Raw genomic sequence first — 72089 nt, forward strand, 5'->3', positions numbered from 1 at the left:
TTAATTAAAAATATTCCCAACACTGTTTCTCCTATTTTGTTTTTATGATTTTCATACTTAATCAATCACACCACAAAGATGAAGTTGCTAAACAATGTACATGTAGGATTTGGGTGGTGGAGGGGGGTTATGCCCTGAAAAGCATATGAGTTGAAACAGCAATATCAAGAGTGTTAAGCTTTAGATAAGTGAGATGAACTAAAAGAACAAACTTGATTATGATCTCTGTAGTTGTGGAATAAGCAATTATTTGTGCATAGGAAGACATTTGACCTAAAAGCATCCACAGCATTGTGAAACAATAGTATTTCGCTCTTTGCCCTTTTCTGTTGGCTGGACTGTGAATCTCTAAGGGTTTATGTTCCAGCCATGGTGCACTTCAAGGGGAGGACCCAAATTTTACCCAGTCTCGGACAGCTTCTTGTTCTGATCAAGCCTGCTGAAGAACACCCCCTTTTTAGAAAGTAGCTCTCATCACACCCATTTACAAGTTTGTTTTGTTTAACAAGCTCATTTATTGACTCCTTTGTTTTTCATTCTCTAGGATTAAAGCACGGCTCTGGTTCACATCCAGGAGGAAGGTTAGTCCAACGCCTGCATGAAACCGTCTCTGCAGCAGGGGCCAGCAGGAAACTGGTATGTTGCTCAGGCCTCACTGGAGAGTTAGTCTGAATCCATGGGAAGGTCTGATCATTTTGTTGCTCAGCACGGAGTAAGGTTCACCATCTGTGATTCCTTACACATATAATCAATATAAATGTATGCTACAAAACACCACGTGTACTGGAAAACAGCGGGCAAACTGGTCCAGCAGACAGTCTGCGTGATATGTGAAGCCAGCAGGACCCTTTCTGCTCTCGGTATCTGTTGCTGTGCAGACGTTACCTCAGATCATTTAAAGACTTGGTTGTGTGTGGTGCTGTTTTTTTGTTTGTTTGTTCGTTTAGTTTAGTTTAGTGTAGTTTCCTTTTTTTTTTTTTTTTTTTTTGACCCCAATTAGCATTCTTTTCGCTGTGCTTGGCTTAAGTCATGGCTACCTTTTTCATCTTCATAATGTCTCCGGTCTGTCTAATTCAGACAGGAAGAAAATTGCCATGACAGATACATGCTGTTATCTGTATGTTCAGCCTGAAGTTTCAATTGAGAAGTCATTTTCTAAAAAATCTTTGCTGTCTGAGTTTGGGATGCATTGTATATAAACATGTAGTATGTTCACAGCTGTTGGGTGTGGGGTTTTTGTTGTTTTATTTGTTTGTTTGTTCATTTTTGCTCCATGCAGCTTACTCCATTAAATTCTGTGGAGGTAGAAGTTAAATATAAAATGTTGGTATCAGTCCAACATGTACATCTGGCTTGCTTAGCAAATGTACTTCTGTGGCAGTACAACAAGCAGTGGGGGAAGGGAATGGAACCAAAAAGCAAGAGAGAAATAGTAGAGAGAAATGGTAGGTTGGTAGCAAAAGGACTCGAAGGAAAATTAAAGGGGTCAGTAGAAGAGAACTTCCCTGTTATAGTGTTGTCTAACCTTCAGAGTACAAAGAATGGCATGCTTACACTGAGAACTATGTCTTGCCTTGTGCATATTTTGTACTTTATCAGGCATTTTTCCCTTACTTTCTTCCTCTAATTATTTATCTTAACATTAAATGACAGCAATTGAGAAGACAACAGGGAAGTGAAGTTCTGTTTTCTTACACCTTTTTCTTTTCTTTTTTTCTTTTTTTTTCTTTTTTTTTTTTCTGGTGCGTTGTGAAGCTCACCATTTTTTCATTGTTCCTTTATATGAAGCTGTTCATGAATGTGTATATCTCAGTAATCTGAGTTTTTGGAGCTCTCTAGAGGATGAGTTTGTAAGTGACCTTTCAGCTTTCCCTTTCAGCACTTATAAACCGTATTGAAAAACATTTCTAAAAGTTAGGTGGCACTGAAAATGTTTGAGCCTCAGTATAATTCCTAGTCCTCCGAAGTACATATGATCACAGGAAATAAAAGGTGATCATAAAATGGCAGAGTTCTTCAGCTGCTGCTGCTGCCTATGCTGCTTTGCAGTTGCAAAATAAAACCAAGGTTTAAGTTAACTGGCTTCATTTTCTACATGACTCATAACAGGAACATGCAATTAATCTGATGAGCAGTTACTTCTTAAAAACTTACAGATCTGGTTGTGGTATTTACCACTTGTTGGGATGTCCTAAGTAAAATTTATGTGCATAGTTACAGATTCTAGAAAGCTGCTGTTCAGGAATGTAAGGTCTTGGCATTACAATGAATATTACTAAGCAGGTATCAGTGGTGACTAGAAGAAGAAAAATGACTTAAGAGTTCATTTGTGTAGAAGAGAAGAATAAAAAATTAGATTTTTATATCCAGGGTGCCCATATGCTGGAGCCTACTGCAATTCTGGTCCTATTACCTTAAAAATAAATGATGTATCAAATTGGAAAAAGAACGATAAAGCACGCTAAGGATGAGATATTAAACAGTTTCCATGTAAGGAACAAGGAAACATACTCTATGTATTTAGAGTAGAAAATAAATGAGTAGGGAAGAACATGTATGAGTGGCACGGAGAAGGAACGACTGTATTTTTCAGTGTAAGAACTATGGAGTATCAAATGAAACAAGTACGTGGAAGCTCCAAACCTGGCAAGAAGAGGTATTTCTCACAAGAAGCAGTTAGGCTGTAGAATAACTTGTCATGAGGCATTATGGATGCTAGGAACTTATGTGAATTCAGAAAGCAACAGGCTCTTTTAATGGCTGGAAAATGAAAGTGTATCAGAGGTGATCCAGAGCCTCCAGTCACTGGGAGATGGGTGACTAGATAACCAAGTGTTGGTGTATGTTTAGTTAACTATTTCTTATATTCTTATCATCTCTTGTCACCAGCTACTGTTGGTACCAGCTACTGTGCTAGACAAACCTCTGCTCACCAGACAGATAGTCCAAATTTATTTATTTATTTATTTGAATAAACCTCACTGAAGTCAGTAATGGTCATTACATTTCGCCACAATGTCTTGTTTTAGAGGCTGACTTCAAAGAAGTGGCATGTGTTTTACAATTACTGAGTATGTCAACCTGAATTCTCTGTTGTTTTAAATGAACTGTGTTTTGCAGCACTGCAAATGCACATCAGAGAATCAAGGGACTCATTTCTGATGGTCAAATACTTCTTGTTTTTACATTTGGCTGTCATTCATATGAGACACTTCAATTCCTGTTTTTGTAAAAAAACAAAAGGTCAGGATGATATCCTATGCAGGGAACCCAACAGATAACTTTTCCTGTAACAGTAATTAGCCTTTGTATTTGTTCTTTCCCAAAAGGAAAAAAGGTTCAGTCAGCCATTTGGTGACATACTGTGTTGACAGAAAACTGAAAATTTACTGGAAATAAACCCCTCCAGTTTTACGTAGGCATATGATTGCTTTGATACAATACAAGGTAAGTATTATTCTATGGTATTACTAAAAAGTGCATCAAATGTGTTTTCATGCAGTTTTAGAGAAGTCTTTTTTAATAAAAAGAGTATAATTTTGAGGACTATGGCCTGAATGCATATTGGAGTTTAGAGCCCAAAGCTGTGCACAAAGATTTGCAATAGTAAATTATATTGTACAAGAGATCTGTTTTGCACTGTGTGATGGAAGCTTTGTTTTAAACCTCTGTTTTATGCCATGGGAATGTACCTTCCCTTGGTGTCCTAAGGTTGCAATTTAATTGTTAGTTTTTCAAAGATACAAAAAGTATCTTACCTGCATATGTCTCTTCTTGGATGAAATGGATTACCTGCAAATACAGCTTTTACACTTGTGTTTGGGAATGCTTTAGAAGTGTTATAGCTTTTTTTTTCCCTTTTTTTCTGGAAGTATTTATGAATGCTTTTTAGTTATCTGATGTTCCTGAGCATTTCTACTTCTAGATATTTATACTGTGCCTTCAATCAGATATGTAATTCTTAAATATACATGCAAAACATTTATAATAGATTTCTCAACAGTGGAAGCCAGACTTTCCTTCTTTCTCCAAGATTAAGACAACACATTTGTGTGTGTGTGTGTGTATCTGCTGTATTGTATATATCTGCCAATGTGAGTGAGGATCAGAAATCTGGGTTTCGTGTTCTGCTCTTCCTTTTGTAAATTTCTCAGTACGTTAACTAAAATTGTTGTCTACTAAACACAAAATTAGACCCCCCAAAAACTCAGGACATATATTTATGGCACAGAAATATTATGCATGTTCTGCATTATTATTATTAATTATGCATGTAGAAATGCAATAAAGTGATAATGTTAAATGCATGAGATGAAACACAGTCATAGATATTCCAAATAGTCTCACTAAATTCTGGCAGGCAACTTGTAGGAGATAATGCATTTAATGATTTTTAGTCTGCTTTATGGATTATGAAATATAAGAGCTCATACCCCATAATTATCAAAAAAATATAACAGATATGTAAAGATCTGTAGACTGCAGCTTTTGGTTTAAGAGCACAGCACTCCAGACTGGACTCTCCTTGGATTGACTAGACTAGTAGTTTTTCTGGTTACATTTTGTTTCCATTTCTTGATCAAACAGGCAGACAGGACCAAATAGCCCTTAGGGTTACCAGTAGCTCATTTAACAATCAGTTTCCATTAAATGTAAGCCAAATTTACTACTGCAGTTGCCTAGTATTTTTGGCATTACATATCAACCCTAATCACATTGAAATAAATATTGAAGTGACTTGGAAGGTGGAGACCTTCAAAGAAAAGCCTTCCCATGGAAAATATTTAAATACAGAAGACAGTCAGATTAAATCTTTTAAGTCACATTGAACCAAAATGCAAACACAGCGGAAAAAAATCATTGTAATTACTTCTTGGTGTGAGACTACTCAGCGTATGGATAGCTTTGGTAAGAATTGTGACTTTTACTGAGATGATATTAAAAATTAATGCAATATGAGTTTGCATTTTGTATTTTCCAAACTGTAATTTACAGAATTATGGAAGACAAAATACAGCCATATCTCCCTCCCCTCCCCTCGCTTTCCCTCTATGTTTTTCTGCTATATATGTCTGGCTACTCAGCCTATTCTCATTTGGTCCTCATAGTTGTCTCCAACCTTTCTTTAAAATCCCAGTTCACAAATCCTCCTTTCAACCTTCATTGCAGCCTATGCTCCCATCATTAACAGGAGTTTTGAAATGATTCTGCTGGTTCACTGTCAGTGTCTGCTTACAGAGTATAACATTTAAAAGACAAAAGAAAAAAAATATCTCATTTTTTCTTGTTGGCTTTCAACACTTTCTGATCTCTATACAACCCAGAATCTTGAAATTCCAATGTGTTTCTCTGCTGTAAAATTGTTGGTAACATCTGAAGTGAAGAGGCAGAATGAAAGGTAGGGTTTTGATAGAACTCAACTCAGTGGATCGATTAGGGGAAGCTTTAGGGAGGTCTGTGAAATCCTTGAAGCACACAGAGCAGAGTCTGAAGCCTTGTTATGTTCGCCACATGACACAGGTTTTTGCTGTCTGTTTTTAATGCTATTAATTTCAGTAGTAATAAATGAAGTCTCTAGTAAGACTTTCTTCACACTTTCTCACAGACCTGCAAAAAGAGAGCTGAGTGCTAAGTGGCTTTGTTCTGACGTGAATTAACAAAATGGCACGGTCCTTCAGTGGGAAGGGAAGACTACAAGGTGGAAATGTCAGAGGGGAATTGTAATACACTATGACACAAGAAGACACACTGAAACTACTCCCTCCTAAAACCTGGTTACAGATCTAAGCATTCCTCTAGTGTGCAATTTAAACGCTTTCATCTTCTATTTTAAGCTGTCATTACATCTTGTTAACTGCTGCTAGCTTTGGTTGAAGCACAGCATTTCAATGGAGGAGCAGGAGTTTACCAACAGCAAACCTCTTCAGCCTAGGCAGCCTTTGTTTTATTTCAGGAATCTCACTTTTCTTTGCCACACAATATGTTAAACTCCCAGAGAGGTAATTAAAAATACATGTGTTTAGTATGATAATTTAAAACACAGCTACTATATGGAAAAGGTATTACCACAGAGTACCCGGGATGAGTGCCAGAAAGGCTTAACAAGGAAAGAAATATGTATGTTTGTTCTCTTACCTGCAGTACACCAACAAAAGCAAAATTTTCTGAATCACAAGGATCTGGATAGGAATTCAGAGTTAGGCCCTGATTTTGAATGGTAACTGGACACACTTACCACTGACCCCCCAGTCCACTAGAATTTATTTTTGCTTAGAAATACAAAAGGTGGCTTCCTTACTTATTTTGAAATCATCAGACCATGGTCACCACATCAATGGCCTCTTTCAAATCTGCCTTTTGGTATTTTTAAGGTTTGCGATATACTTTTGACACAAGGATTTGTCTGCTTAAACCCAAAGCAGTGTGAGGGAAGAAGTCATGCCAGATGTAGACGCAATGCTTCAGTGCACCATTTGGGTTTGATACCGAGATTTCAAACAGCCAGGTAATCTTGCAAATCCAATCTTTCACATACTTAGGGGTTTAGGTTACTGTTACATCCACATGTAACCATCACTTTTGGAAACTGTAGCTGTTAGGTGATAATTCCATTCTGTAATTGATCTACTGTTTTTACAGTTGACAGATATTTGTGATTTGAGTCAGGTTAACGAGAAGCATGTGTGTGTGTCATTTAAAATATATGTATATATAACACAATGCATTTAGCTTCGGATTACCTCATGTATGTAGAAGTGTTTCTACTTTTTGCCCCCACACAGTGAGTACCAACAAACATCTACCCATATATCACTGAAACGAGATCTTTGCACACCCCGGACTGGGAATGTTGATCAGCAGTCTGAAGAAGCGTATAAGAAGTAAATGGTTCTTTCTGGTCTTGGACCCATATCTTTCCAATGGATAAGCAGTGCTGTTCTGATAAAGGATAAGCAGTTTCCAATGGATAAGCAGTTCTGTTTCACTTGGCATTCTCAAGGAATAGTTCAGGAATATATGAAGAAAGATAACTGAAGGAGTGTTTTGATGTAAAAGTGGTTTTCAGGATGTCAGACACATGCTAAAAAAAAAAATAAAAGTCCATTCAGTAAAAAGAGTACACCAAGTATTAATTTGCTACTGTTTCACTGTGTATGAACACAATTGCCCATCCAAATAGACAACTGAATTAATAATTGAGCATGTGCGTTTCATGGGCAAGCACAGTAGTACATGTGTAGAATAGATGTCCAGTGCAGTGCAGATTTTGTTTTGTTTTATTTTAAAATGGACATTTGCTTTCCAGCTGAAATATTTGAACTTCACATTAAACAAAGATTAGCTGCCGTCAGTTTGGCTTGGTCTTCAAAACTAAAGTCACTGGCAAATGTGAATGCTCAGTTTGTGTGTGCATTTGTTGAAACGAGGCAAAGATTTACAGTCGCACGTGTTAAAAGGATTGCGCTCCCGGGCATTAAAAAAAAGTTAAGCTAAAGAAGACAAAGGCGTGATCAAAGGGAGATGAAAACGCCTTATTCATATACCCAAGGGCTTCCTTCGCCGTGGTTTACTGCAAGTTAGGAATTGCCCCAGCCTGTCCCGCTTCTCTGCAGACAAATCTGTGCAGCACCGCGCTGCTCCAGACCTCGGTCACGAAGGGGGCGGCCTGAAATCGGCCTCCTCGATGGATGGTGGCCACTGGACGGTGGCGGGTGGCCAGGAGCCCTCGCCCCTCGGCCCCGAAACGAGGGCGACCGCCGAGGTTTCGGGCCGGTTGGGTTTGCAGTTTGAGGTTCAGTCACTAGATGTCTCCTCGGGCTGCACGCGAACACGGGCCGGCTGCGCTCAGCGGTAAACAAAGAAGAAATGGCTAGAACTGAAGTTACGGGGCAGCGTTTATAGGAATATGCATGAGTTATCACTTGGTTCCCAGCTGTCTGGAATTCTCCCAAGGAAATAATTAAGTTGGAAAATGTTGGCTGTATTTCCGGAACCGTTTCATTCAAAGCATTTTGAATCTGATCAGGGCTTTTTTTTTTTTTTTTTTTTTTCCCTTCTTCCTTTTTTTTTTTTTTTTTTTTTCTTTCCGATTTGTAGAGAGTTTGGCCCAACCTCAGTGCACTGGAAACGGTGGGAGGTCCCAAACTTAAGAGCAGCCCGTTGTCAGATCTACATCAAAGCCAGCAACCTGGGCGGCTGCCCTGGAGCTCCGGGTCTCCAGCGAAGGTAAGTGCTGGAGCTCCTCAGTCCCTCCGAGTTTCTACATCAGACCGATGATGTGCTTTGCTGGGGAACAGCTGCGGGCACCGGTTCCTTAAAATCGAGAATATTTTGGGCTTTGGTTTGATAGTAGTCCAAATCAGACCATACATTTATACAGGCATGTGTATATATGCAGAAACCAGAATCAGATTTTCCAGCTAGCTCTTTTCCCAGGTCAGAGGCTGCCCGGGCACCGGCTCACGTAAGTACCTTTATTTTCTTTAAGCCCAAACGCGTGAGTAACTTTATTCTCTCTGTTTCCCTAAGCCTGAACGGAACGAAAACCAGCTGGTACCCGCCCGCTTCTCGCCGCCCTCCCTTGCTGCGGGTTTGTGCCTCCCCTCGCTGCCGCCGCTCACACCCGGCAGGGACCCCCACCACCGCTACAACCTCCCCCCCCAGCACCTGCGCCTTTGCACCGCATTTTGGGGGCTCGGGCACCCCGCGGCACCTCTCTCCCTCCCCACCGCCTAGCTACCGCTCCTGGGGGTCGCGGTGCCGACCACCCCCCCCCCCAAGGTACCCTCGCGGCGCCGGGCGGGGCGAGGGGCGGGCGGCTCGGCCCCGCTCCTCCCCGTGCCGGGGGCGGGCCGGGACGGAGGAGGAGGAGGAGGAGGCGGCGGTGGAGGGGCGCAGCCGCCTCCTTTTGGGGCCGGGAAGCGTCGCCCCCGGGGGGGTTGCGCCGTCGGCGGCCGCTGCCAGTTGCGTAAGGGCGGCAGCCGGGGCGGGGAGCCGCGGGGGGTGTCGAGCAGCCGTGCGGCCGCTCGCCCGCCGTGTCCGGGGTGGGGAGCGCCATGCCGCCGCCCTGAGCGCGCCGCCGCGACGCGACGGGCCCAGGTGAGAGCGGGGGGGAGGCACCGGCACCGGCACCGGGACCGGGACCGGGGGGGGGGAGAGAGGGAGCGGGGGGAGAGGGCCGCGCTGCCGGGCGGCCGCCCCGCACCGGCCTCTTTTGTTCCCGGCAGCGGGGAGGGAAGGGAAGGGAAGGGAAAGGAAGGGGAGGGGAAGGGAGCGGCCCGGCCCCGGTGACCCCGTGCCGGGTCCGTGCGGCCGGCGGCAGGTGTGGGCAGGGCGGCAGGTGGTGCGGGGAGCCGCGCTGCTGCCCCTCGGGCCGGCGGCAGGGCAGGGGTCGTGTGTCCCCCCAGCGTTTGGGTTGCGGGCTGCCCTCCCGGCTCGTGGCTCGCTGTACTTGCCCAAAGGCTGTGGGGGGGGGGAGAGGGGAAGAGAAAACAAAAAAGCCACCCCGCAACAGCAATGGGGGCTGTATTTCTCAGCCCTCCTAACGAAAGCGGGCGTGCGGTGACAATTGTGCTACATCACGGCTCAGTCCGGGCTGTGTGTCGGAGATGCCGCCCTCGGTTATGTTTTAAAGGTTGAACCAGTGGTGTGGAGTCTCTTTAAAACCGAAGGGGCTTTATATCCCTTAGTCGTTATGACAACGAAATAGCGTCCCGGGCTGCAAAGCTAATTAATTGAGGTGGGTAAAACAGCACTTGAAATTTTGGGGTAGCATCAGCCCGGTTTTGATGCAGCACGGCAAAAGATTTGTAGGAGTGTGGTGCCTGCATTACTGATGTGAAACGGCCCCTGGATAGCAGTAGGGAGGAGCAGGAGAGGATCATCTTTGTTCTTACAGAGCGTGTGGCTGCTTTGTCTGCAGGGATCCTGCGCGCTGCCTCTGGCAACGTGAGGTCTTCTGCCAGGTCGAGCTTGTTGGGAGCAATATTTAGCTTGTTTTTCTTGCCCTCTCCCTGCTAGTTCAGCATCCAGCAGAGAGCGTGTTGTGGGCAAAGTGCCCAGAAGAGTAAGTTTTGTGTAAAGCACAGGCAATACCCCCAGCTATGAATGGGATTCGTGAAGGAAAAAGGAGGAGGAGGAAAAAAAAAAGAAAGGGGAGAGTGAGAAAGAGGGAAGCAACTACAACAGAACAGAAAACGGGAGGTTGTTGTGAGGTCCTTGATAAAGCGAGGTTGCCAAAGTGCCTTCTGAAACTTAGCGTTTGATCTGAAGGTTAGTTGTGGTGAGTGCTGCTAGAGGTAGGTATTAGGTAGGTGGCAGACTATAAGGTTTATTTTAATTAGGAATGTCATTAACAGTGGCTAGGGTTGATGGGGAGCTCTTAACCTGTTCATCAGACTTACTGCTAATTGTTGGAGGGTGGACACACTAAACAGCAGATGTTGGTGACCCCAGTGTAGGAAAAATGTGTTTTTCTTTTTTTTTTAATCAGGTCCTGTTATATCCTCCAGAGGTTTCCAAGCTATAACTGGTCCCATGACTGGAACAGTTGCCATTTGGTGGCACAAATCACACTTCTTCCAAGTTGACAAACCAGGTCATGGGGCAGAGGAACATAAAGGTTATTTTTTCCTTTAAGGAATGATTATAAAAATAGATATGGCAGAATGAGATCTGCTAATCCTAGCAGCTTGAAGAACAAACCATGGGGCCAGTCTGATTCAGACTCTTGATCATGACATCCTTACCATGAAAGGTGCAGATAGATGCCCACATACCCAAGAAAATATGAACTAAAAGAAGTCAGTACGTCTCCTTGGTGTTGAAGCAGTGTCGTTTTTCTTCCATATGAAGCAAGAAGGACGGGCACTGGGAATGTCGGGGATGTTGTGCAGTGGCTCAGCGCTGCCAGCTGTACCTGTGGGAGATGGGGAAGCCCCAGGCCTCGCCTTGCCACCGCTCCGCGGGCAGGCGCCAGGCCTCTGCGTTGTTTGGCCTCTCATGGGAGGCGGTGGGCGTGAAGACCCATACCCTGGAGCTTGGCTGGGGGTCTCCTGCTCCTCAGCTCCTGCCTGCCCCGCTCTGTGACCCAAAAGCTGTTGGCAGCAGTCAGTGGGAGCTAATCACCTGGCCAGTCTCCCTGTCTGCATAGGCAGAAGTTGTGTGACACGAGCACAATGGCAAAGCTCATCCTTTGCGTTAGCAAGGCAGTTCTTTGGAATTGTCTAAAGTGTACGTCAAAACAAGATTAAAATCTGTAACGTTTAAATTACAGTTTTTTGTTTTGAATCAAGTCATGCTTAATCTTGATTCTAAGTCATTCTGATTCTAAGCCATTCTGAGCTTATTTTTACAAAAAAAAAAGGATTTCGGTGTTGATTTAGTGGAGATATTTTTGGCAAGACAAATGGGAATGAATTGTTTGTAGATGTGGATTCAGAAATCCACAGAAGTATTTTCCTGGAACAGCAATACTGGGAAAGGAAATGGGGAGGGAGTAGAAAACTATATACCTTGAAGAAAGATGTGAGGGAGAAAAAGTGCTGAATTTGCCAATATGGAGAGGAAATACTGAAGACGTTAGAGAATGCATGCTTTAAGACCTGTATCTGAAGAGAATGCATGCTTTAAGACCTGTATCTGATTTTCTTCCTTTGTTGTGAAATCCATTAACAAAAAGGGACAGACTAGTAGCTCTTCTATCTTTTTTGGCACGTGGGACTGAAAAAAAAAAGGTAGAGTAGTCATGTGAAATGACTAGCTCTACCTAGCAGCACACTGCAAAGCTTGGCCGCTGGGTGCAAAGTTCTTGGAGTTCTCTAGAAAGGAATTTACCACAGTAATCCCAAATATGAGCGCAGCTCAGCAGAGTGCATACTTAATGGTGGCTTAGAAGTCTTTGTTTTGCATTTTGGAGACTTGCTTCTGTTCTTACACATCCCATTTGACATCCCATTTCTGCTTGTGATTCTTACAGATGGGAAGTGATAGAGAATGTTTTTCTTTTCAAAAATTGTCCCTTGGAAAAATTTTATGTCAGGTAATTTAAATTACGGTATGTTATTCACCAGGCTCCCAGCTCGTGTATTTCTGTGACTCCTGTGATACCTTAAAAAGCTGGCATCCAGACGTATTCAGGTTACTATGCATTAGCTTAGCTCTGGAAACCCCTTCAGCTTGTACCAGTAGCAAGACTGTTAGCTGTAGAGCTTTGGGATGTCACAGATTTAGCTGGTATTTACCCCACCCTTCTGCTGGAGGCCACCGATCCTGTAGCAGTATTGAAGCTGTTCCCATGCTTCAGCTACCATTTACCAGTCTGACATGTTAATTTAGGACATCAGGTAGTTATATTTTATGCTTGTGATATCAACAGACAATTACAATGGCTGAGCTAAGGGCTTTTTTTGCCCTTAGAGCAAGAGGTGATTTTTGGAAAAGTAGGGGCACAAGGTGTTTAAATGAGATTTTAAAGCTTAGTAGAAGAATGGCCCTATAATGGCAGAAAAAGTGTCCAGACAATTACCTGTTGTCTGACAGTGATGAGTAATAGATGTCTGGTAAAGATATTACATAATGATACTACTGCTTCCAGCCTCCAACAATTTGAATCTCAAGGACTTTCTAAGCTATTCTTTGTGTAACAATCCTTGACTGGCTTCTCATCTGTAATTCTGTTGCTTTCTGAACCTATACAAATTCTTCATCCAGTACTGAATCAAGTTCAAAAACTTCTCATCTGCTTTTTTTTTTTTTTTTCCCCCATTAGAAGAGTCATTTGTATTCTCTGTGCTGCTGCTGACTGCATGGACCTCTGTCATATACCCTCTTAGTGATCTTTTTACAGGATGAAGAATCTTCTGGGGGATCTAACAGCTAAGAGGTGCTGATGTCACATTTGCTTGGTCAGTGGATGTGATTTGGAATTCTTAGCTTAATCATCTCTTAATGCAAACTCCTTGGCTCATAGAAATGCAAGGCAACTCTGAAAGAATGTGGGTGTGCAGCTACACCAATGCAGCCGATGGATGGCAACTTCTCAACCAGCATTGCAGCATTGTCTACTTTGTAGCTGATGCACAATTAAAAAAAATTGCAGAGAGAATCCTTTGAGTAATCAAAGCAAGGGATGACATAAGTTACTGAAATGTGAGTTAGTTTGGGGAAAAAAAAAAAAAGACTTTGGAGCTTTAGCAAAAAGGAAAACCAGCATAAGTACAAAGAACCAGGAGGAGGAAGGAAGAAATGTGTATAGTGTTGTGGAAAAGAACATTTTATGATACTGATCAGTGCGTTAGATATAATTTAAATATGATATGCCGCTGATCATTAAGTGATTCTAGCAATACAGTGAGGAGTTTCCTGGAGCATGTATGTTTGTGGCTACTGACCAAGCTAAATGTGGCATTTGACCTTCCTCACTGCCTTCTACATTCTGTGCTGTCATATTTGTTTATAATGTGTTTTATTTTTTTTTCTAATAAGGGCTTTTCAGCCATAATACTGGACTAGAAGGAATTAGATATTTAATCTTACTCTCCTCCGGAAGGCCAAAAATCTATTTCATCAGTCATTTGCAGTAGTGCCAGAGCTGGACCTTACTTCTCTGAAAGTGTATTACTATTATATAGATTTTTTTTGTAAAGCCCTAAGATGTAGTGGTTTGTGATTGGATTTGTGTTCTTCCAGATACTGCAAATATCTGCAAAGACAACTTATCATCAGTACGATAAGTAGTAGTTTTTTCCTTTTTTTTTTCCCCTACCATCTTCTTCAGGTGAATGCTGCGAATCAGTTACTTTCACATAGATGCTGTTGACTTAAACAGAGCTATTTATTTGCTTAAAATTAGGCTTGTACTGGGATGCATTGCTGAGCTGTGGGAGACCTAAGTGTTCTGTAAACTAAGCCTCACAATGTCCCTGTGACCATTTTTCCTCATGTTACAGGCTTGGGGCCTAAATGAACTGTGACTCACGCAGCAAGCTAATGACAGATGTGTGATTAAAATGCGAATCTCCACTTTTGATCTCTTGTGCAAATTATTAAAGCTTTCCTTTCTGAGAATGAGAAACACAGTAAAAATGATTCCCTTCGTGTCGTCTGTTTTCAGCAGGCGTGAAGTCTGTCCTGGTGTACCGAGTGGGATCCTCTGTAATAGAAACATTGGTAGATTCACTTGGATACAAATTTAAAAAAAGGTTTCTGAAAAATTTCCTCCACCCAAACATTCTATTGTCTAAACAATGAATGGAAAACAGAACTGAGTTCCCCAATCTGTAAATGATTTATAAAGATTAACCATGTCAAACAGAAACAAAGGGAACAAAATTGAAGTTGCTGGAAGTGTTATGGCATGATTTTAAATATATGGACCACCATTTCAATGCCATGGCTTCTGGCTATTGTTTCCTTGTCTCAGAGGGCAAGATCTAAAGATGTTACAAAGGTATTATAGCAAACCAAAAATAGCTGTCTCTTGACATCTGTCAGGAACAGGTGAGTGCTTACAGGAGAGTGTTTGGTGTCCAGGAATCAGAGAAGACAGACGTATCCCTGCAGTCTCAAAACCACGAGGATCCCTGAACTTTGTACATGAGCTTTCTGAAAAGTTAGGTATTTTATCTGCTGTGTCAAGTGCTCTCCTGGCAATTATGTGAGTAAAACCAAGTGACTATTGCAGAGCTCATTCACAAAAACTGCTGATACGAGACAAAAGCATGCCCAATTATCATTGGAGGGAGGAAACGCTTCTTGTAGAGGGAAAAAAAAAAAAAAGACACTTCACCTCTGATTTTTCAGCCCTCAACCTTAAGGGTGGTCTACCAAACACCTTCAGAAGAAGCCAGGAACTAAATTCATGGCTCTCCTCTATGTCGTAAGCCATAAACATGAGTGGTTTCAGCTGACATGCCATAATTTCATATTCATTCCCACAGTCAAACGCGTATTCCACAGACTACAAATTACCTGTCTCCTTCCCTTGGGAACCAAGCTTTTCTACCTTCCCCTTCCTCTGTCCCAACATCCTTTCTAATCCATGGATAGTAATTGAGTTGTTTTGCATATCACCAGAAACATATATAACTGTCTCCTACTTGTATACAGCTTTGGAATTCTGAATTTGGAACAGCATTGGAACATCTGAACCAGAGAAGGACTTGTATGCTTAAAAGATTTTACTAGAGCAAGTGGTAAAGATGGCTTTTATCTGTGGACCTTGTCTTACACTATAGATGTTATTCATGCTTGTACTTCTGTGTCTTGATCTATGGTACTTTGGAAAGACTTTATTTTTGAAAATGTGTTCCTCAGTTTGATTAGTGCTTGTGTATCAATCTGATCTTGTGCATTTTCTGTGTGTCAAAAAACAAAACAAAAACCCAAACCAGTACAATTAAGTCACTACACAACAAATTCAGAAAAGCTGGGTCAGTGTGATTCATTTTGGACAAAGTTTTGTAATTATTACCTTGTAATGTATTTGTAACCTTTTCTCACTGGCCATTGCTGTTATTCCTCTGAACTTCTTCTGAAACTGCTAGGCGAGAGAGAAGACTCAGTGGTGGTGTGCGGCAAGTAGTATGTGTGATAGAAGTCATCTACTGCTTTTGCAGTTTATTTAGTTGGGATTTTGTAAACATTGTGATTTCCCACAGCTACATAACTCTGTTAGTTTTACTGTGCAAATATTCCTTCCAGCTTTTGCACTTCATGATGGAAAAGTAGTTTCCTATAAACATGCTGCCTGTTATAACAATGAATAGGCATAATTTCAAAACAAGGCAGTGGAATAAAATGTGAAACAACAGGGCAGAGCATGTGGACACCCACATGTGCCTATTAGGGACTATCTTTTTTCATAAGGGAAAGCTTAAGATTTGTTGAACTGGGGACTTCTGAGGCATTTGAAATATTTTCCTGAAATTGGTATCCCTAGCAGTTAATGGCCAACCTGGAGGCTTGTAAAGGCCGTGCTCATTGTACTTCAGTAGTTTATACCACGTTGTGTTCAGAAATTATAGCTACTCAGGAACTTTGATACAGACTTCTTACCCTTCTTGAGCACCTCACACCAGACGAGTCCCTTTGCCAAGAAAGCAGCAGTGACCAACGTGGCACTGTGTTAGAAAGGGAAATAATATTCTTGATGTGTGTGGGTTTCTCTTACCCTTTCCTGGTCCTTTTCTTAATGACAGTTACATACTCTGAGATTAAGTGCTGTATTAATAGGTCAGCATGCAACTGCTAGTGTTTAATAGCCAACAGCAACAAAAGTTTGGGGTTTCTTCTAGCTTCTTTTCTGTTTAAGAATACTTAAGACCTGTTAACTATGCATCCTTAAAATATACTTAAAAGGAAGCATTAATTTATTTCCACTATGTAGAAGTAAGCTTACTTACTTACAAAGTTTTGAGAAGATGCAATGGTGAAGGAGTGTTAGAGCACATCTGACATGTTGCTGTGCTACGCATTTCACAACAGATGTGTGAAATGTCTTGGTGTATTTCACAGAATCATTTCTCACTTTTTGGGTAGTTTCAGATGATGTTTTGAACTGCCTCGTGAAAGGTGTAGAATAATCCAGTTCCTGTTCAGGAAACCAGCCCCCTCCTGAGTAACAGATAAGCATGCCACTCTCTTCTGGCTTCAGGAGAGTCAGTTGTTATCCTGTGCTTTGTACAGTGAATACATTTCTATTTTTTGCCAGTATGGGACAATGTCGGTTCATTTAGGTGTATGGTAGTGGCACAAGTTGAAAGGGGTGAAGGAACATGTGAGGAGAGCGGAGATGTTGCAGCCTGCTCGGCGGCACTTTGGGGTTTGCTGTCAGCACAGGTCAGGTGCTCTGTTGACAGAAACAAGCTTGCAGGTAATTGCTGCTTCTGTTGAGCAATAAACTGGTTTTGTTTTGTATTCTTTTAGAGTGGTTTAAGCTAGATTGTCTGGCCTGATGAATACGAGAAGTACTTACCTGCTTGCCGATGTGGTGTTAAGGGGTGCGTGAGCAGAAGCCTGGGTTGTGTGGAGTAGTGCTGGTCTTGCAGAAGGATGGCATGCAAATGTGTCTAGCTTCCCAGCACAGAGGTGGTAATGAGAACATGGTGGGCTGAAGCAGCTGTCATCTTCTAGCTGAATCAGCATATTTGAAGTTTCACTGGTATTAGTTAGCTGGAACCACGTACTTACATGTCCCCAAGTAAAAGCTGTGGTGAAAAATGGGTATCAGGTTTGTGCAGACGGAATTCTCTACAACTAGCTGTGTATTTTGTAAAAACTTAACTTTTAGTGAAATCACTGCAGCAAGCTGCAAAACAAAATTCCGTGTCATGGCAGTGACACAACTCACCATGTAGGGTTGTAAAAGTTGTGGTTTTCTTGTCCAGGGCTGTGCTACCGAGGGGAGATACCTAAATCGTGGAGCTCCTTGTGAGGACTTGTTTTTCTGTGGGGCTAGGAGGTCCTGGAGATAGGCCAGTCTGGTCTCGTGGCTTTGATTGTATGGGGGCTCCTTTCATTCAAACCCTTTTTTGCCTTCTTTTTTAAAGGAGCATAACATAGGCACAGGTCAAAGGGAAATGGGAAACCTTAGTTGTAGGTGGAGAAAGAAAAAGTTCTATGTAGAAAAACTCAGGTGGTTGGGAACTTGAAAGAAAATGTGTTTTTAAATAGTTAAAACTTTTTTTTTTCTTTCCCCCAGCCCCTGCGTTTTGGTTAAACTGTATCTGTACAACCAAATAGCCTCACTCTCTAGGGCACTACTGATTATATAGCTATCTACTTCACGTGCGTTTGTTTGATGCTATCTGAAAACTTCCACAGTGGAAATAAGTCAACAATATGAATCAGATTATCTTAATGTGTGTCTTAATTTAAAAGAAAAGTCAGTAGCTGCTCTGCAGGATAAAATTCATCTAGAGAACTTCAAATGACACAGGAAGAGGGAAGGAAGTGTTGAAATGGTTACTCCTCTTGTAATGGAAAATTATATGGTAAAATTTTTGATTGTGCTAAGTATCTCATTATGGCTGTTTTCGTTATTTTTATTTTGTAATGGGGAAAAATGTGCCTCTGCAGTCTATTTTCCACCCATCCTTGGGGGTGACCAGTGTTACCACTTGAATGGAGTAGTTAGAAAATTTTTACAGTTTGGAAAATGGGGGTTGCAAATAGGGCTGAATGCTTTATAACATATAAGACAAAATATGTTTGAAATATAACACAAATGTTTTCAGTGTGTTGCAATGAGTGACTTTTTTTTTTTTCTTTAGAGTGGTAGCAGTCTAAATAGGCCTTAGTAGACAGAATTGTGGTAAAATTATGTTGTAAAAGTAAAGCTTTGCATAAGCATTCTGGATTTAGTCAGCATAACTGATTAGTTAAAAGACCTGTTAACTCTATATGTTTGACATTATAATGAACACTACATAGCCAGTTTGTCAGTGAGGTAGATAAACACCATTTCTGAAAACTTTAGCCAAGTTTATGGAGTTTAGGATCCAAACCATGAAAAAATTTCATCTCTGGATCAGAATCTTCTTTATTTTTAACAGAAAGACGGTTAGGTATTTGTTTTGGTTAGACATAAATACTGCCTTTGAATTAGTTGAAAATCTTGTTCTGTAGTAAGCTTTTAACACTACTTGTAAGACAGAAATGATTGAGATTTTACTGTTGAAAGATGTCTAATTGAGTTTAAAAGCACGTGGTGAAGGAAGGCTGTTTTACAATGGTCATAAAGCAGTGGGCAATGAATTTAGGGAGCAGAGAATTAGGTATGGGAAACAGTTTTTCAAAGAAGAGAATGGTGAAAATCAATTGACTGCAGCAAACAGGTGCAAGAAACACTGCTGGAGGATTTGGCATAAGTTTTGCACTCTGGGATGGCTACTCCAGTTAATGTTTCAGTGCCTTTATTGTCATTTTGCATACATCTGGAGGTGCATTGTCTCCCATGAAAGGGTAATCCAGTCTGCTCAATAATACCAACTCTCTTGCCTTGAAACAGTGAAGTATCAGATTTTGCAGTATGTCAGACAAAAGACTCCTTTGCTATGTCTCAGAACAAGATTACAGTTGTCGTATTTCTTCTTCACCAGCGTGCCTGGCACTTCAGAGCATAGCTTAGACTTCCCTTTGTTAATGGAAGAGAAAGAGGATCTTTATGCATTTGGTAGTTTTTGTTTTCGTTATTGGTAGTTTTTATTTTCATAATTCATTTTGTGATTTAATACATGTGGTTTGTGCTTAATCCCCTTCAGGATTTGGTTTAGAAGGTTAGGTTTCAGTTAACTGAAACTTGAGCAGCCTTCTCAAAAAATCCCTCATCCCTTAGAAATGTTAATAATAAAAAATAATAATAATAATACCAGCTTTGTGTATACTCCTTACCATACAGCACAGTTAAACAGAAAGCTTAAGAAAGCAGTTGAATGCAGTTTGGGATCTCTTAAGGCACAGAAAAGTGCAGTGGTTTAGAACCATTGGCTAGAGTGGATCAGGGACAAATATTTTTAGTGGCTTTTCTCTCTGGCTGCTTCAGGAAAAGATAGAAATAACATGAGTAACTGAAATAAAAGTAGTGCTCAGTTCTTGGTGGTAGGTACAGAAATCTGGAGCAGTCGTGTTGTTTCCAGGATTTGTGTCCAAACCCAAATATCTCAGCAATGAGACAAACCCTGAGGTTTGTGGAACAAGACTTTCCTTACAGGATCGTTCCTGATGTACCTTTATTAGCAACTGAATCCTGCTGCGAGCGGGTTAAGAGTTTGCAGGATCCACATTCCTCAAATAAAAAAAAAGTGTTGACTAAGTTGCATCAGCGTGAATATAAATAAAATTGTTTTTATGTATTCAATTTAAATGCTTCTTGCTGCTTCCAGTGTGGAATGAAGGCATGTCTCCTTCAGCTTCTTTTCCACAAAGGAAAACAATGAGGAGCTTGTTGGGTTTCTGCATGCAGAAGAAATACATTTAGGCATTCTTCGCATAACTGTGGGGAAGAAGGGGTTGCTAGCTTTCTCATTGTTCAACTTGTTTCTTAATCACACAATACAAGTCAACTGTGAAAACCCTCCGTGAAAATACCTAACAGAAGTGGTTTGTGCTGTAGTGTTCCCATACCAGATTCTTTCCAGTTTGTATTGGAGGTATTTGCTATTGTTGCAAACTGTTACACTGTGGCAAATCACTAATGTCCACAGTGTGAATGATACTATAGAAATAGCTACATTAAGGAGGAGGCATGTGTCTTAGAATTGCTGCTTTGTTGTTTTTGTTTTATTTAATGTACTGTGCTCTGTATTCTGAAAGCCTGTGTCTTATTTTTATTTTTATTTCTCTGTGTCTGTGTGTGCCTTTTGCAGTGACTTTGTAACATGCAAGACACTGATGCCAGGGGGAGTTCCCCTGCTTTCCTTCGGCCTCAGAATGGGAGCAGTCACAGGTCTGCTGGGTATGTCCCGGGGAGAATTGCCCCTCTTCGACCCCCACCACCTTCACAGAGCCACGCTTCAGCCGAATTTACCTCTGCAAGACAAGAAGCCCGGGCGACGTTCACGTCCTTACCATCTGGACAGAACCGCCGTCAGGCAGAAGCCAACAGACATAAAAATACTCTCATTTGCTTTGCCATTTCTAGCTTGTCACTTTTTCTTGCACTGGGAATTTTTTTGGGAATAGCTTCAAAATACGCTCCAGATGGTAAGTTCTTGCATGAACAAAATTGTACTAGACGTTAAGGTCCCTGTGAACATAGTGCAATAATTCTGCATCGGAAGCAGTGTTAAAAGTTCAGTGCAAAAATAGGATGCTTACTGTAATTTTAATTTGGAAGGAAGCTGTGTTTGGAGGTTTGGTTCCTTTTGCTGTTATCAGTGTCACTTTGTGTTTTTACTGTGAACTATTTATTTACAGGAAGAAAAAAAGCATAGCAGTAAATAAAGACGACTGGTGAGGGGGAAAGAAGTGAGAATATTGTATCTGTATTACATGTGTAATTATCACGTGTACGTAGAAGTTGCCTATTCACAAAGTACAGGCAAAATGAAATACTGTCTGTGTAAGCAGTAACTAGGGAAGGTAGTAAGGAGCATTCAGGTAAAACATTTAAAAGTCTAGGAATTTATACCAGCAATTTTTTTGCTTTGTTTGTAAACAAATCGAGCAGGGAGTTCTTTGACCACTTAGCCCTGATTTTTTTCAATTTGTCGTAGAAAACTCGGCAACTTTAATGGAATTTGGAAAACCTCTAAAATGTGACTGTCTATAAAGCACAAAGACGTGGAGTGATTAACTGCTAGTCATTAAATAGAGAGCCCTCTGGCCAAACACTTACTATGAGACCCAGTTGGTAAGGGTTTGTAGTATCTTTTGGAGCATGGGTTCTGTTTTGTTTACCTAAGGAAGAAATCGGGTTTCTAAAAGTTTTCAAAATGATTTTTGGAATTGAAACTGGTGCCTATTGTAACACTACAAGCTTAGACTCCATGGTGGCTTTTGGAGCAGTAATTCAGAAGTTTCTGTTTCTAGAGTCAATGCAGCACGTGCTGAACAAATTAAATAATCAACTGAAGATTTTAGGTGATAGTATAAAATGGATGCATTCATCTTAACTGGGACACAGTTCATGGTGGGTTGCAGATATCTCTTGGGTGAAGTTACTGAGTTTTCCTAATAATTAGGAAGGAAAACAAGATAGAACAAACACTGAAGAAGTAGTAAATGGAAGATGACTGCTATATTGTGAAGTAAATCACTAGTAATATGGGCATATGGACATGCAGTAAGGACTCTAGTTACAAACAAGTTGAAGACAAAGCTGACGGGTGATCTAGCACATTGATTCTAAGAAGTACTTGAGGGGAAAAACAACAGCAACAACAACAATAATAGTAAAAACACACCCCAAAACAAACAAGGAAAGCCTTTCCACTTTGATACCAAGACTTTAAAACATTTAATTAAAAGCTGTAGGTTTTAATGGTTGTTTTAGTAGAGGTGAGGCTGTACTGCATGGACAATGTAAAATAATAGTCTTCTCATGCTTTAAAAGCTGGTAACGTGAAGGAGATGGGTTTGCCACTTTTAAAATGAAAATGTTTTTGGAGTATTAAGATTTTAATAAGTATTATTATTTTTTCCTCTGCAGTAGTTCATTCCCAAGGCATTGAGTTTTGTAGATTTTCTTACACTGCATATGTGGTCAACATGTAGTTTATGGATCACCAAAGATACTGAGGATGCTGCAGTAGACCTTTTTATCTTTGTCTGCTGTAGTGACTTACATGGAAGTTCAGCAATAATCAAAGGATGTAAACGCTTTCCTTCAATGTCCCGTTGCTCCTCTATGGAAGTCCAGCCAGCTTTCAATATTGGCTGTTGAACTGTGTCTTTCAGAAGTTTCCCTCCACTACCTTTTAAAAGAAAAACCACGCACATAAAATCTATTGGAAGCCCTCACACAAGAGAAATTCCATGAGGGCACAAACGAAAATCTGACTGACTGAAATTTTAATTTTGTGGCAGTGTTGCTGCAGCGGCTCCCCAAGGATTCTTGACAGGTTGAAATGTTAATACCCTCAGCTCCATCCTCACACATGCGGTACTAAAGCCAGCCACTGCAGTTCCAGCTAGGTGTGCTCTTGCTGAGGGCTAATTGGAAATCCATATTGTCAGTGCTTTTAATGGCTGTTTAAAAGGCAGCGAAGGGAATGTGAGACTTAGTAGTAATTGTGTGTAAATCCTAAACCTCCGGCATACCTTCCCCACAGGGAAAATGATACTCGTCTGCATTTCTGTTCCTGCTCGTCAGCTGGTTTCTTTTTTCCTCCTTGCTTTTATCTTCCTGTCATCATCTTTTTTTCTAAGGAGTCCTTAGCACTGAAGATCATGTAGAGTGCTGGAAATGCAATTTCCTTCCCCATTTCCAGGGGCTTTTGCTACAGGGTCAGGAAGACAAGCAGGGGAGGTTGTCAGGGAAAAGTTCTCTTTGGCCTTTGCAGTTCTCTGCTGGAGCTTGCCCAGGGTAAACAGGATCCTCAGAAAATTTAGCTGCCAAACTGTGATAAACTTCTGCTGAGCATAATATAACACTGATAATTTTTTCCCAGAGGCCTTAAAAACTCCAGACTTGGTGGCTAAGCAGGTAGAAAGCAACTATTTAACTACATTTTGAGAACTGTTTCCTGCCTTTTCTCCTGCCAAATTTCATATCCTTTCTCCAACACATGGAAGGTTCTAGAATTTTATTTTTTTGGCAGGGTGTTGTGTGTGTGTTTTTTTTTTTTTTTTTTTTCCCACCACATGCAAAAATATTATTTTCCCACCACCATCACCTTACTAGAAGCAACTAAACCTTATAGACAGCTGACCCATTTTTACAAAAATGCACTGAAGCAGAGGCTTGACTTGAAAAATTTTCAGCATGAGTGGTCAAATATGGCAGGGCTATAACTACCTAACATTTTCTGGTTTATGCTTCTGTTTCCATTTAACCTTAACTGTCGAGGCAATGACTGGTCTGTAAAATCCAATCAGTAATTTTGAAGGTAACATATGGTGAAGTACTAAATATTTGATGTTTCCCTGCACCCTTCTGCAATTACTAAGGAAGAATTTCAAAATACTTTTGCTGAGCACATCTGATTTGCCTGCCAAAAGTTGATCCACTGTGCTTCAGAAGCATGATCATGTTACAGGAGTGCCTATTTCTGATTCCAATGGCTTCCTTGCTCAAACATAATGTACAGTAGATTCAGTGGGGTTGTTGTTGTGTGTTGTTTGGTTTGGTTTTGTAGTTGTTGTGCTGTACCTATTCTTTAAAACTCAACAGGAAAGCTTGTGCAGTTATTAGATCTTTTTCCTCCATGAATCACGCTAAGTAGAAATTACCAGGTTGCTGACTCATGGTTTCCTCACACTGCCCTTTGCTACCAGCCAGGAAATGTGTGTTTCTTCACAGAGACTGTGTGTGTAGTGTCTGGGGAAAGGGGCTCAGTGACTGTGCATGAGTCAGGCAATAGAACTGCATTTTGTCAGTGACTGCTCAGCAGTCTTGCAGATAGCAGTGTTTCTTGCTTTTTGGCTTCCCCTCGTGTTGAATTTCATTTTTTTAAATGCTGTTTTCTTAGGATCCCCCCAAAAAATTTCTTTTGTTTTTATTTTTATATTGCTAGTTAGATGCCTTTTGGCTTCGTGCAGTTCTGCTAATTTTTTCCCACTGGCAGGCAAATCTTGGTTTCTGTGGGTTTCCTGGGTTGGAAAAGATTTGAAATGTGGAGAATAACAGTGAAGGAAAACAATTTTGTCAGCAGAACTAAGGATGGCTTATGTTAAATCTGTGGGTAGGCTTCTCTTTCTTTGTCTTATGGAAAAATGAGCTATTGCAAGTAGCTTTTTGCCCCCAGCATTTCAGATGCATAGGGCATTTTTTTCCAGAAGATGTGAAAAGGCAGTTATGACTGTTAATTTCAGTTGGGCTTCTAACGTGTTTATTTTGACATCTTTTAGGTTGTGTTTTTTCCTCAATAAAAATGTTTGTAGTCTGTGTTTTTAATAAGAAAATCAAAAATTCAAGACATACTTTCAGTTTCTGTTTTCATAGTACTTCTATGCTCCTGCGTTAATCAGCTGCTTAATATTCTAAAAATGGGTATGTTTTAAGTACCATATTGCTGTAAGTTCATCTGAAATCACACAACCCTGTCACTTCTGTCTGCTACTTCTCCTTCTCTGGCCTTATAATATGGCGTTGCTGCCTGGGTAGTGCCAAATCTTCAACGGAGTTTTGAGGAGGATCGTGTGTATCACTTCTATAGCGTGGTTCAGAGACTGGTGTTTAAAGTATCTTAGAAGCACAAACCATGGGTTTGGATCCAAATGCTTTGCTTCCCAGGACACTGCTCTAACCATAGAAGCTTAACACTAAATATATTAAGGTCGTCCTGTCCTCCTTTCTCCCATATCTGCAAACCTATACTGGAGGAAGTGATTGGGATGCTCAAAAGCAAGAGGGGATGGATTAGACTTTCTCACACAGGTTCCTGTGACCTTGAGGAAGGTGAGATATTTAGATACCTTACCACCGTGTTGGTATTTCGTGTAGGTGGCCTAGGATATCCTGGGCTCAGGGCAACTGCTGTGAACTGGAGTCCTTGCTGCTGAGCTCTTCTCATCTACTGTAGATGATGTAGAAAATCTCGAAAAACCAAACCAACCCTCAAACAAATAATAACAAAAACTAGATGCCTATTGGTTGGCTTGAAAGTACAGTATATGTTGACAGTTCAGTCTACTTGTGGTCTTCAGTGTTTTAATTTTGGTACATAATGACTTTCTATCCTTGGAAGCTTAGTCCTGATTCAGGTATCTTTTTGGCTGCATGAATTTAAACATTAGAACTAGTAGCTGCAGTACTGTGAACACAGAAGGAGGTGGGAATCCTTTGTGGGTGACTGACTCTGCCTTATTTAGTATGCATCTTCATGCTGCCCTGATTGCTGTGGTCCTGTTGGTGATGCTTATTTAAAAATAAATAAATAATATATTTCACTTTATATTGCAGAAAATTGTCCTGATCAGAATCCTCGTCTTACAAACTGGAGCCCTGGAAAAGATCCTGAAAAGAGAGTTATTATCAAAAAGGGGGATTTGTTTCGTCTGAACTCAGATGCTACAGTACACTCTATAGTCATACAAGATGGAGGTACGAAATGGAAGGATGAAAAACATGCTTCAATTCATAGAATTGTAAAATGCTTTGAGTTGGAAGGGACCTTAAAGATCATCTAATTCCAACCCTCTTTCAATGGGCAGGGACACCTTCTGCTATACTTCGTTGCCCAAAGCCCCATCCAACCTGGCCTTGAACACATCCATGGATGGGGCAACCACAGCTTCTCTGGGCAACATGTGCCAGTGCCTCACCACCCTCAGAATAAAGAATTTCTTCCTTCTATCTAACCTAAATCTCCCACTTTAGTTTAAAGCCATTCCCCCTTGTCCTCTTACTACACCCGCTGACATAGAAGCATGCTCCCCAGCTTTTCTGCAGGCCCCCTTTAGGTATTGGAAGGTCTCCCCAGAGTCTTTTCTTCCCCAGGTTGAACAATCCCAACTCTGTCAGCCTGTATTTATGCATGGCTTTTACTTTTGTGATTAGTGGAAAATTACATTGGAATTTTGGTATTGACCAGTTCCTTTGCTTTTACTTTTCTGCCTGCTGTCAGGCCACTGTCAGGCCAGACATACCAAATGTTAAAATGATAAATGAACACTATAAAGTCTGTCATTGGAGCAGTGACATGGTTTTCTGTAAAACAGTAAAAAAAAGACTTGTCTAGTAGCTTTCTAGGTTCGGGATCTGATTGTCTTCTGATGATGAACATAGTGTGTTAGCAATTTGACCAAGATGGTAGAAAAAAATAGGGATAAGCTGACCAGATGCTTAGAAAGGTAATTCACAACCAGTAGAAGTTACTTTCATAAATATTCTTAACCTTATTAAAAAACTTAATAGTTTGTTTTCTGGGTGTGGAAAACAAATCTTTCTTAATCTTTCTGTTGCTCTTATTGTGATCTTGATTCTTTGAGTCTATCTTAATATTGCTTTGACTTACAGATTTCTTTTTTCCCTTTAGGGTTACTGGTTTTTGGTGATGATAAGGAAGGTTCTAAAAATATTACTTTGAGAACTCGTTTTATCCTGATAAAGGATGGTGGAATGCTTCATGTTGGAGCAGAGAAATGCCGCTATAAATCCAAAGCAACTATTATTTTGTATGGGAAGTCAAACGAAGATGCTGATGTGCCAGAATTTGGCAAAAAATTTATTGGTGTGGGTCCTGAAGGAACATTGGAATTGCATGGGCACCAGAAGTTATCATGGACTCTTCTGTCAAAGTCTGTGAATTTCTCAGGGCTGGCCTGTGGTCATTATTCATTTAAAAAGAATTTTTCCCGAGGACTAAATGTGAGAGTGATTGATCAGGATACAGCGAGTGTTTTGGAAGTGTTGAAATTTGATACTCATGATTTTTCAGAAGAAAGCTTGAAGCTCCAGAACTTACTGAAAAATAGAAGTCCTGGTCGCATTATTGCTATTGCTGTAGGAGATTCAGCTGCTAAAAACCTACTAGAGGAAACTAGAGTAACTATTCAAAATCTTCTGGGAAGTAAGTTTGTCAGAGGATTGAGTTACAGGTAAATAATTCATTTTCCCTTTTATGTTGAGTAAATATGAGATACAGAATTTGCCTTCTTTGGGTGGTTTTGTTAAACTTGGACAATGTCTGCTCTTACAATACTGACAATTCTTTGTAGATTTTAGGTAGTACAGCAGTAGTGCTATTTGGCATGTGATGTTTTAATAGTGTAGAGATGTTTAGTTACAGGTATCTGTGTGATAAATTTAATTACTTAATTACACTTTCACTGTTCTCTACAGAAACTGAAAGTGGGTACAGCAAAGGATTTTTTTTTTTTACCCATTCAAGCACACAGTTATAACAACATAGAAATTGTTTTCTGTTCAGGGGAGGAAGGAATGCCAAACTAAAAACTGAATACAGAGAAGGGGTGCTAATCATCTATTTCAAACAGCATTTTACTCATCCCAGCAGATTGGTGAAATGAAAGTACATTAGCCTTTTGCTGATGCTTCAGGGGAACTGATTTGTAAAAATATTTTATTACTGAAGCATACTTGTCAGGTGTGTTTGTATCTTTTGAATGTTCTTTTCAGTTGTTTGGGGATGAAATGGTGGGACGGTTGAAGAGATATAGTAAATGTTACTGTAAAGCAGAGAGGTTAAACTTCTGCACTGTTCATTTAGTTGTTGCAAATGACCTCCTGCATGTTCTGACCCTACCTTTGTATTGTGCAGGTTTAACAGTAAGTGTTGAAGGGACACCAAATGCACTAACAGTCAGGCAGTTCTTCAGATACTGTTAAAATGGTTTCATATAACCTGGTTTTATTTTTTTGGTGTTTTCCAGGAAATCGGTAGCTTAGTTTTTTCTGTTCTGTTCTTACCCTCGCTATTCCCTGACATCTGGGCTCCAGTTGCTCCCCACCCTCTGCTTTGGCAGAGCTGGGCTGGGGCGTGAGTCAGGATGGCATGTTCTGACCTTGCTTCCCTCCAGGGGCATGTTTGTGGCAGCCCCTGTGTAAGCGTCTAGTTATGGGGTCCTCTGGAGAGTTCTCGTGAGTCTGCAGCTGAAGCAGTTTCATCAGAGGTGCTGAGACCTATATGTCCTGTAGTAACTACTGTCGTCTTGTGAGGTGAAGGCCAAGTGGCGGTTGGTGAGGGCCCTGGGCAGCCAGCCTCCATCTGACGAGGAGCTGATGGTTTCTCGTGTTCATAGCTACCGGTGGCCTCCACGCCAGTAGGCCTGAAGTGAGGACATTCTTTAACCCGCAGCCGGGTGTAGGAAGCACTTTTTCTTCCTTCCCCGCTGAACTGGTTCCTGTCTACTTTCACTGGTCGATAAGAGGCTCTGTAAGCACATAAACTTGTCCTGTCCTATCTGCTGTGGAAGATGGGCGAGAAGTTCACTTCTGAGTCCTCACTGAGGTTAAAAGCAGGGTTGGTTTGTTAAAACTGGTGGAAGGGATATCAGTATGGAGGTCAACAGACCATTGCATCCTTGTCTGCTTCTGTCTCCCCATGCAGATTAATATGCTTTAAAATACCTTGATATTTAGCTTAAATGTTGATGTGTGAAACATTCAGCTTGTTTGTTGGTGCTCCTGAAAAGCTGACTGGCTATATACTATTGCTGTGAGCAGATTAACACTGAACAGTTTGATTTGGCTTTTTAAACACAATCATTAAGAAGAGACTGAAAGAAAAACAACTGGATTGAAGGTGGTTTTAATATCTGCCTTTGAATCAATCACTAGCACTGGACTACAGTCCAGCTAGCTGTTATTGTTTTCATTTTGGGTGAATGATTCAACCTTAATGATGCAATTTGGTTCGGCCTTTTAATAGATGATTACTTCCTCAGCACATAATTACACCATTACAGAGCAGTAAAGGACAACAAATATTTTTGTTTTTTGAACTTGGTGGCAGCTTTCTGTGGTGCGTGGTTTGTTTTTCATTTCCAAAAACTTGGATTCATTGAGCAGAGCTATAAGAAGTGGAAATACATCCAGTACAGTTTCCTGCTCCCCACAGGCACTCAGCCAAGATAAGTGTCCAGCTGAGGGAAGGACTAGTCAGGGGGAAGAGGCCAAAGCTCTTGTACTTGGCCTTCGGAAGCATCAGTGATTCCTTGTGTGAAGGTTGTGCAATAGAATCCAGTACTTCTATTTTTTGTGTCTGAGTGTCTTGAAAGACTCAAGAAGTATTGCCTGTCAGGAGCAGTGATCATCAGCAGCCGCTGCTGGCAGTGTCCATCCTGATGCAAGCTCTGTCTCCTGGGGCTCCTCGCCTTCTCTGCACAGACGCTGCATGCTGACCGCATCCCCATGCTGGGAGCGTGCCGCGGCACAAGCGTCAGCACCGGCTCGTCGTCTTCCTGTGCTCCCGTAAGCATGCTTGTGAGCAGAATACTGCATCATTTCTGGCACTCGTTGCTAGCGGTTTTCTTTTTAAATTAAAAAACAAACAAAAAAAACCCAAAGTGTATGTTGTTAGGTGTTGCACCAAAAATGTATCAGAATGTCTTCTCAATTAAGAGCTGTCATATTTGCCAATTCATTTATAGTACATTCAGTCATTTTGAACTATGCACCTTTCCAGTGATATATGCCTATTCTCTTCTGTATTTTGAAATTACATTCTAAAATGAAAATGGGAGATCAGGCAAAAGGGTAACCTCTATGCTCCTTGTCTTATCCTGTGCCTGTTTGTGAAGAATTGAAGGGCAATTATATCTAAATACATAATTTTATTTTTTGCAGGCAAGCCTGGGCTTTTGTTGGTGTGATAGGTGGTGGGAATTCTTCCTGTAACGAATCAGTGCGAGACTATGAAAATCACAGCACCGGTGGGAAAGCTCTTGCTCAGAAAGAATTTTTCACAGTGGATGGTCAGAAGTTTGTTGTGAGAGCTTACAGTGAATGGAATGATGGTAGGAAAGTATTTTGTGAAACCCTGTGGGTAGGGAAAAAGATACTGTGTATACTTTTTTTTTTTAGAAGTGTTTGTTGCAGTTTAAATCTCTGAATGCTGCTGTAAGTTTTGCTTTTTGCTGTCCATGTGGCCAGACTATTGGATGAAGTACAAGGATGCAGTTCTTTTTCAGTCCAACCTATTTTCTCAATCATAATTTTGATCTAAATATATAAAGTATGTGAACAACGTAAGTGTTCTTATCAATATGCTGAAACAGAGTTGTTGTTGTTCGGTCATCTTTTCTTCTTTCAGTCATGCATATTTTTAATGTAAGCTTCGTGAGACATTGGTTATGAGGCTAAAAAGAAAACTGAGTAGGAGCCAAAAGAAATCTTTTATTCCTGTTACAGTCTCAGTTGTTATTTGATGCTGAACTTTGGTTCTATCATCAGTTAGGCGACCTTTTTTTTTTCCTGCAAAGTTCTTTCTGGTGTAAAAACCCTGGAAGATCTACCACTCATTCTTTTATCCTTTATATTTATTTATTTATTTATTTTTGAGAGATCTATATAATGAGTTCTGCTTTTATGGGCAGTCTTTTTCTGCTTGTAGAATTACTAGCAATATTATATTTGCCTCAGAAGAATTTTTTAAGGTAGGCAGATACTGATTTGTTAAGTAATTGAGCTATTTGATGTTACCCCTTCACTGTTCATTATGGCCCTATGAAACTCTCTTGACTCATACTAAATAAATAAAAAAAATCTTCACAAAAATGTACCTTTGACTTGCTGGTACTGTAGGCTTGGAGTCCATGAGTAAACCAGACACCAATTCCATTCTTTCCATTCATTAAATAGAACATTAAATAAAATGGGAGGATGTTAAATACAGTGAGTTGCTGAATTTAAAGGCAATGAAATGCTTGTGTAGTTTAGCCTGCCAAACTGTTTTATTAGCTGTGCTTAGAAAGAAAAGATTTCTGTTGCCAAGTCTTTGATTATATGTAGTGAGTTTTAAACAGCAGAAGAATATCACTTGGGACAAGTAGAACTAGCTGGACCTACACATTTTTGCTATATGATATATTTGATATATTAGTGTTTTTTTCTTTTAATTTCATAGGTTATTACTGTCGCTGTTATTTCCATCTCTACCCTTTGTTTTAGTTGAGATCCATCAAAGAAGCAGGCTGTAATAGCACATCTCACTAACATGTTTCAGAACAGAATTGCACTTAGAGGACATAGAAGTTTGTGAAATCACATGCACTTCTTATCTTTTTGGGGATATTTTCGTATAAAGGTGAATATAATCTTTATAATATTTATTTTATTTTATGTTTTTTAAATACTAGGTGTCCCGATTTCCGGCTTCCAGGTGGAACCTGTAGATGGAGTGATACTGAATCTTCTGGATGATGTTAGTAGTTGGGAGCCTGGAGACCGGATTGTGGTAGCAAGCACAGACTATTCAATGTATCAGACAGAGGAGTTCACCCTCCTTCCTTGCCCAGAGTGTACCAAGCATCAGGTCAAAGTCAAAGGTATGAAAATGATCACCATCTGAAGAATCTTGTTTGAAATAGCTGTTAATAGTAGTACACCCTAGATGAGACCTTTCAGTGAGAGCAGTAAACAGCACCCTGTTATCTCTCAGTGTTGCTTGTTTGCTACGTACAGGAGTGTATACTTGCCCTTACTGTAAAATTGCTCTGTCAAATGTCAGATCTGCCTCTGACTTCTAAAGCTTACCCCATACTAAGTTTTTTTTCACCTTTCTTCCCAGGCTCATTGAATGCTATAGTTTTTCTTCCAGGATTGGCTTATGCTTGTTCTTTCTCAACTCCTTTCTGTTTTTTTCACTAGTTCTCTCTAGAGAATGGCTGCTGTAGTTGTTACCATTGCTGTTGTCTTTACTGCCCTTCCCATCTTCTGAAGTTTTATTATTATTTTTTTTCTGTTATTCAAAGATTGCCATTTTCTTCTTTTTCCTTTTTCAGTCTTTTTTTTCCCTCAGTACCCTCTCCGGCCCCCACCAGTAAAATGGTTATGAAACAAATGGCACTTCCAAGCATCTGCTTACACAGGATATCCCTAACTAGTTGCAATCTGTTTTTCCTTTGGGTGTGATGCGCTCAGAATGGTCATACATGTTGTTGACTGCTTCCTATTTTATTATCTGACTCACTCTGTTTGACTTCATTAGAGCCTCCCATGGGATTGACTTCTTCACTCTGCAGACATCTGCGTTTTTCTTCTGCCACTCTGTGCCCCCTCTGCGCCAACGCCCTCCTCCTCTAACAGTCCCTCAGTCTCGAGTTTTTCTCTTCTCGTTTTCTGGTGGGCTGTAGGATTGGTTTGCAGCTCAGCTCTTGCCTTTTTTAGCAGCTGATTGGTGCTGTTCAAGATCTCCTTTTGTCCCATTCACCTCTGTGCTGTGCGACTTCCTCTTCTTCAAACAACTCTTATCTCCTTTTTCTTGTTTCTCAGAAGTTTTCTTTGAACGCCCTCAAACTTTCCTGTTCCCCTATGTTTTCTGGGAAAGCCAAATTTGTATGTTGGCTTTGCAGTATTGTTTAGATCCCACAGCATTCACTGGTTTGGCTATGATACGTTTTCCTGCATTGTGAAGTCCCAGATAAGGTGAACTTTGATATCTAAGCTTTTTCCTTATTATACATCAGAGAATACCAGGGTGCGTGGAGCTGCAGAACTGAGTTAGTGCCATTGTACGTGACACTTCCTGGCTTTTGTTCTAAAGTTTCTTACTTCATATGCATTATTTAACTCAGTGTTTTAAGGTTCAAGCTACTTGAAGGCTGCAGTATGATGTTTAAAGTTTTTTGTTGCCACTGAATAGAGTATGTGCAAACTCTTTTCTCTTTGAAGTCATGCACTATGAGAAAGCATCTCTTTAAAAAAATATATATCTTTTTCTTTTAAAAACAAGCAGACAAACCCAGATTTACAAGATTTGCAGTATGGCATAAAATACAATCTTTTTTTTTTTTTCCTTTTTGCAAATAAATGGTATCAGATCTGTATATAGATCTTTAAAAGATGCTAAAGGAGATGAACTGTCCAATCTTGATTTTTTTTTTTTTTTTTTCCCCACACCCAATATTAAATGTCCTTTGTCACGGTAAAGGATACTGTTTTTTGTTGTTGTTGTTTTCTTTTTAACAAACAACACCCTATACATTTACTCTGCAGAATATTAATTTTCAGTGGAACAGCAAATTTGACATGCTGAAGAATTCATCATCTGAAATTTTCTTGTATTGCCCCTTTTGTAGTAGAAAGAAAAGTATTGTTTTATAGGATGCCCAGATGCTCCCTCCTCACTTGATATATACGGGATAGTTAAACATAAGGGAATACAACAAACAACAGGCAGTCTTCAAGTTATAAGAATGTAATCCCATTTACAGACCTCTATTGTCTTTAAACAGCAGGAACAAAAGTAATACTGGTGTAGGTCTGCTCCACATACTGGTCATTACCAGTTTAGTTTATATCCTTCTGTAAGTTTTGAGGAGGAATAGTGAAAAATCAGGGAAAAAAATATATATTTAAGTTTCCAGATCATTTTTGCAGTGTGTATAGGAAAATAAACTGATTGTTTCTTTGGAAGTATACTGTAAAAATACACATTTTCTTTTTCTTAATTTTAGTTTGTCCTCAGAATAGCTATTTTGGGGAAAAGCAAACTTAGCTGGGAAACAAAATGGTATTTGTTTTTGAAGAGGATGAATACAGTGTGTGTGTGTGTGTGTGTGTATGTATATATACTGTATTGTGTGTATGTATATATACTGTATTGTGTGTGTGTATATGTATATATATTTTTTTAAGCAGATTAGGCAGCTACTGTTTTTTCTTTTAAAGCAAATCTGCATTTGTGTTTGTTTCATTAAAGCTTTTTTAATGCATTGTACTCAAACTTTTTTAAAAAAATCTTTTCCATTTTAATCCATTCTGTTCAAAAACTATTAGATTAAACTTAAGATGCACCTACAAATAAAATGTGGCGTTTGTTTTAGGTTTAGTTATTTTACTAATGTGAAAAATATTTAAGACAACTTGTTTTGGTATTAAACATACAAAAGCATATTTGATACCCTGTTCTGCAAGATGCTTAGTTACCAATGAGTTGAGCATGGTCTGGACGGGGGAGTTTGATGTTTGCTAGGTTAATGTTTGTCATCCGTCAATTAAATGCTTTTTTGTGCACATTAGCCTAAGAAGGATAGTAGAACAATAAGTTTAAGGTGTCAGAGTGCATGTTTTTTAGGGGTACAATTAGTTTACTTACAAATTAGCTTTGTGTTTAATCAATGACAGCACTTATTCCTTTTTTTTTTTTTGACAGAAAAACCTCAGTTTCCCCATGTGGGAGAAGTTATTGATGGAGTGGACATGAGGGCAGAAGTTGGAGTTCTCACGAGGAACATCTTAATCAAGGGAGAGACTGAAAAAACCTGCTATCGTGAAAAAGAGTGTCAGTTTTTCAATTATGATACATTTGGTGGACATATCAAGGTTTGAAAACATTTTTAAGTCATCTTTCTGTCATCTAAAGGTATATTGAAGACAAAAGGATTAATATTAAACTTGGCGGGCTTTGAAAATTAACATAAATTCATACACCAGCTTGGTGTAGAAAAGACTTTGTTCTCTGCTTTTCCCAAATTAGCTCATCAAGACATTGTCCACAGCATTGGAGCAAATTATATCAATGCATGAAATGTTGTGGAAGAATCCACCATATATTGCACCCTTGTGTGACAGTGATTAAACCTTAAAAGTGGTGTACCTGCATGTTCAGCCTGTAACATTATAAAGCTTGATCTTCCTTTTCTTTGTCTTCCCTTCTTTCTCTGCCTTTCTTCCTCCCCAAGTGATGAGCACATTATAGAGATGTGCCTCATCTCCTGGAAGTGTCCAAAATCAGACAGTAGAGAGTCACGGAGAGGAAAGAGACTGAGTTGGACCATGGTGGATTTTTATTTATTCATTTTAACTGAATGTACTAAGGTTATATAAAGCAAACTGATGCTAATTTCTTATATCGCCATAAACCTAAAGAAAGTGGAGTGAAAGCAGTATTGCAGAAACTAATAATGAAAGTCGTATTCACTTAGGTTTTTAGTGAAAAGATTGAGCAGCAATATGTCAGCTCTTCAGTGATGCTGGAGAAGTTTGAGGCCTTGCATTTTAAATACAAACTTATTATGTGTTGGTCACAGTATAAACCTCCTTTTCCGAAATATTTGGATGCAGACTTTAGTTTTATAGTTGTGGACATAATGGTGGGAAAGAAAACGCGCCCATTCACTACTGTGTGTCAGCTTTTGTTTGGTGGAAGAGAAATTGATGGGCTCAAAGCGTTCTTTTGTGTTTGAGATAATGTAAGAAAAGAAGATAAATGACAAGCTATGAATCTTGCAAAGCATGACCTTGATTACCACAAATGAGCAAGTACAGCAAGGCCCCTCAGATGCCTCTCGCAGATAGAGCTGAAAACAAACATTCTGAGTCATCAAAGTTGTTAAACTGTTCTCAGGAGACTGTTCAGGAGGAGTTGAGTGTCTGTTGCCAAACCTAGACTTCAGCACTAAAAGCATTTTTGCTTTATGTTAATCATACATGCTCAAGAGGAGGGAGCCTGGGCATTAGCAAATGTTAATTGCCTGAGGGGGGTTGATCAGCCTGGGAATTCGGCTGGTTGCCTGGACAGTGGCATGAAGGAAGCTCAGTGGCAGCAAGGAGAGGCACTCGCTTGTAGTTTTTCCTCTGCATTAGTGTATTTAAGTGCTGAGAGTGAGAACTCAGGAATGCCTGTTTTCGACCATCCCTTAGTATTTTAAGTACACAAACCTTAGCGGTGCAATTGAAGAAAACAGAAGACAAAAACACAGTGAATGGTCTATCAGTGTTTTACTTATTTCCCTTGGGGACAAAATTGTGCACATGAAAACTATATTATTTTTTTAAATAGCCAGTAAGGGTAAGTTAACAGAATAACAAAAAAAGCTCCCTCATTCCCATTTAGCTCTTCGCATCTTACCACCTCGTAGTTCATCTGCTGCCCTTGGTTTCTATTTTCAGGTCAGGGGTGGTGGAAGAAAATACTTTTGCTTTTCCCTGTGACTTGTACAGCCCCATTATGTCTCTGGTGTTTAATATTTCTGTACTGTATATTACATACTGTTACGGTGAAGTTGCGTAGCTTTAACCTGTTTTGGGTTCCTCATTGCGAAGATGCTGATTCTTCACTGGAGTGTATCTATTGAAGGTGGTGTGCCTGAGGAAGAGCTGAGAGAAGAGGGCTTGTTCAGTGTGGTGAAGGAGTAGCGGAAGGATCTGGATGTGGTTTTCAGGGACCCAGGGAGGGCTCAGAGAATGTGCCGGAAGACTTCTTGGAGGTGTGCAGTGGTAGGGCAAGAGGCATGGGGACCAAGCTGCAACAGGGCAAACGCTAGATAGATACCACATAAATAAAAAGGGGGAAACAGTTGCTGTTGTATGAGCATCTCTGTAGTTGGAGGTATTCTTTGGGCAATGTGCTAAGCAGCCATGTTTAAGCTGGCCCTGTGCTGAGCTGGCAGTTGGAGCAGGTTTCTTAAGAGGTTCCTTTGACCCTTTATTATTATGTAATTTTACTAAACTCTGTCCCAGACGGATGACACAGGTACAGCTTCAGCATAGGCAGGACAGCGTGACTTCTCTTTACTTGGACGGTATGTGGTTGTACAGAAAGAATATTTAACATGCCTACTGCTAAAGAACAAAAAGTGAAGTGTGACAATATAGTGTCTGGTGAAATTTGCTCTGTCTTAGCCACATGGAGATATAGCTTTTATTCTTGTTTACAAATGATATTGTTTTGTAAGGCAGGATATAGAACAGGATAGTAATGACTGTCCTAGCCTTCATAGTGTTGGCTTACGATGACTGTACATCTGACTTCTGTATATCTGATATAGATGACTTATTAACTTTAATGGTTAGAAACCAAGTAGTTGGTTACTCATTCTGGACTTCTCATCTTTCTAGATTTTGAAGAATTTTACATCTGTTCATCTCTCCTACGTGGAATTGAAGCAAATGGGACAGCAGCAGATAGGAAGTTACCCTGTTCACTTTCACCTTTGTGGGGATGTGGATGAAAAAGGAGGTTATAGTTTTAAGACTTACCTTGAAGGTCTTTCCATTCATCACTGTTTCTCCAGATGTGTCACTATCCATGCAACTAATGGCTTGCTGGTAGGTGCCAGGAGAATAAAATAGGCTGTGTTGAAATAAATGTTAAAAAGAACATTTAGAGCAAAAGTAGTCCCATCCCTTCAAGTTTAATTCTCAGCAATGTGTTTATTACAATGAATAAATAAACAAGTGCTTATTTTTAAGTAACTTTAACAGAGCTTGCCCTTCTGTTTTTTTCAGATTCTTGCAGGCAGCTAAGCTCTTCAAACACAGTAGTGTATTTGTAAGGGATAAATAAAACTCCATGTTTGAATCATCTGAACCGCTGATACTGAAGCTTCACTCTGCAGCTGTGCCAAGATAGTAAAAACTAAATGGCACTTGTCAAATAAATCTCAGTAAATGCTATTGCTACTGACATAATGAACTTGTGTTTCTGCAGATAAAGGACACCATTGGCTATGACACACTGGGTCACTGTTTCTTCATAGAGGATGGCATTGAGCAGAGGAATACTCTCTTCCACAACCTTGGGCTAGTCACGAAACCAGGCACTATTCTTCCGACGGACAGAAACAGCAGCATGTGTATTGGTATCAGGGATAAAGTGTATGGAAGCTATGTTCCAGTACCAGCCACAGACTGCATGTGAGTATTTCATGGTGAAAAAGTAAAACCAAACCAGCTGCAGTAGTTAAACTGATGATCTCTTGACAATATACAGATAAAACAATTGTTATGTATCATCTAATGAATACAGACACCTTAAAAGTAATCCATGTGACCATGCTGTTAAAAAAGAAAGTCTTTATTAAAGAGAAAACACAAGTTGTTTTGTAAAGAGATTTGTTGTTCCTTGAAATACTTGTTCAATAGATTTTAAGGCTGCATCTTTATTTCTGTGGTAAGGCACCAACATCCTTAAGTTGTCACAAGGTTTTTTCTGCGTAGCAATAATCTTTTGAAGAAGCTTATTAAAACAGTTTATAACTGCACTGAGTGTCTGAACTATCTTAAAATATTTTGCATTTAAGTAAAACAAAAAAAGATTTTTTGAGGATGTGTGGTTGTTTGTGTGTGTGTTTTGTGTATGTGACCTCAGAAATCAGTTTAGCCCTTTCTCACCCTTGTAGTGATTATATCAGAGATATTTCTGTAGGGACTAGAGATTTTTTCCATTCTAACTTGTTTCTGAATAATATTTCAGGGCAGTTTCAACATTCTGGATTTCTCATCCCAACAATCATCTTATAAGTAATGCAGCAGCAGGTTCACAGGTGAGGCATATGGATGTAGTTCAACACATTTGTGCCACTTACTCACAAAACACGTAATATTTACAATGTTTAAATGCATAATTTTTTTTATATGTGAATATGTTTATATATGTTTGGCAGCATATTGTCATTACAAGTGTAGGTTTTGTCAAAGTGTGGATTAGAGCTGTTCCTCTTTGTAATTTAATAGATCTGTCAGTGGTGCCAGTATGTAAATGTAAAAATAAACAGCTTTCTTTTCAAAGAATTAGATATTAAGGCTTTTGTATTTTCTGTAATTTCTATCATGAGTTTACTGTTTGACTGCTCTGAAAAATTGTGTTTTTATACCTTTAGTCATTGGAACGGAAAATAGTTGATTGTATAAGGAAGTGCAAAAAAAACCCCGAACTTTCACTGGTTCTGTGTTTAATTACTTTTTTCTGAGCAGTGATTGCTGATATGTTTTTACTTATTGTGAACCTTAGATGTTTGCAGACCTTTTCCAGTTCAGCCACTTGCAAAGTGAAGCTGAACTACTTGGTGCAGGCTGTGGAGTAGGGACTGGGATCTATTCTGCTTTTAAATCAGATGAGATGCTGAGACAGTGGTTCTGAGTGGATTTTTCGGAATAGATCAGTAGCAATAGAAAAAGGAAAGACTGATGCTGGAAGTAGAATATGAGTATGTTAGTGTATTCTTAGGTATAGAATATGTAACAAATTGTTAATAAGGCAAAATTCAAAATCTTTAAATAAGTTGAAATATCTGTAATATAGAAAAATATAAAATTATTATGCTAGTTTTTTTTATCATCATTTTTGGGCAAACCTTTGTTGTTGTTGTTGTTGACTGCCTACCACTAGGAAGGACCTGGCGATACTTAACTGAACCAAACCAGTTTTTCTTTTCTTAGCACAATGTCTTTCCGTTTTGTCTACTTTAGATAACATTCCTTTGCCTGTTTTTAATATTGCAGGCTAAGGTAAAGGAAACATATTTCTTGACCTGATACTTAAACCTTCCAAGATCTTTTTCTGCCTCTGTATCCCAGTGAATTTTACTTTCTTCTGTTATACTGTGCATCCTCAGCATTTTTATAGGTTATGAAGTTTTGCCATTTTAATATATATTCTGTTGCATGTATACAATCATATTGGTATAAGAGGACTATAGCTTATTATGTTTCAGAAACAAATTACTTCAACTGTGTTGATATAAACACTGCACTGTAGAGCTTTTTCTAGTGTAAACTAACAATTCATGAACAAATAAATAATTCCATTGCCTTCTCCAACTCTGATATACAATGAAGTCTACTGTAAGGGTGTATCAGCAGTAATGGTTCTTTTGTTTGAGCTATGAGAGGGGAAAAAACTTTTATTTCTTTCTGAATACTTGTAAGTGCTTAAGGAGCTTTTAAGTTTATTAAACTTTTTTTTTTTTGAAGCATCAAGATGTGTTTTGGATAAAACTTGTTTGATTCTGCCAAGCGCAGAACTGTATTTAATTATATGTGAAGTAAGATTTTGGTATTTTATTAATGGAACATCCACATTTGCTTTGGAATTGTTAATCACCAGAAATGTCAAAATGTGTCGTCATTACGGATGGGAATATGTTACTCAGAAGCAGAATTTCCAGGGCTGTTTGGAAAATGAGTATATTCTCAGAGTGAAATGTATGAAATCTTTTAAGCCAGAATGAATTGGCTTTATCCATATTTCCTGAACAGGAGAGTAAAGACTATTTTTCATGATACAGAGCACATAGTATGCAGTATTTCTTTTACTGCTGTTTAACCCTTTAATGTTCCTTATGAAATTATTTTTTTTTCTTTTAATAAAGGCACAGAGCAAGTAAGCAAAAATTTTCATATTTGTTTGTATCTGATGTGCAGGTGCTTTTGTTATGCCACCCCTTGTGGACTCAGATGTGGTTAGGAAAGGAGGCGCACAGAATTTCCTTTAGAAGATAAATCCAGCTTCTTTAAGAGCTGGGATGTTGAAGAAGTGGAGAAAATGAACAGATGCTGAAATTATTACTGCATGTTATTGGCACAGTGCTCTGAATTGGCCAGGCTTCTTGAAGTGCTTTATTCCCTTTTCCTGAAATCTCTTGTGGTGTTTTTGGCTGTCATTAAATTCTGATGTGTGCAGAGATGAACAAACCTTAGTCAGACTGCATCAGTAAGGCGGAGAGGAGTGCTTTTGAGTATTTTACAGTAAATAGTATGATTTACTAACAAATCAAGTATCTGTAGAAGTAAATTGAAACACAGAGATGATGGGGAAGAGGGGAAAGAGACACATTGTGGCTTGAAATATTACAAAACCTTAAAGGTGTGGTATTAAATGATTTTACTGTGAAGCAAACACTTTTAATGCATGTTATTCACTAGAATGTAGCCTTATTTACAGACTTCTACTTTTTCACTGGACAGTAGTTTGAAGACTTTATTTTGATAAGTATGTACACTGTGTGCAGTTCGGAGTATGTTCTTATTTGCTTCATTAAAAATCCAAGTTCTTCTTAACATTCACTTATTTTGTGATTTGTAAGTTCTGATTTGTTTACATTTAGTAGTATCAGACTCTTATAACTTATGCCATTCTCTCCTTATTTGCAGGATGCTGGAATATGGTATTTGTTCCACAGGATTGCTACAGGAGACTCTCATAGTTTAGCCATTGAAACCAAGTCAGAGCTCACACCACTAGGAATCTTCTATAACAACAGGGTTCATTCTAATTTTAAGGTAATGTACTGTCTCACAAAAACCAAACCAAACCAAAAACAGTTCTTAATTTGTACATATTTTATACCAGGAGTTGTTTGCTTAAATTTTGAGGTGGCTAAGTGATGATGGATTCATGCTGTGTTTGAACCACATGATTCTATGTAGGTATTGCAGAAGAGTGTGTAACCAGCATATCCATAGTTTCTTGACTTGTCTGAAGCACTTACTGTGTTTAATATCCTCTTGAAGTACATACAGCTAAAATCAATTAATAGTGTGAGAGAAATATATATTTTTTTCCCAAAGTAGCATTTCATATGCTACTCTGTTATTGATGGCCTTGCTGTGGAGAAAGCTGATCCTCGAAGTACTGAGGCTTATTACAGCTGTGATTCATCTCATCAATTCGTGGAATGGCTGTGACTTGCTTTCCTGAGTCTCTAATGTACAGTAAGTCAGATGTCTGCAGTCTCTAAACAGAGGTTAAGCTTCCTGTTGCCATCAGGAGCCCGGCAGCAGCCCTTTGTTATAGAGTTCTCAATCCAGATACAGTCATTCAGTATTTATTTACTAATGGGACTTGGCTGTCTCTTCTACATTCTGCTAAGTGAAGTTAACTGAAATCCTTAAACTGATACTTTTGCTTAGAATCTAGTTGCTGTCCGTATAAAAATATACATGATATTTTCTAAGCTCTCTACATATCTGTGTTTGTAAGCCTGGAGTTTACCTGAGGGGAAGGGCTGGGGAGGAAGTATCAGTATAGGTTAATTTGTTTGATTGATTTAACCTAATGAAACTGATTTTGCTTGATAAGTGTATATCTGGAATAGTAAGAAGTGATGCATTGCTTCATAGCAGTTATGTTAAGAGTGTGTCTGGAACTTTAGGGCTCTTGTTCAGATTGGAATTGAAAAATACTGAATACAAAAATGCATTGTAAAGTAAAGTGTTTCAGCTATATGGTTCATTATCTTTAAACATGGATAGCAGTTTGTGTGCTGAAATTACATGTCAACAGAGCTGACTCCAGGAGCAGATCTGAGGATCTACTTGTGTAGATCAAATCTACTCATGTAGCACTTAATTCTAATGATAATTTGGATCACAGATCAAGGTGGCTGCTGCTACTTGTATATGTAATTCAGGTTAAACAACACAAATGTTTCCTTTTGCTTTTTTACTTTCTCAAGTACATTATTTCATACTGGATTATTGAGTTTCAAGTTGATGATGCCTGGGCAAAAAACAGCTTTAGTGGTGAAGATAGTTGAGTTTTAAACTAAAATAGAAAGCATTTTTGCACAGCAGCATTTTTTTTTTTTTTCATTAGTGGCATTTGTGAGAATATTTTGTATTCACCACAAGATTGGCTTCCAAATTTTCCAGAACAGCATCTGGAAGTAAGTGTAAAACTTCAAATAGTCAGATGTGAAAAAAATCTGAAATGAACTTTAATGATTTTCCATCACTTTTTTTTTTTTTAAACCCCAGGCAGTTCTTTTCCTGGGATTTTCAATTACTTTTCAAAATTTGCATAGATAGATAGTGCTTTTTTCCTTAGACAATTTGCCAGTTAAGTCCAAGCTGAAAGATCTAAGAGTCTGTAGTAAAGTGTATTGAATGAAATGTAACTTTTAAATTTTAGAACTCTAATGTTTACTGTCTCTTTAGTGTTGTCCAGTATGAAATTTCCCCCGCTTTTTTTTTTTTTTAAGGCTGGTTTGTTCATTGATAAGGGTGTTAAAACAACTAATGCTAGCGCTGATGATCCCAGAGAATATCTTTGTTTGGACAACAATGCAAGGTAAAGGATATTGTCTTACAAGTGAGTGAAAAATGGTAAAGTTCTGAGATTGTTTGTACATTCACATGAGGAAAAGCATTTTTAAAACACTATAAATAATAAATGAGCAATAAGTTCATATGTTTTTTTTTTCCTCATCTGTGTGTCTGTTTGGGAGCAACAAAGCATGTTGTACCTTAAAGAGTTGGCTTTTCCTTCTAAGACCTTGGCCAAGGTAGTTTTTAGCCCTTTAGAACTCGTAGGTTTAACCACACTCTGCTGTCATGCTTAACGTATGTTCTGGAATTGCTATTAAAAGTAAAACCTTATTTTAAAATCTGCGTCAGATTTATGGCTCAGTTCTAAATAATTTTTAGGAAAAGGCATACTAGCAGTAAGTAATACATCCTTTTGCCTTTCCTACTGCTGAATGCTTCCTGCTGTGCCTTCTAGACTTAGAGATTGTAGTTCAGTGGTATAGTTTTACTGAAGGCTATTTGTTGAGATTGTACAATCAACCACATAATCTTTAGTTTACAAAGTAAGAGAAAATAGTGGAGAGTCTAGGAAAAATTTAGGTTATCCTATGTTTGGTCTTGTCCTGTGCTTCAAATAAAATAGCCTGGGTTAGTGGTCATATATCAAATTACGAGGAAAATATTGGATAACTGTACCCATCAACATTTTATTATGATAAACAAGCATTAAGACTGAAAATGTAGTTCATAAGATTATCTGTATTTCTGATGGAGCTTTGTTTAGGACGGGGATAGTTAAGTGATAATTGCAGTTTCAAAGAGGAAAGTTCCACAGTTTGGTGATACTTTATGCTTCATGCCTTGGAACTAAGAGGTGGTTAGGTTTAATTGTTAAGTTTTAAGTGAAATCCCATATAATCCCTTTGGATTACCATTGGTCTTAACAGGTAGTCAAGAAGCATTTAAGGGAAGCAACAAGCCATGTCCGAGCCTGTAGTGTGTTGACAGGTCATCAAGAGGGGATGCAAAAAATTGAGTTTGAGATGTGGTTCATCTTTCACAATAGCCAAAGAATTTATGAGGCTCCCTGTAACTACATTAGACCACTAATCATGTAAACAAACTGGAAGAGTTAAAATGTTAATTTAGCAGCCTTATGCTGTCAGAAAACAAACAAACAAAACAAATCACCCCTTCTCCCTTTCTCCCTTGCCCTCCAAAAAGAAAAACACCAAAAAAAAACCCTACACCAAAACTTCCAGAAGCCTAGATTGTGATACCACAGATCCAAACTAGGGTAGAATGTGACCATGGTAAAGGGCATATATTTGCTCAAACTGCGTTCTTATAAAGATATATATATATTTTAACATGTTACATCTTATGTGGGATTCTGGGCTTATTTTCTGACAGCTTCCACCAGTCTTTAATCAGGCTGTTCCTTTCTATTAGCTAAAATTGATACTAGCTATAAATTACCATATGAGGCCATCTTGACTGCAATACAGAGTATCCGGGTTAAAATAGAAAAATTATCTCATGTGTGCTCAAATTAGATAAGGAGATGAGTGGCAGGAGAGAAGCTCAGCAGAAAATCTGGAGTGCTGCTTGACAGTGGACTCAACATGAGCCAGCAGTGTGCCCTGGCAGCCAGAAGGGCAAACTGCAGTGGGGGGTGTGTTAAACACAGCATAGCCATCATCCAAAAAGGATGATTCTCCCACTATATTTAGTATCGGTGCAGCCTTACCTTGAGTATTGCGTGCTCTTCTGGGCTCCACAGTATAAAAAGGATGTTAAGGTCCTTGAAAGAGTCAGAGGAGGGCAACGCAGCTGGTAAGAGGGCTGGAAGGTATGTCTTGTGAGGACACTTGAGTTGTCCAGTCTGGAGAAGGGGTCAAGAGGTGACCTCATTGCTCTCTGCAGCTTCTGAGGAGGGGAATGGGAGAGAAAGGTGATGGTCTTTGCTCCTGGCCACTGATGACAGGATGCCTGGGAATGGTAGAAAGCTGCACCAGGAGACATTCAGACTGGATATAAAAAAAAAGTTTTATGTTCCCACTTCATGGCACACCAAAGAGGCTTTTCTGGGAATGGATAGCTACAGATGCACATGGTTTTGGCTTCTGTCAGTCCTAGCATGAAGCAGAGTTGATTTTACCTGTCAGATAAAAGTGGGTGTTTGTCTTTCAAGGTTTCTCAGCTCAACATATTTGACCCATATAAAACAAACAGTATTTTTATATTGAGTGTTTGGGTTTTTATCTGTCACAGGTTTCGACCTCATCAAGACGCAGACCCTGAAAAACCCCGAGTTGCTGCTCTGATTGACAGATTAATCTCTTTCAAAAACAATGATCATGGGGCCTGGGTCAGGGGAGGAGATATCCTTATTCAAAACTCCGGGTAGGTATCCAGAAGCAAACAGCTGCATGTTGTTAAGAAGTTTCCCCTGAAGCTGTTTTTATGAAATCGTCCTACAGGGTTATGATGGAAGATTGAAGCTTTTATCTGGGAACTGCTTGATATCTTCCAGTGCTTTCACAACAATCCACTGCTTTAAAAGAAGCAAGGTTTTACATGATTAGATGAGAACCTGTCTTAATGGAAAAATTAAACTATATCTATAACAGAAGTCTAGAAGTCAGTTGAAACCATACATTTATACTGAGATGTCTGTAGTTTCTTTGAGACTTTCAGGTTTCTACTTAAAATATGTAGAAATTTGTTTTGTTTTGTTTTTAATCAGCATTTTTATAAGAATTACTTGTAAGTATTGGTGTTCTCTAAATTCCATTAATGCAAAAACTCAGGCTTTCTTCAGCACATAGGAGGATGTGTTCTTACAGCGTTTTGTTGTAGGATAGTCCAGAAGATGTAACTGAAGCTTGATTTGATGAACTTTCTTTTAGGTTTGCGGACAATGGAATTGGTTTGACATTTGCTAGGTGAGTACTTAAGCTTCATCTCTTCCGTGTTTTTTGCTTAAAAGTTGAGAAAAGTAACGTATATAAGTCAGTTAAAGATAATGAGTATACTTTCATAAGGATACAGTTTCAGTTTGCTGCCCGTTTCCAGTGGTACAGAAGATGTTATTAAAGCTGTAAAGTGACATACCTGCCAAATTTTGCACTTTATTCAACCTGTGTGCTTTACACCACTCTTCATCAAGAGGGTTATGTTTATTCAGGTCTTTTTGGTATGGTATGATGCCCTAGACAGTTTTGATTTTTTTCCTCCTAAACAATTCAAGGTGAGTAAAGGAAAAGAAGCAGTGAGTGTTAAAGTGAGCAGAGTCTCATTTTAATGAAAAGGAATCAAGTACCTTGGGTAGAACGCCGAAACTGCTGCCATTTAGGTTGTGACAAGCTGTTTCTACAGTTGTGGGAATGGGCTGTAACGGAAAGAGTGCTGCACTACAGGGAGAGACAGAAAATGTAATGCTCAGCTCTGTGCAGGTGTTTTTAGCCTTTCAAACTGTAGTAGACTGTAATACCGTTAACGGTTAAATGTATTGCTCTGTGTATTACAAATAAGGTATAGACTGCTTTACTTTATGAAGACTACTACAAAAGTAGGAGTAGGACCATGCCTTCGTGTTTTCATCTGCTGTAAAGTCTTGGCTAAAAGACTATCTCTTATCTCTGATGTTGCTTTGATAGTGATGGGAGCTTCCCAAATGATGAAGGTGCCAGCCAAGAGGTATCTGAGTCTCTGTTCATAGGGGAGAGCAAGAACTATGGGTTTCATGGTGGTCAAAATAAATATACAGGGTCAGGAGGAATAGACAATAAGGGACGCACTCTGCCTCGAAATCGGTAAGTATGTCATGAGTGAAGGAACTAATATGTCAAAAGTGTTGTTTGTATCAGTTATAAACACCCTTCTTACTTGAAATGCAGGGGGCATGAAGATACTATTTAAGGTGATACTCCCTTTTTGTTCTGAATACTTTGCATGACAGTTGTCTTACCTTTTTTTCTGAGGCTGTTTTCATTTTTTGCTGCTGCAGGTTAATTTTCCTTAGCAATTTAAGTTATCCTGCTTTAATGAAACCTTAGTTTATTATCATTAATGTGTTAATATTTGGGCCTGGAAGCCAGAAAGAAAAAGTTTTCAGGTAAAGGGAATTCTAGGGTCAATTTGGAACTACCAACTGCAGTCTATCTGTAACAAATACAAATGTGTGACAGTGATCCTTTCCTTCTCCCTGTGGATTGCTGGAATGCTTGTTAAAAATGGTGCCAGGCCCTGCCCTTGCTGCAGAACATGAAAGACATGAGAACTATATCTCAGCCATCCTGGTTTTGTGTCACTTAGCCATTTAGAGCAAACAACTGAATGTGGTAGTGATACTTGAGGTAATTTGTTGTAGCTGGGCAGGCTTACGGAATGGTGAAGGGAGATCTGGAGGTCATCTGGTTCAACCACCCTGCTCAAGTAAAGCCACGTACGGCAGGTTGTCCAGGACAATGTCTAGGCAGCTTTTGAAGATCTCCAAAAAGGCAGACTCTACAGCCTCTCTGGACAACCTGTGCCAGTGCTCAGTCACCCACACAGTAGAGGAATGCTTCCTGATGTTCAGAAGGAATCTCCTGTGTTGCAGTTTGTTACCACTGTCTCTTGTCTTGTCACTAGGCACCAATGAAAAGAACCTGGCTCCATCTTCTTTTACCCTCCTTTCAGTTATTTATAGACATGAGTGAGGTCCTGCCATGATTCTTCTCTCCTCTAAACTGAACAATCAGAGCCCTCTCAGTCTTCCACTACGGGGAAGGTGCTCCAGTCCCTTCATCATCTTTTTGGCCCTTCCTTCTTTGTCCAGTACCTCTGATATGTCTTCCTGGTACTGGAGAGCCCAGACCTGTACCCAGTATTCCAGGTGTGGCCTTACCAATGCTGAACAGAAGGGAAGAATTGCCTCCCTCAGCGTTCTGGCGACATTTTGCATAATGCACCATTAACCTTTGCTGCAATGGCACATTTGTGGCTTGTGTTCAACCTGGTGTCCATTAGAACCCACCGGGCCTCTTCAGCAAAGCAGAGTGCAGTGGTGCATGGGGTTGTTCCTCTCCAGGTCCAGTACTTCATGCTTCTTGTTGTTGAACTTCATGAGGTTCCTGTCAAGCCATTTCTTCAGCCTGCTGAAGTATCTTTGAATGGCAGCATAATCCTCCAGAGTATGAGCAACAGTCTCCCAGCCTGCAGACTAGCTGAGGCACTCTACCCCTGTCATCTAGATCATTAATGAAAACGTAAAACAGGACTGGACCCAGTGTTGATCCCCGGGGTACACCACTGGTTACTGGTCTCCAACTAGACTCGGTTCTACTGATCGCCACCCTCTGGGCCCCGCTGTTCAGGTGGTTTTCAGTTCTCCTTACTGTCTGCACATCCAGCCAATACTTCGTCACCTTCTCTGTGGTGATTTTATGGAAGAGTGTTAACAGCCTTTCTGAAATGCGGGTAGACAGTATCCACTGCCCAACTGCCTTCCACCCCACCCCATCCCCCCATCTACCAAACCTGTCACTTCATTGTAGAAGGCTTTCAAGTTGGTCAAACATGCCTTTCCCTTGGTTAATGCATTGTGACCACTCGTGGTCACTTTGTTCTTCACATGCCTGGAAATGGTATCTAGGATTAGTTCCTCCATCACTTTCCCAGGGATGGAGGTGAGGCTGACCAGCTTATAGTTCCCTGGATCTTCCTCTTTGCCCTGCTTAAAGACAGGAGCGATATTTTCTTTCCTCCAGTGTTCAGGCACTTCCAATTACCATGACTGACCAAAGAGAGGATGATATTATTCTGCTTTGTTTCCCACACTGGAGAAGGAGCGCATTTGCAAATGGACAACAATAGCTCTTCTCATCTAACAGAAAAATTCAAAAGGGCATGGGAATTCTAGGCTCATTAGATAAATGCAGAAAGAAGATTTCCTTTACCAGGATATAACCTGCAGGTCATTGTATTAATGTTGCATTCTTGTTTCTTGTGAATGAGTGAACATGTATTTCTGATACAGACTTAGGCTTGTCACGGTTTTTGTTAGAGGATGCTGTAAATATTTATTTTTATTAACAGGACATTTCCAATTAGAGGTTTTCAAATTTATGATGGACCTATTCACCTTACCAAGTGCACATTCAAAAACTTTGTGCCAACTCCAGACAGATTTACCAGTGCAATTGGTTTCTTGATGAAAAACCCTTGGCAGATGACACCGAAAAACAACATATCTCTTGTGAAGTTTGGTCCAAGTGTAAGTTTATTACAAATTTTCTTTTACTTTTTTAGGTGGCTTAGATTTTCTTCTTGCTGTATTTAAAATAATCATCTAAGGCCCTGTGGAAAAGATGTCCAACTCTTCCTTATATCCCTACTCCAGAGTATCTCTTGACTGGAGGTCACCCGAGGTGTCCTTCGTCTCCCAGACAAAAAAACTAATACCAAGGAATATGTAGGATGGTTTGCATTAATGATCTCTTTTATAGCTAATGATGAAGCTGAAAATAAGTTTTGTAAGGTCTGGTGTATGCTTAGTAATGAATTTTCAGTTGTAACTACTAACACAGTTCAGAAGTAAGAGATGGCCTGAACCTACTAAAATTGCATTGCTCTTGCCTGAAGACTTTTAATCAACTTTGTCAAATTCCTGTGTTTCTGCAAGCATGTAGGTGTTAATCTGTGCTTCACCTGGGAAAAAGGAAAAATATATTTTAATATTTTTATATTTTTAAAATATAATTTTATATTTTAAATAATATAATAATAATTTTAATATAATTAAAATATAATTTTATATTTTAATTCTTGTTACCAGGTTTCTCTAAAAGCCTTCTTTGGAAAACCTGGTCCCTGGTTTGAAGAAGGAGATCTGGATGGTGACAAGAACTCAATATTCCATGATGTAGATGGTTCAGTGACTGGTTACAAGGATACCTATGTGGGCAGAATGGATAACTACCTGATTCAACACCCCAAGTGCATTAATAATACAGAATGGAATGGAGTGATTTGCAGCGGGACCTATGCACAGGCTAGTATTACTCTGGCTTCTGTTTGAGACAAATCTACACTATGCACAAGTTGTCAGGGAGAAGTGAGGTGAAAGAAGTGCAAATTCTTCATCTTTGGATTTAAAGAAAAGAAAAATCTTTAAAATTCCTTTAAGTTAAAAAAAAAATGCACATTACAATTTTTGGCTAGTTTTGTATACCACCTTCCCTTCAGCATGCAAACTGGGAGTACAATATTAGATGCTGCAGGGTAAAAACAAATGCATATGTTGTGAGTATGCATGCCAAGAGTTCCTTGTTGAAGTCCTATCTATTAAAATATTTTTGTATTGGAGGTGTTTTCTTCTGCTGGAGATTCCTGTGTTTTGTTGATGGACTGTTTTTTGAGGTGTGTCTTTTTTATTATTTCTTTTTTAATGAAGATGTTAAACACCACCTCTTGAATATAAATCTCATGCAGTTCTGGTTCCTGTTCTATATGAGTTTGACCAAGTACTGTAGTATTACAAAAACACTATTTATTTTTGTTGCTGCTGTTGTTGTTCCCTCCTTTTTTGTTTCTTTTTTTTTTAAAGTCTGTAAAAATCCCCAGTATTTTTTTTCAAATAGGGCTCTTCTGGGGGAAAAGAAATATTTCTTCTGAGAAATATTTGCATATTGCATAGCTCAAAACCTCACAGTGCAGGAGTTCTGCTGCAATAATATACAGATTTCGCTATTTCCTTTAATTTCTTCTTGCACTGATTAAAACACCACATCTAAACCTTCCCTCTTTCTTTTCCTCCTCTTTAATATTACGTAGGTCTATGTACAAACATGGAATGGACAGAATCTTTCCATGACTATTGTACGAGATGAGTACCCATCCAATCCCATGGTTCTTAGAGGTATTAATCAAAGAGCTGTCTTTCAGCAATACCAGCCAGTAGTGATGCTCCAAAAGGGCTACACAATACATTGGAATGGAAAAGCTCCAAATGTCACTTACCTGTATCTCATCAACTTCAACAAGTATGTTTCCATTCTTTAATATCATTGAACCATAAGGCAATAATTAAGTAATGTCCTGTAGAATTAGCATGTTGAGAGTTTGTAATTATCAGTCAGACTGGATCTTGAAATTACTATTTTTTTAATTACAAATACTAAAGTATGAAAAGCAGGAGATTAAGCAAAAAACCTGTACCTAAAGTTAAAAATACATCCAATGTGGTGTCTTTAAGGAAAATCTTTTGGAGGAGAAAATACATCAAATAGTGAAGTTCATCAGAACTGAAGTTGAATAGTTAGGGCATCTTGCTTTTGATGTCAGACAAAGTAATTAAATGTCTAAAGAATAAAATCAAATATTTCCTATGGGTGTCCAAGTTACTATAATATTTTAATGAAACACTTTAAGTAGAGGAGGGAAGAAAGATGTTCTGGTTGGGGTTGTAGGAGCTTTTTGTGTTCTTGTTACTTGTTTTTCTGAGTGATCTGCATGCTGCACATCGTCATGTGAACTGCTCCTGTGGTGAATTATACATTTATTTTGTTTCAGGAATGACTGGATTCGTGTTGGTCTTTGTTATCAACCAAATACAGATTTTGTTATAGTACTGGAAACCTTTCAAAGGAAGTCATCTGCTTTGTCAAGCAAGATTGAGCGCTATGTGCCTGTATCTTCAATTCTGGAGCTCGAAAAGAATCGATCAGACAAGAAGTTTTATTTTGACAACAGTACTGGGTAACACCTTATAACTTGACCCTAATGGAAGGTGTTTAATGTTAAAAGTGGTCAGTTTGACTTCAGTAATAGCAACTAGTTTAGACACCTGTATTAGAGGAAAGCTGTTAGAAAGGAGCCCAAAGGTGCTTTGAAAGAATACTTTGTGACTTTGAATCTCCAAAATAGAGATGGCTGTCACTGGAGTACTTTCCCAAGAGCACCACAGTTCCACAGATATTTCCTATCCCACATCAGGAGAAAACATGGTATCAATGGGGCTGCAGAAAAGTACCTTGCAGGAAGTAACTTCAAAGTCTTTAAAGAAAATTCATACATTCTTGTTCAACTTCTGAGAAGTTTTCTGTTACAAGAATGTTTTGAAAAATATGTATTTCTGGAAATCTCTTTTCAGCCATGTGAATAGTATTTAAAATTCCTAGTCTCTTTCGAAATTATTTCTGTCAGGAACCTACTGAGATCCTTCTGACAGGTTTAAGGATATGGTCAATGTTTTCCAAAATAAGTCCTACATACATCACTTGTGTGTTTGAAATTTTTGATTCTTAATGTATAAGCAAATGATTAATAAAATACTTTGTTCCGTTATCTGTGGTAAATGGGCAGATGAATGTAGCTTTTTGAAAGACATATATGGAAACCTGTAGCTGGAAACAGCTACAGTGATAACAGTTAAATATATAAAAGAATTATTGTCAGTTTCTTTGCAGTGGTAGCATTTATGACCACTACACTAAATTGCATTTCCAGGCATTCACTTAGCATGCAACAGTCTAATTATATTATCCATTGCTGGTAGATAAAGATGAATATCCAAACAATTACCAGTGGTATCTATAAATATCTATGATCAAGGAAAACATTTATGCTGTATATTTTTTTTGTTTGTTTGTTTGTCTTTTTTTTTTCCTGAAAGCCTCTATTTTGAGGAATGGCTGTTCTTTTCTGGACATACGCATCCATAGTGATATCTCTTTTAATTGGTGGGGATTTCAGATATGTCTGTGGGGACTTCTTAACTCTAGTAAGCTGTAAATATTTTGAAAAAGTTTGAACAATGATTCAGAAGTAAATAATGTAGTTTTTCTGCTTCTCAAAATCATGAAATATAGCTGCTGAGGTTTAACATAAATACATATCTTTCTAGTAATTTTTCTATATTCTTCCCTCCCCCCTACCTTTTTTGTGTAGATTACTGTTTTTATTTCTTCAAGCCAAATACAATAGGGATGGTCACAGTTATTGCTCATCTCAGGGATGTGAAAGGATCAAGATTGTGACCAAAGATCCAGCAAAAGGAGTCAGTAACTGCATGGCAAAAGCTTACCCAAAGTACTACCAAGGACCAACTGTCATAAAGCAGATGCCAGTAAAAACTACTGTACCGTGTACAAAGTGTGGCACAACTCAGGTAAAATACAATAGGCAAACACTTGCATCATCTATATAGTTGGTGTTACGTTCTACTCACGTTAAGGCAGAGTTTCAGTTTTTCAGCACAGAATTTGCAATGGTCACATTTTTTATCTCCTGTACGCTAGAAGGCAGGGAGGCTCTGTAGCATGGAGTTTTCAATTTTTGCTCTTTGAAAAATGCTGCTACTTATTTGTGTTTTGCTCTGTGTGCTTCGGAGAAGGGTCTCCATGGCACGGGCAGATCTGACGTCTTGAGCTTCTGTATCATCTGTGCTCACATGTAGGAAAGCTTTGCTGTGGAGACCTGTAGTTCAAGGCATACTATTGGCCAGCCTTCTCTTTTGCAGGGGATTTTGCTTATTAGCAAAAACTTGAAATTATATTTTCTCTATGCAAGCTGAGAAAAATACTGAAAGTAAAGAATAAAATAAATTACACTATTTATATAACACTGTATTTGTTAGCATTACTAGTAACACAAATACTGTCACAGTGCTTTGGAGCATAAGCTGTCTTGCAAAATTTATGTTATGATAAAGTGTTGATGACATATGCATATGAGTAATTAAAGTGTTTTGTTTGATATCTAGATGGTATTCACCAGTGATCCTCACAAAAACTACCTCCTTGTGCAGATTAATTCATCTGGTAAAAAAGACTTAAGCAGAGGTCAGCAAGCATTTATTTTTGTAAGTATTCTTTTTTTCTTTATTTCTTTCTCTGTAGCAGCTTTTATTACAACAGTTGTTCAGCCTTGCATAATGCTGAGCTCACTTTTCTTCACCTGAGTAAAAAGTGTTGGTTCGTGGTCTGGAAAACAATCAGAAAACTTGTGTTTTAACCTCAGAAAAGGAAGCTACAAAGTCCTCCTTTGTGTATTCAAATCCTTTGCAGTTGGAGAGAAATTGTACTGGTAGGAAAAAACTTTAAATGCTCAGATTCATGTAGAAACCTGGATGGCAATGCATTTATTGTTGGCAGTTTTAGGAAAAAAAACACAAACAAACACAAAAACACTTGTTAGTTAAATCCACGTCGTCAAATTTATTCTTAACAGATTAGTGGTTTAATAGGATGAGACATTTAAGTCCCTAAGTAGTTTTGCTAAACTTCTATGAATTCTATGAATTCTTTAGTAATTGACATTTTGAAGATTTTGGTATTTGTTCTGATATAGTCCTGGTAAATCTAGTAATGTAGAATTGTATAAAATATCCGCTTTGATTTTTCTGTTCAGATGCTGAAGGAGACTTGCATGTGATTGAAGATAGCGTTTGTAGACAGGCTTACACCACAAAGCTTTAAGTTCATTTGTGACTTTAAGTTCTGCAACATCAGTGCACTAGCCTGGTTGAAACAGTGAAACTCTTGAGTTCTTTAGACAGCTGAATGTCACGAGTAGTATAATGTTATCAGCTGCAAACTTGTACAGGAATGTGTTCTCTGTATCCAGAGCAGTAAGAATGCAGCATAGGAGGACAGAGCACTGAAACCATGCAGCCACAGAGACTAGTTAACTGCACTACTGCCAACAAGTGTGGATTTGGTATTTGAATGGTAGTTTTCTGAAGCAGGTAGTAAATCACTTGAAATTTGACTGGTCTCCATGTAAAAGCTGGTTTCCATACAATTTCAGAAGTCCTGCTGAAAGTTTCTGCTTGTGGGGGAAAAATGGAGAACTGCTAGTGAGAGGAGAGCATTTCTATTTAGAACACTTGTGGCTAACCTGATGTAGGTTAACACTGCAGTATAACAGCTGATGAATTCATAGTAAATTTAAGAAAAATGTTTTTTCTCTCCTGCCTCTCCTCCCATTCAGGTTAATGACACTACGTTTTCCTTCAAGGATAATGGTATACTTATTGTTGTAGTTGATGCTTGTGTTGGCACAGTGTCAGGAAATAAATTATTTTCTGGAGAGGACATTAAGCGTGTAGGTGGATATTTAAAATCTGGAATTCCACAAAGGTACGTGTGATGAGCATTTATTTCTGATATGTTCTGCAAGATGTAGTTCTCCTCTCTAGCAAGGATTTAACTAATGATAGTTATGTAGTAACGCTGAAAGTGGGCAAAACATGTATCAAAGTTGAGGAAAAAGGAGAAATATAGGAGCAATTTAAGAGACAAATTCATTTGAGAAAACGAAGAAGCTCTTTAGATTTCCCAACATTGCCTGTCTTCCAGTTCAAAAAGAAACTAAACATCATGTTGTAACACCTCTTCGCTTAAAACAGGAAGAACTTCTGTTTTAATAAGGTTGCTTAACACTACTGACATGAACTGTATGACAAGATATCAAACTAGCTGGGAATGACTTTTCTCCCTATCCAGGGTGAAAATTATTTGGCATTTTAAAAAATTATAAAAAGATAGTGTTAGGAAAAAGAGTCTAGTTTCTAATATTTCAGTTTTGGGTCAATAGTTTCACTTGATTTTTTTTTCATACAAAAATAATTGGAAATGTTATTTAAAGGATTTTGAGTTAAATATACAAGTTTTATATATATATATATATAAATATATATATATATATATATATATTCTAGTGGATGCTTTTCTAGGTACTACTTTCCAGAGAATTTTGTCTGTCTCTATGTACAACCTTACCATGAGAACTCTCAAGCAAGTGGACTATAAGGCCAGCTAGCTGTAAAGTATATGGAAAAACTTCACGGTTATAACCACTGCTGTCTCTGTACTGTTTCTGATGCAGATCTGTAGTTCTACTGAGCACAAGAGGCGACGTAGAAATTCCTAATAACTTATCAGAAATCTTAATGTCCCTGGGGACAGCCAAACCACCTTATCTTCAGAGCAACGGTTGGTGAAATTTTTGCATGTTTCTTTGACACTACCTAGCACCTCCTTGGTCTATGTTTGTTTGCATGATGGGTTTCTCATGTGGGCAGAAGTCACTTCCCGTTGCCCAGAGGGCACTGTGCAAAGTTTATTGCAAGCAGGGAAGTGACTAGCAGTTCTGTGTACCTGGATTACAGAGAAAGCTGCAGGCTTTTTTTTCTAAAGCCTTTATTTTGTCTCACACAGCAAATCTGGGGAAATTGCATTCTATTTTTAAACAATCCCTTGTGCTAGTCTATTATTTTCTGTTGTAACAAAATGTGAAGGTAAAGATGAGAAGCTTTGTTGGTATTTTGTGGGATGACACTTTCTACGGACACCATGGGGCAGCTCTCATCCCTTCAGAGCTGTGACACAAGTCCTCTGTGGGAGAGCAGGTTTTATAAATGTCAGAGTCTTTAATACCGAATAACAATTAAAAAAAGTTTTAAATTGTTATTTGCCTGTTAGGTGCATGTGATGCTGAGGCAGGTTTAATATACTGAGTAATTGGCAAGGGGAGGATTTTGGAGGAGCGTGCTGCTCCCCTCCTGCCCAGATGTGTATTGCACTTGAGCTGTTTTTGTAACACTGAGCTGTTTTTGTCACAGGAAGCTTGGCCTTTCTGGGTTTCAGAGGCACCTTTAAGCCATCCTGGATTAAGCTGTTTACCGGTCCTGCTGGGCATGGGCTAGTTCAGATAGAAAAGTATATCCCTTTGCAACTGGAAGAGTATGGCTGTGCCAGAGCAATCAAGAGCCGACGGAAAGACCTCGAGCTGCTGAAGAAGGCTACAAGAGCTCATTAAAGACTAAGATGTACATAAAAACTGAGGAAGAAAATGTGAACTAACTTATTTTTAATTTATGGCATTTTAAACTATATTGTTATCCAAGTAAATCATGTTATTGTCTGTCAGACATTTGCCAGCATTGACCGCTTGAATGCCAGTCTGTGCACCTTCTAGTTGTACAAAATATGAAAGAATTTATTAGTATTTGTATAAACAGGTTTCAGAGATTTTTCAGATGTTTGTATTTACTGTAAACAGGTTTCTTATGTTTAATACTCCTTTTGTATTTAAGAGGGTGTTCATAAAAGCCTTAAACTTTTGGTAGCAGGTGTTGGTAGTGCATCTTGGATTACTTGAAAGATTAATGTTTGTCTCCCTAAACAGCTTGAATTGATCATTATAACTTAGTTTATTTGCATTTTCCCTCTGCTGTATACATGTTTTCGTGACAGTTTATTTAGCAAGTAAGCTCAGCTACATTCTCAAATTGCTTTCCAAGATGTTTAAAAAAAAAACCAACAAAACAATTCCTCTTATGCATGCAGCTGGACTCGAGGAGTCTTAACTGCAGTAAAATTTTTGATTTGCTGTCCAAAAGGTGGAGAGGGGGGATTCGGAGATCCAGCCTGGGGCTGGTTGGGGATTGTGTACTGTGCAACAGAGTTTAACAAGGCTGTGTGTATGTAGCAGCATGACAGAGAGCAGAAAATGACTGCCATTCTTTGGGATCACTGCTAACTATTCACCCCAACATGCACAGGAGTCTGTTAAGAGTTACTTCATCAGTTCATCTGGCTATTAAGGCTGGGTACAGCGTGATTTCAGCTTTTTCTTTTAAAGCTTTTAACCAGAATGACAAAGCTGAGAAATTTGTTACTCGTGGTTTGTTATGAAGCTAAGCTTCTACTCCTGACATGATTTCTAAGGCTATCCCAGCTCTAAATTTTGAGTGAGTGGAAAGTGTTCTCAGTTCATTCAGTCATGCAATATGTTTTGCCTTAACTTTGATTTTTTTAATATAATCATTTTGATAAATCCTATTGATTTTGTATTAGGTCTGTTTGATCTCTTTTGTTTTGTTTGCAATTATCGGACCCTTTCTGCAGAGAGCGTGAAAATCATTTAGAAGAACTGAGACACAGATGCCCATTTTCAGGATCCTAGTCTTTGAAATTTAATTTCAAAAAGATGCATTTCATAATAGGGAATAATGTGTGCCATGGAGCTGAAATGTTACTATAGTTCTAATAAAACTGACATAATTCTTTCTCATCATATGTGTTCTCATTCATTCTAGCTGGTATAATGTATCTACCATCCAGACATTCTTTGTGCTTTGAATTTAAATGGAGTGGATGTTGGAAATGAACCTTTCACTTGTCTTCTCCAAAGACATTGAAAAACTGGGGATTTTCTTCTTGTGTGTGTGTGTGTTGTGTGCTTTAACGGAGAGGAGGCACAGTAACACACCTATTATTCTGTTCAATTAAAATATGCTACCTCAGTACAATTAAACTGCCTGGTCTAATCCTTTTTTTTTTTTTTCTAAGTAAGAGTGGAGGGGAAAGGAGCACAACACAAGAGATGAAGTTAACAAACAGATGACTGATTTTTTTATTGTAAAACCAAGCCAAATGGATGGTTATGTATTTCACAGTTGTTTTGATGCACGGTTCTGTCATAATGTTTTTTAAAAAAAAGTTAAAAAAAAATGTTAGGGATAATATGTGGTAAATTTTTAAGACTAGCTATAATGTTTGGTATTACTAATGCAGGACAACGTGATTTATGTGCTCTGAGTGCAGTAGCGGTAGTGTTTGGGGATTACAATGGTCTTAAGACTTCCACTGTTCTGATCTGTGGATAATGCTTGGCAAAGAAATACTGATCAGACAGTGACCTTCAGGCTTGTGAAGTTGGCCATTATTTATGAGATTCTGCTGTTCTAAGCCATCTTGTAAAAATTATACTTGGAAATGTCAAGGCTATTCCAATGTAAAGCATACTGATGGACAATTGGACCTGAAGTTGAAGTGCCAGCTTTTGTGTAATTTAAAACATTTGATAAGTAGCATAAATAAATTTTTACATCTGACAAGACTTTAAAATCTTGGGTCTCTTCTGTTCTTGTATCAAGTAACTTTATATAATGTGCATTGTCTGAGCACTGTGAACTGTTTTATGGCAAACACTGACAGACCTGTGTGGTTTGTGTGTGTTCTACCCTTCATTTAGCAAGGAGTTGGAAATACTCAAAAAGGACCTGCTAGTGGTGACTGAACCTATTTGCCTGTCTCCAAAGTTTGTGGGCTTAAAGTCTGTCTCATCTGCTTTGCTTAGAGTCTTTTCAGCGTGGATGTTCTGAACCAAGTAATACACTGCAGTGTTGTTACCCATGCTAGCCTACAGGAGGGAAGGCTGAGGGGCATCTTCACTATGTGTATAAATAGCTGGTGGGGGAGAAAAGATGGAGCCAGGCTCAGGCTCTTCTCCTGATGCCCAGTGACAAGAAGAGGCAATGGGCAAATACAGATGTACAGGAAATTCCATATAAACAGAAGAAAAAACATGTATTGTGAAGGATGGTCAACCACTGATAAGAATTGCCAGAGATGCTGCGGAGTCTTCGTCTGTAGAAGAACAGCTGTGGCTGACCTTACTTTGAGCCATGTCTCCAGAAGTGGCTGGCTGGGCAGTGCTGAAGCTTTATACAGTCAAAATTACCAATGCACCTGTCTTCTGTTTTCCCAGTGTACCAGTTACCACAACCTGCAAGGACTGAGCTGCACCATTTTCACCTCATGCCTGAAAGTCATAGAGATCTTAAAATTGCGGCACCTGTGCCTCAGACTTGGTCTAAAGGCATTGGAATGTCTTCTCCAGGATAAGGATTTGTATAGGAATTGAATTCTTCGAGGAATGGACAATATTGCTATTCCTTACTAAAATGGTGTCTTTTTGCAGTAAAATAAAAAAAAAGGTAAAAAAATTTAAAAAATATATCAAAATTCACCAGTCTAGGAAAGGAGGGGTAGTTTAAAGCTCAAACATAATGTGTTAAATCTTAAGGCACATCTAGGTAAGAACACATCTATGTTCTTGCTCTGCAGGCTAGTGTCTGCATTTTATCTTGTAATTCTTCTAAGGTTTTGAAAACAAACAGAAAACAACATCAACAATAAAAATAAACTTGGAGCAGCGATCAGAGTAAGTATGCTATCAGTAAAACATTCCCTCTGGCCACCGCATGAGGGGCTGTAGATCCTAAAGCATTGGGATGATGTCAAGGACATGCTTTAGGAAATGGTCAACTTAGTTCTGCATATTGTAGGAGTGCAGTGGCAGCTGTGGCTCCAAATAACTTCTTAGTCAGGACATGGAAATAAGTTTTCCTGTTTGGAGCAAACCTTATGAGGTGATTTCCTCCACTTCCACTCAACTTTTCACATTATGTAGGATAGATGTACATCTGAGGACAGTCATACAGCTCTGGCTGAAGAGCCCAGTCCACCAAGTTTGATGATGACTGTATCATATCACATTGGTCAAAGACGATGATAAAATGTGTGTCATGGCTGTATTTGTTTGATGTGAAGCTTTAACATATGTATCCCAGTGTCCAAACATGTACCAAGCGCAAAGAAAAGCAGTAATTGCCTAACTTCAAAATTGCATACATATGAGCTTTTTCTGGTAATTACTTTTTCACCTTCTCTGGTCATACGCATTGGGAAGGTTCTGGTGCTTCTTACAGTTCACAAGAGTATTTTTCTTTTCTGTTGTCTGGTGTTTTTTTTTTTTTTTCTCTCGTGTCTTTCGTTGGTTAAACTTATAAAACAGTACACAGTGTTGAAGTATATAAGGCTACCTTTAGTTTGAAAAAATTTAAAAGGGTTTTAATTGTCTGGCCTGGGAGTACTACAATTTTCTATAGCAATTACAACTTCATGAAAAAAAAAAAAGGTTGTCTGGAAGTTGACTTACATGACTGGGAATGGTGAGACTGAAAAGTCATAGAAGTCCGTCTCCTGTGTATTTAGTATTATTTTTTTTTTCTATTGTGAAGATTTTCTGAAGAAATGCTGAAAAAGTCACTCTTCGAATACAATAAAGATAATCTGGGAATCTCCCAAGATCTGCCTAGCCTTTTTTGATATGATATCTTGTCTGCTCTTGTGTCCTTCCCTCAGCCCATGCTCAAAAGATTCAGAGAGAGGCTTGCACTTTTCTTGAAATGTTCATGGTTATCACGTGCGGTGTGCTAGTTAGAAGTTAGCTTAGTCAGATTGTGGAGAAATCTCAAGGTAACTGTTCTGTTTAATCTTTGTCCTTAAAGGCTGAGTCTTTCAGTTTTCTGAGTTCTATTGTATTTAAAAATATAAAGCAGGGTGAACTGTCAAGCCTGGGAGAGGAATTCTTTGTTTCATCTTTGTCCAAGTTGAAGGGGGGGGTGTGTGGGGGGGGTGTGGGGCAGCTGAATACACTTTTTTTTTTTCTATTTTTTTTTTCCTGATGAACTGTTCTTAGAACACACAATGGCCTGTCTTCATATATGATTTATTCTAAATGGAATGTAAAAATGTAGTGATATTTCAGGATTATTTTTGTGTGTGGAAGTTTACAAGTAATAATGCTGAGCCAGAAACAGAAATATTACTCTCTCGTGTGCCATATTTCCAGTAACATTTTCAATGGACACACTAGGATCAGCTCAGGGTATGTTTTATAATATCAGTAGTTTTCAGAGATGGGTCTCAGACAGTGATGTCATCTTTTTAGTATCTATGAGGTTCTTCAGGAGAAGATAGTTGTACTCCATCTGCAGGGTGTGAACTATGACCTAATAGTGTTCTTACATCTCTGATGCAAATGATGACTGTGGCACATGTTTTCGGTAATAGCAGACAACACCACGCTTAACTGTGGTCTCATTATTTCTATTTCTGAGAAATTATTCTATGAGGAGCATCACTGAGTAGTACACACCGCAGATTTCTGCTTTCAATGTTGTTTTTAATAGTAAATCTTCTAAATCTTCTACAGGGTTCTCCTTATTCCTTCCCTTTCAGGCCATTATGCTTGGGATGCTGCTCTGGTTAATTATCTTATTCCTTTAAAAAATTCCATTTTTTATATTCCCAATGTTTTTCCATGTGTGGATTTTTCTAAGTAATCATCCATTATTTTTCTCCAATAGTTCTTTTTCCAAAGCATCTTGGGCAGCAGTTCATACCTGTCCTGTTTTCCCACCCTTTTAGTCTATCCAGCCTCACTTGAGTTTCAAAGTGAAATCTTATTCTTTTAACAAAACCATTATCCAAAATAAACTTTTCTTTAAATTTTGCTGTTTAGCAACATGTTTGACATTGGACAGATGCATGGAAATTGCTTTTGCAAACAAGATTCAGGTGTGGGGACACTCCTCATGTCAAACTGAAGGAATTAAAGGCATAGCCTTCTGTAAAAATGTTGATCTCCACTGCTGTTTTTGTGTATGGTGCTGCTTGCTGAGTATCAAACAGAAATGGAAGTCAGGGTGGGCTTAGGTTCTTCTATAGGTATTCTGTCGAATAAGCCTGATTAAATGCTTTGTGGTTCAGCGTGTACAATTACAAGTACCAATATGAAACTTAGAAATGTTCATGTCCACTCTTTATAGGAATAATGATCTGTTTTTTTGGTGTGTATTTTTAAATTTGAATTATACTTCCGTTTCATTACTTTCACACTTAAGTCATTGTGTACTCTTATTTTTTCCCCTAGGACAGTTCTACACAGACTCCATGACATCATTGTCAATAGTATCATACAAGCCAGTTTCTAAAATGAAGTTAAATTAGGTTCACACTAATAAGCATATACCTAGCAGTTACTGCTTATGCAAGGAGGAAAACAGGGTCTTAAGTCAAATGCAAAGTTTCTATATTAGCATAACATGTGAGTGTGTAAATACCTATTAAATACGTATCCAAAAGTAGATCTTAGAACTGCAAAAATATTTTGTGTGTGTGTGTGCAAATGGTTCCTATGTTTGCCTGTGAATGCCTGATATTCAGGATCTATGAAAAAGTAAATGACATCGCAGATTGTCAGGAATCTATACTGAAGTTGTTAAGGAATGTTGTTGGAGGGTCCCAGGACAGAAGTCTCAGCACAGAGCTTAACAGGGAAGCAGATGCTCTGTTATAGGCTGCAGTGTGCTGTAAGCTTGAGTCAAAATCATGTATTCCCTCTCACAGGTGGAACCTATAATCACTAAAAACAAGAGGTGAATCTGCATCTATCGTTAACCAAATTCCAACCAGACACCTAAAAGACACTCAAACATTTTGAGTGTTGATTATAAACATTAAGAAAGCTCAGGAATGCTGTCAAGAAATGCTGAATTTGGTCAGATCAGTGGCATGCTGTTTGCTAGAATATACCTGCAAACATATGAAATGAGATGATATTTCTCATTATTCAGAGACACAATAACATAGGTACAGGCAAATCCTTGGGCTCTGAAGAAAGTCACTACAAGATTGACATATCCACATTTTTTTAGACTTATAATTCCATAAATATTTAACCTTAATCACCTACATGAGCTTAAGTAGTGTTTGAATATGTGTACTAGGTGTTTTTTTTTGTTTTGTTTTTCTTGAGACTTCTTGCAGAATTAATTTAGCAATATGTACCTACAGTGAGTGTTTAATTCTGCTTTTCTCTTTGTGGTCTGTTAACTTTGGCTTTAACTTCTACTTCCGGCAAACCAAATTATTGTAGTTCATCATTCCCTTTATAAAAGTAATGAACCAAACTACATGCAAAAGAGCCATCGAGATTTTCCAGACAAAAAACAAACAAACAAAAAAACCCCAACACTCTCTCTCTCCCAGTGTACCAGGGGATAATGAGGAGTGTGGGTTTTATCTTTCCTATCATTTATATATTTGCAGTAGTATAGCTTATTCATTTGGTGGATAAACTAGTATGGATGAAATTGTACAGCTTTTTTTTTTTTTTTTTTTTTTTTTTTTTCCAGAAGAAAAGCCTTTTCTGGTACCATGAAAATATAGTCCACATGTACATACATCATGTGTTAGGAATGAGGTACCCAGATCCTATGATATAGAGAGGCTGTACCAAAGTACGTGCAGGAATCACAGACCATGCAGAAAGAGAGCTGACTCATCATGAAAGAGGACAGATTTAAGAAAGAAATGTCCATAAGTGCTGGTGTGATTTTTCTCTTTCAGACAATGTATGTCACAAACAGGAGTGGGTTCCCATGCAGGAAACAGCTCTTCCGTAAAAGGAGACAGGGAACAGAGAGTATTAGGCCAAGGCAGTGGCAGAGCAAACAAAATGAGTACAGAGGCTACTGATTTCCTTCCTCTGTCGTGCCACAGCATAATTTATTGCAGAGCTGCAGAGAAGCAATTACTCCAGCTTTCAACATGGTTGTCACCTCTGATTCAGAGAGAGAGCAATGCACGTTCTCATCCTAACAGATACTCAGATCAAAAGGTACCAGCTATGGAAAAACAAATGCAGGCAGCTGAATATATTTGTTATCAAAATAAATTTCCCTCAGATATTATCAGAAAAGGGAAGTTATCTTATTAAGAAATTGTTCAAGAAAAGATTAGCATGCGGCTATAGAGTGTTTCAATTGAAGGAAGTTACATTTTTGTGCCTCCAGTTAGCAGTTAGTTCATGAAGCAAGAAGTACTATGATGTGCAAAACCAAAACCTACCCCTACTGATTTTGTAAGCCCTGTCAACAGATGTAGAAAAAGCCTGCATATATCACACAGAGAGGGAACATTCACTAGCACCCACAGGCAAAGCAGAGGTGTCACACCTGCAAGCCAGGAGTCAGTGATAGAAAGGATGTGGCTGCACAGCTCAGAAATAAGAGAGTCTGTAGCCAAATCTTTTTGAAGTGGAACATTTTGGAGTTCAGCTTCCTGAAGCATAACTTTTCTTGAGCCCTTTTGGAACATTAATTTCCACATGGTATGTTAGGTTTGTTCTCATTTGCAAAAGGTGTTTTTTTCTGAGTCTGGGGTAGAGCCTGCAGCAGAGAGTGAAAGAATCCAGCCTCGGAGGAGCTGGTACTGCTAGGGTGTTTGCAACTCAGGTGTGCTGGGACCCAGAGAGGCAGGGATCTCGTATTGCTTTACTGCTTGGCACCTCTCCAGCAGATACTGCAGACTCTTGAAAAGGTCTCCCTGCCAGGCAAGGCAACAAAGAACGTTTTGCCATCACTATAACTGATTAAGGTGAAGCTGCTATAATAAAAAGGGGGTCACTTTAATTAATGGGTTAATGTGAGCCTCTAAATTGAAATCCTGTTGGAGGGAATTAGAATAACCTCTGGGTGAACTTAGTTGGAGCTATCTGCCAAGCTTCGCATGAAGAAATGTAAAGCGTGGGTTGTTGTGCGCACAGATGAAAAGAGTATCTTGGGTGGGAGCACTGGAGAAATGAAGGAAGGATTAAAAGACAAAACTGGAATTTAAGAAGAGATTTTACTTGTCTCTTAGCTCCTACTCTGTCTTGAGTATTGTTCCAGATGTTCCCCCCTGAAAATCTCCAACAGATGTCCATCTTCAAACAAAAACCTGGAGCTTAGCTATGGAGTAAAATCTGGGGCTAAGCCACGGTGGTTCTCAGAACAACTGAGAACTGTCATTTAATCAACCAGCAAAGGCATTTTCAGATAGCTCTGCCATCTCCCTCCTGCCATTTTACACAGTAATTAAAAACACAACAGCAAAACCTCAGAAGCTGCTGCCTCCTAGATAAGCTATGGCAACAATGCATTGGAGACTAGGAGAGACTGACCTTGGTTGGGAGGCAGAACTCCATTTTTTATTATTATTATTATATATATATATATATATATATATTTAAGTTATGCTTCCACCAGAGCAGCAGCCATTAGTCTGTGGACTCTAAACAACATATCTGCGTGGTAATGGAGACAGCTTCAGTCTCTCAGTGCCAGCCTGAAAAGTACAGATAGAAACAGAGGACAGTAACTGCACTGGGATATTTTGTGCCAGATGATAATTGCAATAGTAATCGAGCTGTAGCTGACCCTTGGCCTCTGCCTGCAGGGTGGTTTATTCCTAAACCAATGCCTATGTAATGTCTCTAAATACTGCACAGGGGCTAAGGCCCCATGCATTTCCTGGCACGGCACATCAGAAGGAAGTGTTCCCATCTTTGTCACGTGAGCTCTTTCTTCCTCGCCTGCTCGAGTTCTTCCTCCCAGACCAGTTTTTCTCCAGATGTCAAATATCTAAAGTTCATTAGTCAACAGTAGTTCAGCCTTAAACATCCATTAGATGTTCTTCTCTCTCTTCTTCTTAGTCATTGTGGTTTCCCACACCCATTAAGAAAAAAGGCAGTCAGCAAAATGATTCTTATTATTAACCATTCTTCTGCCAATGCAGACAAAATTAAACCTTAACTCACCACAGATATACAGAAAACAGATAAAAATCAAGTGTTCGTAAATTCTATTGCCTATTTTGAAAGACTGTCACCACTTTACAGTTTCTTTGCTCTATCTGTAAAATAAAAACACATCTCCTCATTTCCACCCTTTATTTCTGCATCAGTAATGTGAGCAATGCTTTCTGAGGTTTTTATTGAGAGCAATGATGCACAATTTACATATCAGAGCAACAAGGTTGGAATCAAAATGGTTCCCAACTAAATTACTGTAAAGGGAAGGCCTAAGACCCCAAATGACATTTAACAATATATATATATACATACATATATATATATTAAATATTATTGTTACACTTTTTTTTTTTCTTCTGAAGTTGTTTATTTTTTTCACTTGGGACTTTACATTTCAGTAGAGGGCACTGTGACCTTACTGAGAACTCTATCTGCTAATTGGGCCACTTGAGGATGGAAAAAAAGTATAGCATTTTCCCTGAGCATCTGTCCATAAGCCACAGGTTTATATATACAGGAATTACTTATTCTCCATTTTAATCACTACCTCATCATCATGGCTAAGTGGCTGGATGCCAGTGAGAAAAAACGCTTCATGGAATTAATAATTCTAAAAAAAAAAAAGGTAAAAACACAAAAAGTAACACCTCCTTCCTTTTTTTAATAGGGGAAAATTAGCTAAATAGAGGCTCAGGCTCTTTTTCTGTGGGTAATGTAATTTTCTGCAGTTCAATCCCTGGTGCAGGCATTTTAACAAAGACTTTACAGCAGCTGCTCTGTCAGAAGATAACACAAAACCCTCTTCAAAACTCCCAGACCTCACTGATGCATGCAAACCACTGAAAACACAACCTGCTGCTCTGTACCTTGACACCCACACAGGACAAAAGCATCGAACCCATTTCTACTGCAATTAAACCTGAGGGAGGCCCGGACAGACAGGTGTCCCATCCTCACTGTCCACCAGGAGCCAAGCCCATGCAGTGAGCCTCAGCCAGGCTCGGCTTCCTTTTGGCTTCCATTTGAGAAAAGGGGGCATCTATAGTGCTGGCAGGACAGCTGGTGGCAGTGTCCCTAGCCCTGAAGGTACACCAACCAGCAGGTTTGGCACTGTGGGACCAGTGGCCAGGCCAGGCCCCTCTGCCAGCTGATGTGAGCTGAGCACCACCTGCCACAGTGGGAAGCAGAGCTGCTGCTGCTAGCTGCCTGTGTTAATTCCACTCATTTGGCTCCTACTTGGAATGTGACAGTCAAAGGGTAGAAAGAGACATTGCATGTGAAGCAGCTTAAATTGCTGGTATTATTCCCTAAAGGATAAATTGTTCATTCTCCCAGGTATGTCTGTGTGTAGAGGTAGCTATTAATAATGAAAAAATATGAGGTAAGGATACAGAAAATATAATAATGTAGGCTACTAAATGCCACCCTTTTTTCTGCACTGAGTGGATTATTTTCAAACCTCTCAGCTGCCATTTTATCTAAAGGAGGTATTTGTATTCCTCATGGATCATGCGTATCTCAGAAGCCAGTAAAATGGTTACTTGGAGCTCCACAGTTGGGAAAGCTTATTTAGGATATCTCCATTTGTTTTTGATAGCTGCAGGTATCTCTGAAGAAAACCAGTTTGTCTTCCAAGAATGACCCTCTCCTTTCCCTTCCTCTCTGGGATTAAATATGTTGTTGTTACAAAGCAGCAACACAGGCACCAGCTATGTGTGCATTAGGCCGCAGGACCATAAACGTGGGTACCAAGGGGTGCTATAATGCTCTATGCCTATTATTTGCAATTTGCAGCACCTGAGACCTGTTCCATATATTTAAACAGCTGATGTTGTTTGTGATGCTTATACCGAAAGGCTTCTGGGAGTGTGAGGCTTGTTGTGGTTTACAGACATCTGATGCCAGTGCTGGAAACAGCTAATACAAGAGTTATTTCCAACCCCATGGGCATGTAAAATACCTAACAATAACAATAGCTATGTACTGTTTATAGTCAAAAATTTATGGCAAGATTACCTACCACCTAGCTGACAGGCTGTCCTACTAGCTGCTGTCAATAGGATCCCTCTAAACAGGCAAGTATTTTTTTCATGATGCCTTAAATAGCAGGCCTACCTGCACATAAAAACCATGAGCCACACAGCAGTGATCTCTCGGTAATTATTGTTACTGTGCCACCCACCATACCCACAGGAAGAGTTGCAATAGTTCTGTTTCCCTGACCTTTTCTATGCCTTTGATTTTGATGAACACGACAGCTGATGCAAACAGGGATGGATGCCCTGTGATGGCGTGAGAACATCATCTTTTTTCAATTCTGTTTTTGCTTTCACCCTTGTTGCTTTCAGAAGATTGACAGATTTTGCCATGTGGCTTCACTGGCCTGGCAGAGCCCTCCCTTGCCCCCACCAATAACTTCTGTGGTCAGCGGGACCAGGATGGCAAAATCAAATTCATAACCATCTCAACCCCAGCATTGCTTCTTGGCTGTCAGTGACACTTGAAAGCCTCTTCCATGTCCTGTTGTGAGTCTGTGGTCAGTGCTGGTTCCTAAGTCTCACCTCTGTACAACCAACACGTTCAGTATAGCTCACACTTACTCTTCTAATTGCTTTTGCCCTGTGAAAAAATGCAAAGAAATCAAACCTATTGGATTCTGGCTTATTTGCCACCCTCATGTCTGTATAAAAAGGGAAGCATGCAAAATAGGGTTAGATGTTTAACTTCTTAAGAAAGATTTAAACAGCTTGGTATTTCATTCTGCCAGTGCAGACAGCATTTTGGCCGTGTAAAAGATCATCGCCTTGCACTTCTTGGGGGCGAGTCACAAATCACAGCTGTGGGAGCGGAGCCAAGGGCGAGGTGGTGTCGGGGTCCTGGGGGAAGTGGCAGGGTCCTGGGGGCAGTGTCGGGGTCCAGGAGGTGGTGTTGGGGCCCTCACGGAGGCAAGGAAGGCTGGCGGTGTCAGCAGGCGGCTCACAACGGGGCGGCTCAACATCCAGGCACCTTACCCGGAGGAAGACTTCCTACTGCCCTGGGCTCATGGGCACTAAGGTCTTTCCAAAACCAGCCTTCACACCCAGCTGCTGGGCTACTCCTCCTGCAGCAGCAGCAGCAGCAGCATCCCTATCAATTGCACTAATTACTTGGCTGCCTCTGGATACGCTAATTCATTTAAGCCGTCAGTCCTTGTTAAGTGAGTCCTTCGGGGCTTGATGAGCTTCCCTTTGCAAAGATTGCACACTCTGAGGTCGTGGCTGGATGTTGCTTTAAAAAATGGCACAAGGATGTTGTTGGGTTGTTGTGATTATTTTGTAATCACTTCTGCATAATTCGGGTTCGATAGCTGTGAAAGTGATTCCCCCAGCACTTACACTGCCTGCGGTTCCTCATTGTAATCTGTGAACAAATCTACCAATTCTTGCTGATTTCTTTCTCATCTCTCTCCTCTCCTTCCCCCTGTCTTTAATACAGATTTGCAGATTTTTGGTTAGCCCACTCAGCGGTATTTTCCATAACAGATTATTGTAGCATCTGCTGCTGTGTGTACACACTGAGTCTGGCTATAAGAAAACCTCTGGATGACAACACATACATCGCATTGTGTAATATAAAAGGAGACAGCTGAAGATTGCATACCTGTTTTCTTAATGCTGAGGCACTATCAAATATTTACAGACCCTGGACATTGCAATTTGTTGTGACAGTGCTCTGAGCAGAGGCTTGCCTCTCTTAGTAGGACACAAGACAGTCAAAGCTTTATGAAAACTTGTTGAAATGGACTCTGTTTAAAAAGAAGAGACTTCTCCATGCTGAGGCCTGGAAACTTTGACCTGAAAAGAGTGGCACAGTAAGGAGAGAAAAATCTTGAGTCAGCCCGACAGCAGCTGCTTACAAAAGTACGTCCTTCAAACCCATTACTTCACAATCTAAGCACATGTTTAACCCAGCAGGCAACACTGTATTATAAATGCTCTCAAACACAGCCTAGAGCCAAGAGCAGCAGACCATGTTTACCTCAAGACCTAGCTTTGCTGCCCTGCAATGCTGGTGGCCTGGAGATCTCCAGGCAAATTCACATGTTTAGCACTACCAGGACCTGATCAAGTGATGGCATTTTCAAAGAAACCTTCCTATGAGAAGGACATTTTTTTGGCATATGGTGCTTTGTAACTTCTCAATTTGTAAATTATACATTTTTGCTTTTCAATTACTGGTTTTCTATTTGTTGCAGCAGCAATTTTGATGGTTGCTTTAACTAGGAGAGAACTGTCAGACATGTAGTCATTACCATATAAACATTTTAAAATGTGTTCTTTTCTGCAGACAAGAGGTACTATTCAAATACTAACATACTGCCCACAAGACAGAGCAAAAATTGATGCAGTTTGGTAGATTTCCAAAGACACAAATACTTAGTCCATCATATGCCTGTGTGTCTTGTGATATAAATTCTATTCTAAGAATACTTTTGGCCCTCCTACACCTTTGCTTAGCAGTCATAAATCTGATCCCTGAAAGCCCCCAGTACATTTTAACTTTTTTACTTTTGGGACTACCTTTTTTTTTTAACCTCATCCCCTTTAGTCTGACAAGTACTGACCAGACCCACTCCTGGCAGGATCTAGCACCCCTTATCTTTCTCTCAGTCTCTCTGCTTTCCTTTCAAGGCTGCAGGATACTGGTAGTAACTTTGGCTCTCGGTGCTTGCATGCAGCATGAACTACACCTGCTCTTTTGAGGACTCATTTGCTCAGATTGGAGTATCATCAGATTCATGAAACTATCTGCCAAACACGAAACCTCTGGCATCCCTGATTTAATCTCTTTGTTGGTGCAGGAAACTTTTCTCTGTTCAGTTCAACTCTCATTTGTCATGTATCATTGATATTGATTAACTGCCTTTCTTGATTTTTTCTTTTTCTGTCACACATACATTGGCTTCAAGTAAATACAGGGGAGATTCAGGGGGAAAATGTTTTGAAGTAAGATTTATTTTCTCATCAAAAAGCTTCCAGCTATTCAGGTTAGCCATGCATGTCACTATTCAGCTTCCCCTGTTTATGTTAGATTATGGAATTAATTGAATTTTTCTTTTCATGGTTCATTTTTCCATCTTTTCTCCTTTGTTTTGATTGTTGTGTCCACAGTATTTATCTTTTGTTTTGTTGTTGTTCCTTTCTCCTTTTTTTTTTTTTTTTTTTTTTTTTTCCCAGAAATGACCTAGACCCAGAACAGACTTGTACAGCAAGGTGCATTATATGCCTAAAAGACAGCCTACAAACAAGAGTCTGGGATCGCAGGCTGTGCAAGTATTTGTGATAGCTTAGCATTGCTGTGGAGTGGTATCAATAGTCACTATGTACTGACATTCTGCTAATCAGCTTATCTAGTCTGATGGAACAATGGAAACCACTGCTATGATATTTGAATTAAAGCAGAGAAATGATAAGGCTCAAGCCAGAAGCAGTTTATAGGCTCAGGGACCCATTGCTCCTCACTGAATTCCCTGTGTGCCGAAGAGAGACAGATGTGGGTTTTTATGGCATAACCATCTCCTCTCCCCTCTGACACTGGTGCTGCTCTGCTGCACACTGCCATGGCCTTTGTAATGCTAAGGGCTGCTTACCTGCCAGCTCATGGCTCCTTTCCCCTCACAGCTCCAGCCCCTTTCACCCAGGCTGTGGGACAGTGTTTCCCAGGGCCTCTGCCAGGGTATTTTTCCTTTCTTGTTCCCACACTGCCGTGCTTGTGCTGCTGATCGCATGGCTTTGCATGTGCCCACCCCTGTGCT

At 39.3% G+C, this 72089-nt stretch overlaps 1 protein-coding gene across 2 annotated transcripts; it reads left to right on the forward strand.

The window, feature by feature from the left end:
• The first annotated feature begins 3329 nt into the window (after positions 1-3329).
• On the forward strand, positions 3330-58105 carry CEMIP2 (cell migration inducing hyaluronidase 2). Of its 2 annotated transcripts, XM_080573478.1 has the most exons (25): positions 3330-3447; positions 8098-8226; positions 20367-20703; positions 25565-25705; positions 26640-27201; positions 29912-30081; positions 31423-31611; positions 34440-34609; positions 37127-37336; positions 37719-37924; positions 38484-38553; positions 41162-41290; positions 42991-43079; positions 45311-45442; positions 45949-45984; positions 46699-46854; positions 49121-49298; positions 49860-50075; positions 50858-51066; positions 51596-51781; positions 52973-53192; positions 53787-53885; positions 55016-55164; positions 55913-56019; positions 56649-58105. In XM_080573478.1, the coding sequence occupies exons 3-25, from the start codon at positions 20379-20381 to the stop codon at positions 56843-56845; spliced, it is 4146 nt and encodes a 1381-aa protein (XP_080429604.1). In that variant the 5' UTR covers positions 3330-3447; positions 8098-8226; positions 20367-20378; the 3' UTR covers positions 56846-58105. The 2 variants fall into 2 exon arrangements, with proteins under 2 accessions (XP_080429604.1, XP_080429603.1); XM_080573477.1 differs by lacking the exons at positions 3330-3447; positions 8098-8226 and adding an exon at positions 8867-9099.
• The last annotated feature ends 13984 nt before the right edge of the window (positions 58106-72089 follow it).

The sequence above is a fragment of the Anser brachyrhynchus genome, assembly GCF_964034855.1.
Source record: "Anser brachyrhynchus genome assembly, chromosome: Z".
Taxonomy (NCBI): domain Eukaryota; kingdom Metazoa; phylum Chordata; class Aves; order Anseriformes; family Anatidae; genus Anser; species Anser brachyrhynchus.

What these genes read in the sequence shown, in the direction of transcription:
- CEMIP2 (XM_080573478.1), top strand. Translation starts at nt 20,379, where the DNA reads ATGCAAGACACTGATGCCAGGGGGAGTTCCCCTGCTTTCCTTCGGCCT. An exon ending in GCATCAGGTCAAAGTCAAAG is followed by an intron (nt 31,612 to 34,439) that starts GTATGAAAATGA and finishes TTTTTTTGACAG; the next exon opens with AAAAACCTCAGTTTCCCCAT. An exon ending in AAATCTGGAATTCCACAAAG is followed by an intron (nt 55,165 to 55,912) that starts GTACGTGTGATG and finishes TTTCTGATGCAG; the next exon opens with ATCTGTAGTTCTACTGAGCA.